The sequence below is a fragment of the Protobothrops mucrosquamatus genome, unplaced genomic scaffold (genome assembly GCF_001527695.2).
Source record: "Protobothrops mucrosquamatus isolate PMUCROS unplaced genomic scaffold, P.Mucros_1.0 scaffold585, whole genome shotgun sequence".
NCBI classification, from domain to species: Eukaryota; Metazoa; Chordata; class Lepidosauria; order Squamata; family Viperidae; genus Protobothrops; species Protobothrops mucrosquamatus.
Genome location: NW_015386885.1, coordinates 202407 through 264403, shown reverse-complemented (window position 1 = coordinate 264403; position 61997 = coordinate 202407). Strand labels below are relative to the sequence as shown.

The following is a 61997-nucleotide window of genomic DNA, read 5'->3' as shown; positions in this document are numbered from 1 at the left end:
GGTAGAGAAGAAGGAGTGGGGATGCAGTAAAAGGGGAAATGGGCGAGCAACACCAAAAGTCATGTGCATGTATTTATTTCATTAAAAGTATCTTATATATAAGAATGTAAAAAGAATGTATGTTAATATCTGATAAATATCACAGTATATGTATGGGGGAGAGTTTGGAAAAATAAAAAATAAATTAAAAAAAAAAATAAGTGTAAAAAAATTATCTCCTACAATGCAATTTATTATCGGAGGATATTCGTATTTGGGGATATTAATGATTTCTGGGGATATATTTCCAAATAATAATAGGTAACTCAAATTTAGGGAATTATAGATGTTTATTTATTTTGACTTTGGTGTTACTGCATTCCAAGCCAATCCTGAGCAGATTGGCACATAAAAAGTAACACAAAGCAGAAACAAAATGGATCAGGTCACTCAATACAAAAACATACAAAAAAATTGTCAGATATCATAGCTATTAAAATAATCCAGCTCATTACTGACTCAGGTTTTTTTAAATGTTTTAGCTTTAGCATATGGGCTGAATAAGCAAGGTATGGCTTAAACAAACTGGCATTTGCAGAGGTAAACTGCATGCAGATCCCAAGAATGATGGTTTCAGCTCCCCAAGTCCACATAGATAATAAATAGTAAAAGTTTTCTACTATTTAGAAACTAGAAAGACAAAAAAAGAAGCAGCAATTATACAATAAGACATTAAGGACTTAAAACAGCTATTGATTAAATTCTGAGACGCTTAATATAATTACAATAAACCAAGGAACGTCCCAGCCCCAACTAATTTTATGAAGTATTCCACCTACTTTGCGTCATCACTCCAGCCACAGTGCAGCTCCTGTCTGTAAAAGGTTGTCAGTCTCTCACTTAGTGTGACGTCTAAGCCCAATCACATTACTGAAATGTAAAGCAAAGTTTTATTCTAATTTTCTCCCTTCCGTTACTATCTTCCCTTCCAAGATAGAAGCCTCTTCCATGACAACAAAAACTACAGCCTAGGAAGAAGCAACTTAGGATGGGTGGATTCCATTTTGCATTAGTTTAAATCTGCAGAAAGACTAAACTCTCGTCCATCTTTTCACAATTTTTACTGGGATTTTTCCAATTATTCATATTCTCATCAATCATTTTTTCAGGGTGGAAAAGCAAAGATTCTGTCCCCAAGCTGGTTTCAGACTTCATGAAGAAGAAATTCATTTTGGATCCATTAATCACTCATACATTACCTTTTGAGAAAATCAATGAAGGGCTGGATATGCTCCGGGCAGGAAAAAGGTAATGATGCACTTCTGTTTCTCTTTTGTCCCATTTTTGTTATTTATTACTATTGGCCCTTCATGCTAGACCAGATTAGAAAATCAAAGTCATGAAGGAGAATACTACTTCTGTTATAACTTATACTGATAGACTCTTGCAAGTCTGAATGTGCTTCCTTCCTTTTATTTTCATGTGAATCAGGAATTCACTTGCCTAAAACATTTATGTATGTTATATTCCTGGCCTGGATTCCGGTTTCTTTTATCTGATATATCCCTTGGCAACAGCTCTTCCTCCTGTCCCTCCAGGCCTTTCTCTCTATCTTCTACAATTACTCATACTTGCTGTAGGATGGATACTAAAGTACAAGGAGAGAATAACAGAGTCAGAAGGGACCTTGGAGTTCTTCTAGTCCAGCCCTCTGCACAGGCAGGAAACCCTATACCATTTCAGACAAACAGTTGTCCAATCTCTTCTTAAAAATCTCCAGTGTTACAGCACCCACAACTTCTGGAGGCAACTAATCATTCCACTGATTAGTTGTTCCAACCATCAGAAAATTTCTCCTTAGTTCTAGGTTGCTCCTGTCCTTGATTAGTTTCCATCCATTGCTTCTCATCCTGCTTTCAGGTGCTTTGGAGAATAGGTTGACCCCCTCTTCTTTGTGGAAGTCCCTTAGATATGGAAACACTGATGTCATGTCACCCCTAGCCAGGACTGAAGGATCCAATTTGAGTTGGTCACTGGGACCAGAGGTTTGTTCTTCCAAGCTTTCAGGCGTGTGCTGGAGAACATCCCCAGGGAACTTCTCTCTCTCTCTAGAATGTATGCACTGGGATGTTCTAAACATTGTATTTATATGGTGCCTGGCTGGGTGTGGCTTTTAGTTGTTAATTAGGGTATTGATGACCTACTATTAAGTCATTAATTGTTGTTTCCTTGTGGTGCTGTACCCTTGGCTCCTAAATACATGATAAGCTGGTGGTAAATCAGCATTTCTGTTGACTGACAAGGGGCCCTGTTTCCCAGGCTTCAATCAGATGCCAGGATTGTAATAAATCTTGAAAAAGATTGATTAAGAAATTGTCCCTGGACATGCAGCATCAAATGGATATAACCCCAAACAGCCAATGTAGGGGATGATTCCAAAACATGACGCATGAGGAAGCTGGGGAAAAGGAATAAAAGCCTCCTTTCTCCACTTCCCCAACCTTTGGATTTCTCACCTTGGTTTGAGGACAACTAGCGAGAGGCTTGAAGAACTAGCGAAGGGTTTGAGGGGAAATTAGCAAATTAGAAACCACCAACAGACTATTACAACCACTTGAAATCAGCATAGCACACAAGCTAACTGAAGCCCATCAAAACATCCTAAGCAAATCAAAAGACCTAGCAACCCCAGAAGAAAAAACAGGAGTCATCTAAAACATACAATGTAATGATTGCAATTACCACTATGTAGGAAAAACAGGCAGAAAGCCGGCACAACGCATCCATGAACACCAACTAGCAGTTAGAAGACATGATGAAAATTTTAGAACATATAGACAGACGTAACTATCGTTTCACTTGGGAAAATGTGACCATCCTAGATCAAGCCAATTCCAAAAATGTCAGGGAATTCCTAGAAGCCTGGCACTCTGACAAATCAGCCATCAATAGACACAAAGACACTAACAGCATCTATAGACTATGCAAAAGAGACAATCAACCAGCCCAAAGGGGAACAAAAAGACCCAAGCACCTCTCCACCACCTGTCAGCACCCAGATCAGCATAGATTAACTCCAAGGTTAATATCAGACCAACAGTCAAGTAAATAATACCCAATCAAGAAACTGCCAATGAAGCCAACAGCAAACAGCCCAACCAAAGAATCTCTAAGACCAGCCCCACCAATACTGACAGGGCAAGCCACTAGAATATAAACTGACAGCAACTCCACTCCTTACTAGCACTGATGACACTACCTAGTTTGGGTATTGAAACGTTTCAATTGCCCTCTAACCTGTATACACTGAAAGGAATGCCTTGGCAAAAGAAAGACTTTAGAAACAGGTTGGATCATCAGAGGAGATCATGAAATGCTAACAGTACTCTTTAATGTTAAGAACAAAACTCATATTTATCTTATTTCTCTTTTTCAGCATCCGGACTGTCTTAACATTTTAAGTTGAAGGAGAAAGAAGAAAACCAATTACAGAATATTTTCTTAAATTGCTCATGTACCCTATCTGCAGTTTTGATAATAACAACATGTCCTTCTACTTTATCTTCATGGACCAAATGGATGTGGAAGACTTTTAAGAAATTCATTTTAGGAAAAAATGTTATGATCACAAAATTTAAAACATATTTGGCTAATTAGATTACTGTCTCTAGGTATAGAAATACTGATCTCCTATTTTCTAATCATGGATCTCTCTCTCTCTCTCCTCCAAATAAATAAATGCTACAAACATAGTTTTAGATCTTTAACATGTTCTTGTTATGTAGGCATTTTTTGAATAAAGAAATTTTGAATTATATATTGTCTATAGATTTATTCATCTGCTGTTCATCTAGTACAGTGGTTCTCAACCTGTGGGTCGGGACCCCATTTGGGGTCGATCGACCATTTCACGGGGGTCACCAAGCAAGGCTGTCCGCCATTTTTTTTGTCCATTTTTTTTGTCCGCCATTTTTTTCCCCTTTTCTGGCGGGTGCCTTACCTCCCTTGGGCTGGGCCAGCTGGTGGTCGGCCTGCTCCATCTCTGCCGCTTGCCAGCTATGCCTCGGCCGGTGCAGGGGGCGGAACCACGCATGCACGGCGCTCCCGGGCAGGGAAAGTCCTCGACTTACGACCGGTTGGGTAGTCCTCGACTTACGACCGGTTTAGTCCTCGACTTACGACCGGTTTAGTCCTTGACTTACGACCGGTTTAGTCCTCGACTTACGACCGGTTGGGGTCACGGCATTAAAAAGGTTGAGAACCACTGATCTAGTATTTTGGTTAATTATTTTGATCTCCAAAATTGCAAGAGTCCTGAAATGCTCAAGAGTATCTGTTCCCTGTGCATGTACATAAATGGATAGATGTGCAAATATCTTATATACATAAGACCAGCACCAGCTAGCTAATGTAGACAGCTTTGTGTGAATTTGATTGGAACAAATATTTCATTCAAGTTCATTTAGTAACTTTAATCAGTAGAGAGCTGCGCATAAAATAAACTTACTGAGTTACATCTAAAACTGTATGAAGGCTTCCTTTATAAGATTTAGGTACCTTTTCCAGATATCCAGTGTAACTGAATTAATATAAAACAATTTTATAGTAGATTTACAAACTGCCCTTAAAAAAAACAGTGCAGATTTTACTCCACTAGTTGTTGCTGACTATAGAGGGTGGTGCTCATCTCCGTTTCAAGGCCATTGACCCTTGCTGTCCAAAGACATTTCCATGGTTATGTGGCCAGCGTAATGTCACAGAGCTCTGTTACCTTCCCACCAAAATGGGAAGGTAATTTATCTACATGCATTTGAATGTTTTTGAACTGCTGGGTTGGCAGAAGCTGGGACAAGGATGGGAGCTCACCCCATCTGCTGGTTTTCCAGCCAACACGTCCAGTGTCTTAACCGCTGAGCCACCACGCTGCCCTTATGAGGCCCTTAGGCCACTTAGAACAGGGGTCCTCAACCTTGGCAACTTTAAGACTTGTGGACTTCAACTCCCAGAATTCCTCAGCCAGCTTTGCTGGCTGAGGAATTCTGGGAGTTGAAGTCCACAAGTCTTATAATTGCCAAGGTTGAGGACCCCTGACTTAGAATGTTCACAGAGAAATGGATGACATCTCTGAATTATTACTTAGAAAAGTTCTCTGAAATACATTTTTAACTATAAAAATCTAATAAAAACCAAACAAAAACAAAAAAAACAACTACCTTTACAGGCTGTCAGTTTTGAATTTTCCATTGCTATTGGTTGAGAGTCTTCTGGATACCTCTCAACATAAAATAGTTTAGGGACAAATGGAATTATCTACTATACAAATAGTCCTCAACTTACAATCACTTGTTTAATGACTGAAGTTACAACAGTACTTACGACCATTGCAGCATCCCTACAGTCATGTGACCAACTACTATCATGTATTTATGATAGTTGCATTGTCCCAGAGTCATGTGATCACTAGTTGTAATCTTCCCAGCTGGCTTCTGACAAGCAAAGTCAATGGGGGGAAGGCAGATTCAATTAATGATCACATGAATCAGTTAACAATTGCAGTATTCATTTAACAACTATGGCAACAAAGGTCATAAAATGGAGCAAAACTCACTTAACAATTGTCCTGCTTAGCAATGGAAATTTTGGGCTCAGTTGTGGTTGTAAGTCAAGGAATACCTGTGTTAACTAGTATATGGTCTAAGTTCATAAGAGATGATGATGGATGGATGGCTCTTCTTGGTAAAACTGAAACAAATGTATAAAACCCATAAATGCACAAAGAGAATTAAATATGTATGTACAGTATGTACTGATGGCCTATTCTAAGCTGTAAATGCTCTACAAGGGAGCTTAGTTTTTAAAATCTTTCTAAATGAAATAATGGAGGGAACCATCTAATTTCCTTTGGAAGGTTCTCTGGAGAATTAATGCTGTTCCTGAAAAATAGTGTCTCCTAATTTGACCCCTTTTACTTCCTGGAAGTGGGGGTCTATTAACTGTTTCTCCTAACATGGCCTTACTGGCTGGTCCAATTCCTGTAAACGTATGCAGTCTAGGAGCTGGCAAAATGTCAAGCCATAAAAGGCGTCGTAAGTCAAAACTAGTACTTTAGATTCCAGCCAGAAGACTTTAGGAAGCCAATGAAGAGCTCAAAGCACAGCTGTTGCTTTCAAAAGCAGGCACCATTTAGCACACAGATCACTGCCTTCTGGACCACAACTTCCCTGTGATCTTCAAAGTCATCCCCATTGTAGAGTATATTGCATTAGCCCAACCATGTAATAGCAACAGCATGAGTAATTGTTGTTAGGTTTTCCTGCACAAGGGTGAGCTAAGAGTTCCCATCAATGGGAAACAGACTGCCAACAAATTCTGCAGAGCCACAGAGCTTCAAAAAAACCTCCCACTTGTCATGTTTCAAATAAATCAATGCAAAATCAGAAGAGATCAAACTTCTTGGTAGCACATGGCAAGCAAAGATGAAGCTCTCTCAGGTCCAGACTTGGGAGTGATGTTGAATGGCAATGGGAAAGAATTCGTGCAACAGATGGACAAAGAATTGAGACAGCTTCACCTCTGTCTGCCAAGTACTAAAGGGCTGGCAAGACCCCATGCAATATTTCAACACAATCTGGATTTTGCACAATAGATTAGATAAAGAAGCAAATGTATACTATATGTAATACAGTTTTCTGAAAGCATTGTGCAAGATGTTCTTCTATAAATCTACTGATATAATAGGATTTTAATGGTTTCTTTTTTAAAGGGGGACCTTGGAGTCCTAGTGGACGATCAGTTAACCATGAACCAGCAGTGTGCAGCAGCCAAAAAAGCTAATACAGTCCTGGGTTGTATAAACAGAGGCATAGAATCAAGATCACACAAGGTATTAGTACCGCTCTATAAAACCCTAGTGAGACCACACCTGGAATACTGCAACCAATTTTGGTCACCGTACTACAAAAAAGATGTTGAGACCTTGGAAAAAGTTCAGAGAAGAGCAACTAAGATGATCAAAGGCCTGGAGACTAAAACATATGAAGAACGGCTGCAGGACTTGGATTTGGCTAGTCTAAAGAAAAGAAGAAATAGGGGTGACATGATAGCAGTATTCCAGTATTTGAGGGGCTGCCACAAAGAAGAGGGGTCACATTATTCACCAAAGCACCAGAGGGCAGGACAAGAAAGAATGGTTGGAAACTGATCAAAGAGAGAAGCAACCTGGAATTAAGGAAAAACTTTCTGACAGTGAGGATAATTAACCAGTGGAATAGCTTGCCCCCAGAAATTGTGGGCGCTCCATCTCTGGAGATTTTTAAAAAGAGGCTAGACGGTCATTTGTCTGAGATGGTATAGGTTCTCCTGCTTGAGCAGGGGGCTGGACTAGAACAGGGCTTTTCAACCAGTGGTACGGGTACCACCTGTGGTACATTGGCACCTGGCAGGTGGTACGCGACCATCCTAGAAAAGTGGTAGCAGGGGAGGGAAATGAGCTGAACCGGTGGCAGCACCGCACAAGCCTGAGCGAGAGATGGCTGGAGCTGCAGGGCTGTCAGGGCTCAGCGGAAGCGCCAGGATCAGTGCCAGGCTCCAGCTGGAGTTTGGCACTGATCCTGGTGCTTCTGCTGAGCCCAGAAGAAGCGCCGATCAGCTGGAATGTTGCAGCCTCTCCAGGGTCTTGTGATTTACATTCAGATGCTTGGCAACTGATTCATATTTATGACGGTCACAGTGTCCCAGGGTCATGTGAAATGACCAAAACCTGCTGCAACCACCCAGCAGACGGGGGGGGGGGAATAAAAACCAAACACCCCCCACCCCACCCCCGCTGCTAATCCTCAACAGAAATGCTCACAACAATGAAAACCTCGGACAGGAGGAAGAGCGCAGGCAGGCGGGCAGGCAGGTGTCTTGCTCCGCTGTGGCTTGGGGGGCACTTTTTTCAGTGCCATTGTAACAGTCACTAAGCGAACTGTTGTAAGTCGAGGACTATCTGTAAATAGGTTTATTGCAAAAGAATCTTATCACTTTTTTCCTAGGTCATCAAGTTTTTGACATCTTGCTAGGTGACTGGTGGTACTCGGATGTTGCCATATCCTAAAAGTGGTACAATGGGTGAAAAGGTTGAAAAGCCCTGGACTAGAAGACCTCCAAGGTCCCTTCCAGCTCTATTCTATTCTTTAAAAAAAAGGCATTTCCAATGTTGCTTTCATTCTTTAGAAGCAGATTTTCACCCAGCCACAGGCTTCTTCCCTTCAAATCCTCAGAAACAAGTTTTTAATTCCTTGACATTCTTATAATGTTCAGAATTTCCAATGCAAAGTGAAGTTGGCAGATGTTGCTCAAATGGATAAAGTGACTTGTTTGATTAGAGAAAAGATATTATCTACATTTATTGGTGACTGGAGGTCTCTTATGGACTTTTTGCATCAAAATGAAAAATGAAAATGAACTTGTGATTCATAGTTTTGATAGGATAGCTTATAGAAAGAGAAGTAATGTGATCTATCTTTAGAGAGAGGTAAAATATATTTGTACTTACTGCTGTAAAGAATATCATAAACCATTTCTTTATACTCTTTTTCTTTCCTTCCCTTTGTATTTTTCTTAACTTTTTTCTTTTCCTGCACTTTTTGCTTTTTCTTTGATTTATTTCTTTTTCTTCCTTTATGTTAGTTTGTGTTAGTTTTTATCTTCTTGTTTAAATTTTTTTAATAAAAATTATATACAGAAAAAAACCTAGTGCTCAGAATTCCCCATGAACCAACCAGGAGATCTTTCAGCTGACTAATGACAGAGAGCAAAATTGGTTCTAGACCACAATGTGCCCATCTTTGACATTATCTTGCTACATTTATTTTTGCAGCAAGAATACAAGCCTGATCATTGCAAGTTGCCACCTGCAGATAGAGAAGAAACCCTGGAAGATAGGGTGAACCAGGAATTCCCAGCCATGTGAAATGGGCTTTTACTCAATTCAGCTGCAGGAGAGAAGTTGAACTGACATGGAACTACAGAACAGAGTCACATCTTCAATTCTGAACTACCAAGATTTATAGCCAGGTTTTCAAGGCATTTTCAACACAGCCAGGCTGATGGGAATCTAGGGAGATGCATTACCAATAGTTGTTGAAATGACCATGGTGAGGATTCCCAATAGCTCTTGGCCATTAGGTTGGAATTATGACTTTCATTCAGTTCTAGTTATGCTCACATGAGTATGTTCTTAGGAACTCCTTCATGCTTCTTCTTCCATCACATCCTATTTCCTTTCTTATTTTTTTCCCTTTTAGTGATGCTAAGTATAGAATTCACCAGCAAGAAATAATTGAAGATTATCATAAGTCACAGAGGCTTCTTGGTTGCCTATTAAAAAATAACTTTGATGAGTATGCAGTTTCAAGTGTTGCACATATTCCTTCCCATACCCATTCCATGTTACTTGGGAGGCAAGATTTGTGTGTGTGGGGGGGGGAAAGCTTCATCTTTGTTTTAAAGAAGTGACATACCTAAGAACTTACACAAGATGAAAAATGTGGTACATTGACGTTGGGTCATTTCCGTATAGCATATTATTATCAAAGTCTCCTGAATAGATTCTCCTTACTTGCTGAATAGTGAAGACAAATGTATAATTATATACCAACTGCACATAGAATTTGGATCGACCATTCATAAGTAACCTACTAGCAGTGTCAGCTGGCCTAGCTTAATCATCAATTTTACTCTAAAGTCAATATGTTATACAACATGGTCAAAGGTCTTGGGTTAATAATGTTTGTCTAATTTCCAGAAACGTTGAAATATTATCAGGATGACACAACATTTATTCTGCTTCTGGTGTCTTAGTCATTATTTCTTAATGGGCTTTCTGTGGAGGCTCTAAAATAGCTGAGAGAGATGGAGAGGATGGGAAAGCAGCTTCTTTCTATCCATGTCTTCTATTTAAACCAGAGTGAAAACAAAGGAGTCACTGTAGTAACATGCACAATGTATTAAAGGTTCTTCTCTCTCTTGTCTCAGTCATCCAGCAAATCTTTTGCTGTCTATAGAATATCGGAGAACAAAAAAGCTAGCAAAAATTAAAACATTTCTGCCACTTTCACAAAATGAATCAACATGCAAAAAAACCCCATTCTCCATAACCTTAAGGTAAAAATAAAATAATGGAAGGTAGAGATGATACCGGTAGCAAATAATTGAGGCTTAAAAGCAGGGGCCAGGGTTTTAAACTGAGGCTGGAAACGTTTGGGATATAAGTGCATCTATAAAAATAAAATAAAACAACAAAACTGGAAGGTAGTGCAATTGTGATGCCACTCTCCTTTCCTTTATTAAAGGACGAACATTGCATTTTATGGTCTCTTTACCATTTCTACTTCTACCTTGCAACCATATAAGCCATTTCAATATGATTGATGTGTTGTATATTAGATACAAACTTTGTCTTTAATCACCTCTTTACAATTCCTATATTTTTTCCTATCATTTAAGAAAAAAGGTTCAAAGGTATAACCTTTGGTCTCCACAGCAGCCAACCAAATGTACCCTGTAAAACTCACGAGGGCAATTGCACCCTGTCTGTCAGCAACTGGAATTCAAATAGAAGTATTGAGAGTAGTGTTCCGCTCTATAAAATAACAAGGCAAAGTCTCAATTCTCTTTGTAGGTCCATAAACCATAAATATTGCTTTCCAGTCTTCCATTTTATGGCCATCACTATTTTTGGAGTCATTCCAGAAGCTTAATTATGCACAGCATGAAGTGGCATTTATTTTAGTAAGTGCTGATACAGCTATGATTTAATTTCATCAAATGACTCTGAGTTTTATTATTATGAAAGAGGGAGATTTTTTTTCTTTGCTTTGTATGCGTTCACTCACTGTCACTCCACACCACGTCATGCATAATAATCAATAGTCACCATTTCTTCTAATGTAAAAAAGCTCATTGTCATAGCATATTCTCAAAGTAAAGTTGCTAGAGCTCTCCAGTCACCATCTTTTACAATTCTACAATATTTTTTTTTTAAAAAAAAAAGTCAAGAACCAGCAAATACATTATTTCATCTGTAATCATAACAGACTGGCAGTTTGTTTTCTATGTTTTTTCTTGAGATTGCCAATGTAAACCCTGCATTTTTCACACATGCCCGTATTAATTGCTGTTTCTTGGACTTATGTAATACAACCCTTTATGCATTGCTTGTCCCGTTAATATCTACACTGAAGCTGTAAATTCCTGGTAATCTATGTGTGCTTAATTGTCTGAAGTTACAAAACAACCTGATCAAACTAGTCAAAGTAAAGGAGTGGCTAAGTTTGTTGGGTGGAGCTGGGAAAGTACTACAGTTAGCTAAAAGAGAAGTAAGCATTTTGCAATCCATATTTTGAAGGCAAACAGTTTTGTACCAAGTAGAATAACCTAGAAGAGGTGAAATCTGTTACAAAATCAAGGACGATGGGCACTGCAGGGAAAGTAAGTAGACTATTATTTCTTTTCATGGTGATTTTTCATTTCTGAGATATACCACAATACAGAATTGTTTGCACTGTGGTTGGCAAATTGCCTGAGACGGATTCCAAAGTTTTCCTGTATTCCCCACTCACCCACCCTTGGCACTTTTCTTGTCAGTAGCGCTCTGAAAAACTCTGCATTTAATTCATAATTCATTCATAATTCCAAAAGTTCATTCCGTCTACAGCACAGACTAAAGGTAGGGTTAGAGGTGGGATTCTGTTCAACAGATCTCACGTGGGCATTTACATTAGGTGGACTTAAGCTCAATCCTTTGGTTCCTGGCTTTTCTTTTTAAAGTAAATCAAGCCCATTCTAATTAATTAAACAAGAAACGTTTCAATGGCTTGCCAACACATGGAACAGGAAAGAAGTAGAGGAACTGTTAACATGGATTATTCTGTAGCATGTCTGATTGTAGGAAAGGGGGTTGTCAGAGAGAGAATGTGGTTGGTCAAAACTGAGCTCAACAGTCAGCTAGGAAGGAAGGTATTTTGGATGCCAGAAGAATAGGCTTTTCTGTAAATATCTGATTAATCAATGAATGAGTATCTTCTCTTAGAATAAATAATCTCTTGCTTCCATTTTCTTAGGTAATCAAATGCAAGGCAGCAGTAATCTGGAAACAAAAAGAACCATTTAGTATTGTGGAAATAGAAGTAGCTCCACCAAAAGCACACGAAGTTCGCATCAAGGTAAAGGGAATAAACCAAAATCCATGTTAATGCAAGTTATTCTTATCTACGCACAGCCATCTCAAATGGGGTATGTTGAGGAGTACCACCTAGAATGGTTTCTTCATTCTTGGGAATGAGGGACAAGATCTGGAAGCAAAATGAGACAGATAGAATCCCTTAAGGATTACTTTAGAAGCACAGTTGTTCAGGAACTCCACGTGGGTATCCAAGCCCACAGAAGACACTGACTGGAAGAGAGACTAACATCTTGTGAAGGTTCAAGTTCAAATAAAGCTTTTCTCATTTTGCTAAAATACAATTAAGCATGATCAAAAGCTATGACTCACTTTGATTAATTAAAAAACCAGAACTTTTAGTCTTTATGGTAACTTTGACTTCCATACATCATATGAATCTTCCAATAGAATTCTGCTCATTTTTAGATTGCATTCAGTGCAACCAAATCTAGGATCCAATATGTCTGTACACATGACAAATGTCCAGATTCATAATCCACAGTCCTTGATCTTTGGTGCAAAGCTTATGCAAGATTTTTAGACATAATGTATCTGCACCACAGACTTAAAATGATTCTACTATACAGCAATTTCCTCTCTCTGCAGACTTGGAATTTGTGGTGGTGATCCAACAAAATCTAGGTTTTTTTTCCCACAACCTTGCTAAACAATCATTCTTGGGAATGAGGCAGCCCTGACAATAAAAAAATCCAGTTTCGGGTTTGGGGAAATCCTGGACAAGCAGTTGTCAACTTGGTTTCACCCACCGGAACCATAACATATGAGACCACAACGCTAGTAAGATATGACCTTACAACCTCAGTTTACAAGATAAGAAGCCCAATTGCCTATTGTGACACAAATTTATCTCCAATTGGGAAGATGAGGGTACCATAACAATGTCACTATCCTGTCTTTGAATGTCTTTGCCTAGTTGTGGAGCTAATATAATGTGGGTGAGCTGGTCACTTCAAAGATCTAAGCAGTTATCTGGTAAAACAGGCATGATCAGCTGTTGCTGCAATATATGTCACATGTTGGCTGATTGCACAATTTAAATGGGCTTGCAAGAGGTGAGTCTCTTTATAATTGCAGATCCATATTTTCATGTTAGGGAGGATCTACTCTGGAACCCCTTTTGTATGTAAAATGCTATGTGGACAGTGTTACTTCCAAAGGAAATAGGTGTTATGTTTCAAAATACAAAGAACATATCAATTCATAATGTAAGTGCTTTGTTGTTGTTAGTTGCAAAGTCATGTGCGACCCATCGTGACCCCATGGACAACGTTCCTCCAGGTCTTCCTGTCCTCTACCATCTTCTGGAGTCCATTTAAGCTCACACCTACTGCTTCAGTGACTCTATCCAGCCACCTCATTCTCTGTCATCCCCTTCTTCTATTGCCCTCAATCTTTCCTAGCATTAGGCTCTTCTCCAGTGAGTCCTTCCTTCTCATTAGGTGGCCAAAGTACTTGAGTTTCAACTTCAGGATCTGGCCTTCTAAAGAGCAGTCAAGGTTGATCTCTTCTAGGACTGACCGGTTTGATTGCCTTGCAGTCCAAGGGACTCGCAGAAGTCTTCTCCAGCACCATAGTTCAAAGGCCTCAATTCTTTGGCGCTCAGCCTTTCTTATGGTCCAACTTTCACAGCCATACATTGCAACTGGGAAAACCATGGCATTGACTATATGTACTTTTGTTGGCAGAGTGATGTCTCTGCTTTTTAGTATGCTGTCTAGATTTGCCATAGCTTTCCTCCCCAGGAGCAAGCGTCTTTTAATTTCTTGGCTGCAGTCCCCATCTGCGGTGATCTTGGAGCCCATTTCTTCCCCATCTATTTGCCAGGAATTGAGAGGGCCAGATGCCATGATTTTGGTTTTTTTAATGTTGAGTTTCAAGCCAACTTTTGCACTCTCCTTCTTCTCCCACATCAGGAGGCTCTGAAGGGGAAATTTAAGTTCTAGATAGTGCAAATTTGCAAGAAAAGTTAATGTCTTATTCTCAGGCTAGTAGCCTCTTGTTCTCCCCCACCCCTACCATCTGCAGTTGGATACAGTTAGACTACTAATTTATTTTGAGAATACCTATTCTTTTATGACTGCCACACTCAAATCTTTTCAAAGGACCAGATCAAATAAATGCCATAATCTTTCTTAAGAGGTTTAACAATATGGATGGAAAATTCTGTAGCTCCTAGAGTGAAGTTTATCCTAGCAACTTCCCCAAGATGAAGTGGAGACTACTTTCAAATGCATTGTGCTCAGTAATTCAGGAAAAAACACAGTGGAAATGGACTTTTGAATGGGAACAAAAGTATCAGGAGAATGGATTGGATTGAAATTTGCATCAGGCATTTTATGAGTGAGGCTGTAAACACACTGATGCAATATACAGTAACGCCCATAGGGATCTGCCCTTAAATTATAGTAATATGCTACAGCAGAGTTTCTGAACCTTGGCGACATTAGGATTTGTGAACTTCAACTCCCAGAATTCCCCAGCCATTTCCTCCCTATCTGGGGAATTCTGGGAGTTGAAGACCACACATCTTAAAGTTGTCAAGTTGTGAAACACTTCACTATAGAATCACAGATTTAAGAGAAGTTATTAAGGAATACACATCCAATGCATGGATCAGAATTAAAAATCCAAAGTAAAATGTGACTCACAAATTATTGTCTAGAGCCTCTGTTAAAACACAGCAAGCAGAGGAGGGCTTGCCATATCTCTAAATTGTAATAACCAACTGCTGTTTGTCCTGACATTCAATCAGAACTTGCCTTCTTGTAACTTAAATTTATTATTTTGAGTCCTGTGGTGAGAGAGAATAGGTTTTGTCCATTGTGTTACATCTTGTCCATTATTTAAAAAGTGCTATTGTAAGTCCCTCTACCAATCTTCTTCTCAAAGGTAAATATTTTTAGTTCTTTTAACTTCTCATAGGATTTAGTTTCTAATTCCTGGACTATCTATACTGGTCCATTTTGATTAGGAATACCCTTTGAGTATGATTTTTAAGCCAGATGTGTATTTGTCATGTCACGCAGTATCTCCTCAACTAGCTTACCAATGGACTTTCTTGAAAGCAGAACTTTTAGTAGATAAGGCAGCACCTAGAATATGAACTGATGCCAGTTATTGAGAAAATGTTGTGTTCTTATTCAAAGACTCAACTTGCTGCTAATGCAGTTTAAGGTACTAGGACAGGGGTAGGCAACCTTGGCTCTTTTATGACTTGTGGACTTCAATATCCATGCTGACTCAGGAATTCTGGGAGTTGAAGTCCACAAGTCATAAAAGAGCCAAGGTTGCCTACCCCTGTGCTAGGATATTTGCAATATGTTAAATCACCTGGATGTCAGCCACTTCTTAAATGATGACTTCTCCAACAGGTACTTGGCCCTATATTAAAGACACCTGCTGATGTCCTCTTCCAGGTGTTTCTGTTGTACGAGTTGACATTTATGTGATAGAACATATATGGTGTCACACTCCTAGAAATTTGTCATCAAGGAGGTTTACCAAGGCTAATCATTACTTTTCAATGCTAGGCAAAAATGCCGTTTAAGACCATTTTCTTTTTTAAAAAAATATTTTTATTTTCTAGCATTTGTTCACAAGTGCAGGATCCCCTTTTTGGGATCAATCAAATATTGATCTGTTAGTTTAAACAGGATTTGACTTGTCAACTGAGCCTGTCATTATAAGCTGACATTAGTGGCCCAAAGTCACTCAGCCAGCTTTCATGCCTGAGGTGAGAACATTGCTTATAGTCTCCTGGTCTCCAGCCTGGAGCTTTAACCACTAGGCCAAACTGTCTCTCATTTTTGTTATCTCGCTATTTAAAATGAACGAAGTTTTAGAAGTAATTTTTGTAATCTTTAAATAATTCCAATACTTATGTTTTTTTTAAAAAACTTTAACTGCATTTTTCTACAGGAAGTTACCAATTTTAATCATTGCACTTATAGCTCTGCCTGAAAATTGAGGTTCAAAGATTCAACATAGAAATCACATTACTGTAATTTAAGCCTAAAATAATATACTCCAATGAATTATCTTCTACCTTTCTTCTAGATTTTGGCTTCTGGAATTTGTCGCTCAGATGACCACGTTGTAAGTGGTGCAGTAAAGGCAAAATTGCCTATTATTCTTGGTCATGAAGCAGCTGGTGTGGTTGAGAGTGTGGGGGAAGGTGTTACCAGTATGAAAGCAGGTAAATTCAGAATTATCAGTGCAAAACCTTTCCCAGTAAGAATAAAATCAATAGGGTAACCAACCACTAGAAATTAAAAATGCTGTGCAGGTAGGTCTCAGCTTACAACCATTCATTCAGTATCAATTGAAGTTACAATGGCACCAAAAAAGTGACTTATGACTTGTTATTCACACTTATGACAGTTGCAGCATCCCCATGGTCACATGATGAAAATTCAGATGCTTGGCAACTGGCAGATATTTATCACAGTTGCAATGTCCCGGAGTCATGTGATCACCTTTTGTGACCTTCTGACAAGCAAAGTTAATGGGAAAGCCAGATTCACTTAGCAACTGTATTACTAACTTAACAACTGCAGTAATTCACTTAAGAACTGTGGCACGGAAGGTCATAAAATGGGGCAAAACTCACTTAATAACTCTCTTGTTTAGCAACAGAAATTTTGAGCTCCATTGTGGTCATAAGTCGAGGATTACCTGTAGGTATTTTGAGTTCAGAAACTTAGGGGTGCTATTGGAATTCTAAATGTAAATACTAGCAATAGAGTAGTAGTATCTCCTCAACTATATCCTATAATAAACCACAAGCATTTTTCTCTCCAGAACTAACTCTTAGTTTAATAATAATAATAATAATAATAATAATAATAATAATAATAATAATAATAATAATAATAATAATAATAATAATAATAATAATAATAATAATAATAATAATAATAATAAATATCTTTGCTATTTAGTTTCTGTGAGAAGCAACTAAATTTTAACACCATGTCTATCACATGTTCATAATCTGCATTAAGTCAGTAGCCTCCAACCAGGGACACCAGGGACCAGTTCTGTGAAAAGCGTTTTTTCGGCAGACCATGTTTTCATATGCTACCTGCATCACATGCATGTGTGGATGGGGTTTCACTCACTTGCATGGCCTGGTTCCTGGCTGGCCATGGACCGGTGTTGGTCCACAGCTCAGGGATTGGGGACCTCTGGTTTAAGTAACACATTTTAAAATCCAATAGTAGCAATCTTAAATTAGAAGGGAATTGACTGTTTTGCTGGTAAAATCCTGCCAACTATTGTGTTGATAAAATACTGCCTCTAAGCTCTCTGGAAGCTTCAGGCCCATTGATAATATCTTTTTCTCATTTTCAGGAGACAAAGTCATTCCGATTTTTCTCCCACAATGTGGTCAATGCAGTACTTGCCTGCATCCTAGAGGCAACCTGTGCAAGAAGAATGAGTGAGTTTCTGTTCTGACTTGTAGCACTACTGTTGTCCTGTATGGTAACCATGATCAATAATTCTGATTTTTCCCTCCCATATTTTTAAGCCTTCACACAGGGTCTGGATTAATGGAGGATGGCACCAGTAGATTCACTCACAAAGGAACAGTACTGCACAGTTTTGCTGGTACCAGCACTTTCACAGAATACACGGTGGTAAACGAGTATTCGGTTGTCAAAATTGATGCTGCAGCACCTCCTGAAAAAGTGTGCCTTATTAGCTGTGGGTTTTCTACTGGCTATGGTGCTGCCTTAAATGCTGCAAAGGTAAGCTTCTGATATCTCCGTGTTCTAGGATAGTGGTTCTCAACCTTTTTTTCACCATGGACCCCTATTAAATACCTTTTGTGACCACAGATCTCCAAGACTTAACTCAAGATTTAAGTCATAACATTTCTTCAAGCTTTTACAGACCCCCTGTGACAACATCCCCCCCCAGAGATCTGAGGGCCACAGGTGGAGAGCCACTGTTTGAGGACATGTCACTTATGAAGCTATAGTGCCATACATCTGCTCAGAATGGCTTGACTTCATTTTAATTCCATGGTGGAATTAGACATTTCTAGAAAATAAAAATGTTGGTGGCTGCAGACCAGTGTTCATTTTAAAGGTGTACTAACCTGCCAGGGAAAAGACCAGTTGAAAGGTAGAAGAGATCCTTTTAGGGAGATCAGAGATATTGATGGAAAGCATTTTCTCTAGTTAGCTTTGTAGAATATATATATTTGTGACTGGTCACATTTTATAGCAGCCATTCAATGAATGTACAATTCTCTCCATGGTATCCATTTTGTGATAATACACATGAGATGCTCTCAAACTTCCAGGTATATTTTTAGCCTGAAAAAGATTCATTAACCTTGTATTGGAGTTAGTATATAACCATAATGCTCCATTTTTTATTTTTATGCTAAAAAAAAGGTGAGGCCTGGTTCTACCTGTGCCATTTTTGGACTCGGAGGAGTTGGTCTCTCAGTAGTCATGGGCTGCAAGGCAGCTGGAGCTTCCCGAATCATTGGAGTCGATATCAACAAGGATAAATTCCCCAAGGCTAAAGAATTTGGTGTCACAGACTGTATCAATCCCCGGGATTACCAGAAACCCATCAATGAAGTTATCTTTGACTTGACTGGGGGTGAAGGAGTAGAATATTCCTTTGAAGCCATTGGAAACCCTGAAGTCATGGTATGTGAATTAAGGTAGTACCACAATGGAAGAACTAAGAGGGGGATGGGAAAGAATTTATCTCTTACTAAAAGTCGACTTTTTTGTGGGCCTTATTCCATTGCAGTAATTGTAGGGTACTAAGTAACAAAATGAAGCAGGGGTTTCATCTGGGGAAACCAGAAATAGGGTCTGATTATTTTTATCTCAATGGGGTGATTGCAGGGAAAGAAACAGTTTGCTGTATTACTTCTGCATCTCATTACATATAGCATATACATATAGTAGCAGGTACTGCACCTTTCAATTTGGTAAAGGAGTCACATGATAAGGAGAGCCAGTTTGGTTTAGTGGTTAAGGCACCATAATAGAGGAGACCATGAATTCTAGTCCTTTCTTAGGCATGAGCCTAAGAAGAAGGCAATGGCAAACCCCTGTGAAAATTGCAGGGATTGTGCAGCCAATCAAGACCAGGAATCAAGACTAATTCAAAAGCATGCACACACACACACACACAACTAGACAAACCAGTGGGATTTTGCCTTATGTTATACAAAACCTCTTTGTTCTTTAGAGACCTTGCCTGATTTAATATTTAGCAAAAGGCTTGAAAGGGTTATGTTCATAAGTGCCAAATCATCTTTGCAAAATCATTCATGTACCCACTGAACCTAGCAATTAAAACATTTTAAAATCTTGTGAGATCCAATTTGTAAAGTTTCCACTTTCTTACATAGAGATCTCAGAATGAGAACACCAAAATTTTGCAGGATTTTAATGATTTCATGATATTTTAATCTTGGAGATGAATTATTGCTGGCCCTTCCTATGCTCTAGGAAAAAAGTAAAATTAGTAAGAGATTCTATGGGAACATGGGTCCCTTTCATGGAATGATCAGGAATTCTCTTGTTCCATCCATTAATCAAGAAATAAGAAGTGGAGGTAAGTCAATGTAACTCAAAGATATTCACAAAAGGGAGGTTTCACATCCCTACTGTAGTCATCTGCCCCTACACCCAGCATTGGCCTAGAAAAAGAGAATGGAAAACTTTATGGTAGCCTATCATAGGATGGCATTGCCACAAAAGAGGAGATGTTATTACTGATACATTTGGAACAATAAAATCCTATGTGAAATGTCAGTGGAAGAAAAATTGTGGTTGGAATGGTAAACATTGACTTTCACATGATTCATGCTTATATCTTTGGGTTGACTTTAGATGTCTGCCTTGAATTCCTGCCAAATAAATTATGGAAAGTGCATCATTGTGGGAGTACCCCCTTCGGATTCTAGCATTGACTTTCATCCAGGACTTCTCTTCTCAGGCCGCACTTGGAAAGGAACTCTGTTTGGAGGTAGGTCCCTTATTTGGCTATTAATACATTCTCTCTCTCTGTTGTACCTTATACTATGGAAAGCTCAATATTACCAGTATAATGTGACCTATAATAGTTGATCAAGATCAACTTACCTTACAAACTGTCAGTGATTTCATCACCTAAGCAGCTGAAATTCTGTGTATCATCTTTTCCCAAACACTTAGTCTTCAGTTTCTATCATCCCCAAGTGGTATTGTCTATGGTTTTATTTGCAGCAATGGTAGTTGCATTTCGGCATAGTTGGAAAGCACCCGATGAGGAAGATGTTCATCCATACATTGCATCTAATGATCTGTCATCAGTACATTGCATGTAGATATTGTGATTTGTTCCTAACATTTTGTTTGCAGTCACTGGAATCTTGACAGACCACTTTTGCTTAAAAGTAATGATATGGTTTCCTATCACTTTGAGGCAAGAGACACACAAAACTGTTAATGTTAATAGATTTAACATATTTTAAGAAATGAATACAATTATTGAACTCTACCCGGAAACAAATGTGGAAGGAAAAAATGAAAACCCCATCTTTGTCAACCTATATTATACATACCATCTATTGTGCATCATTGACCCATCACATCAATCCTTACCCCATACTCCACCACCAAAAGGCTGTCCCGCTCTTTACTTGATCTTTTGTCACTGAATTATAGAATCAGATGTAATTCTGCTATTACTCACAAGCCCAATTGCCCCTCAAGAAAAGTTAGATGAGAGTTCTTATCATTTCTCTTACACTGTTGGTTTGAAGAGTTGGAAGACACCCAACAACCAGCAGAGTACTGCTTCTCCTGTAACTAGTTACCAAAAGGACCACCAAAGTCCAAACACAATATTAAATTTTGGAAATGATTACGCAAAATAGTAATTATATAAAACAGGATTCAGAAACTTTACCAGAATTTCAGCATGTCTGGAATACCTGACTTCTTCCGGGGATGTTTTTAAAAACTTAAAAGCAGAAATAACGGGGAGAAGAACATATTAACTCAAGTAGCAGAGCTGCTGGAAAAGGGGTTTAAACATTTCGCAGTAGAATGTTTCTGATTTTCTAAAAATGCTATCTTTCAAGATATTATCATTGCAGGGAAAAAAACATTAATCAGTTTGTTTTTTTCAATAAACTGCCTGAAAAGTTAATAGTAGTTGCAGAAGAAGTGAGTACTAAGTCTGGGGAACATCCCAAATGCCCCTTTCATAGCTTTAATTATTTTTTTAAAAAATTCAGAGCACCAATGATTCATCTCCTGCACTATATAAATGCAAACTGTACTGAGAAGCAGAGAAAAATCCATAAGAAATAGAATTAGAGTTCTCAAACTCCTTATGCAGCCATATGGTTGTTCTATTGCTGCTACTATTTACTTATTTATATCAACCTTCCCCAATTTGGTATTCTCCAGAAATGCTAAACTTGAATATTAGCATTTCTCAGACAACATGATCTTTAAAGTCCAACACTTATGGAGAACACTAGGTTAAGGAAGGTTGATTTTCAATGATGGTCCAGTAATCTTTACAAAAGACAGACATGATAATAATGTAGATCAGGGGTGTCAAACTCAATTTCATTGAGGGCCGCATCAGCATTGCGATTGCCCTCGGGGGGGGATGGGTGTGGCCAGGGTGGGTGTGGCCTACTGGGTGGGTGTGGATGGAGTGGGTGTGACCTACTGGGTGGGCATGGCCAGCTCTACATCATTCGTGTAAAGGATGCCTGTGGGGGCCTGGATAGGAGTGGGACAGATCTGAGGGTCTCTGGCAGAAGGGGGTGGGACCAGGGCAGAGCCCATCAAGCCAGATATGTGAAATAGGTGAGAGCCATTTGCTGGCCACTTCCAGGCGATGGTGCATTTCTTCATTCCTCACAAAGGGTGACACCTCCCCAGCATGCACCCAAGGGCTGGTTCCTCGCTGTTTCCAGACAGCCTTGTGGAGCTAAGACTGAATGCATTTCAGCATAGATGGCCACCACAAAATTGTACATTGGCTCCCGGCTGGCCTGGGCCAGGGCCAAGGCAGCAGGGGCCGTTCCCTCACTATTTCCAGGATGGCTTTGCGGGCCACATGAAACCACTTCACGGGTCGCATCCGGCCCCCGGGCCTTGTGTTTGACATGTTTGCTGTAGATCCTCTAATACTTTCTTCAGTTCATGGGAACAAATCTTGAAGCAAGAGCTTTAGAATGAGTTGGTTCCTATTCCTTGCCCTCTGAGAACCAGGATTTTACAAATGAGGAATAGATGGGATCATGAAAATTTGAACAGAGTTCATAGGTTATTCAATGCAGAAAAAAATCTGTAATTTATACAATAAATTCCTCAATTGACAGTAAATTCCTCAACTGTGGGATCAGCAGATCATCTGATATCAACTCTTATTAAGGGTCACTGCCTCAAGAAAAGTGTTTTTTTAAATGATATTTTAAAATTAATGCAGTATCTTTATGTCCTTTTTTACTTTCAGATTGGAAAAGTAAAGATTCAGTTCCTAAATTGGTGTCAGATTACATGAACAAAACGTTTATCCTAGATCCATTAATTACTCACACTTTACCATTTGAAAAAATCAACGAAGGCTTTGATTTGCTTCACTCAGGAAAAAGGTAAGACTTCGGGGTTTTTTTTTAAAAAAAGTTTTTTTTCTCCCAATTTAAAATGAATACGTCTAAGATAATGAACTGCATTAAGAAAGTACTCACATAATTAAAAGTCAAAATCCATATTGCGGAATTATTTCAGTTTTGCCAACAGAAGCTTTGCAAAATAGCTACATGCCTTGAGTTTCAGGCAAGAATGCCTAAATCCTAGAAAGAACAAAATTGTATTAGAATTTGAAGAAAATATTACTTTGCTTAGTTGTGTAGTTGGGATGATGTAACAGAGGTGATCATGCTGTTGTGGCTGCATCTTGAATTTTTAACTCCATTCCAGAGACCTCCTATTTCTTGTAGAAACTAGATTAAGGCTAAAGTTTTCGAATAATTACCATTTTATACTGAAAAATTAATTTTGTTGCCATTTTAATTCTATTAGCTATTCTGAACATTTTTGCTAAAGATGACAAATTAATGAATAGCATGTATTTCAGTTCATTACTGATCAATAAAGGCACCATTAGGGTGGTAATCAACTGAAATCAATGGTGATCCTTATCTAAAAGATTAAAATGTCACAGAAAAGAGCTTCTGCATATTTGTGCAATCATTTGCACCACCAAATTATTTGTTCCTCATACTTTCTATTAGAAGGCTGCAGCTGTTAATAGGGTCATCTTTTATGATGTACAAAAAAGCTGTATAGTGGAATGCCTCATTTACACAAGAGAATGCAGATTTATCTATGTTATTAATTCTTCCACTGAAATAATGGTATGTTAGAAAGGTTTAATTTTGGCACAATGAGTCCATTTTCCTCTGTTTTTTCTCTCCCTACTTTCAACCTGCCTTGAAAATTCTTACAATATTAATATATTGATAAAAAATAGTCATGAATAGTTATTATCATTGGGCTTACTTAAAGTCTGAATAAAATTTCTTGAATTTGCTGAGAAAAGAATTCACCACATTTAAATATAAACTATTTTCTGATGTTTCAGCATCCGTTGTGTCCTGACGTTCTAAAGTCTCTGGTTCTGAAGAAAAATAGAAAACCATCATTTCTGTCTCTGAATCCATCGGAAATGCATTATGCAGCATATATGCTTCAATAAGCCAGTCAACAGAAACAGAATTGTTTCTTTTCTTTCTATCTCTTTTCTCCCCATTCTGGTTCGTGTGTTGCTATTATTACTGCTGAATTTACCCACAAGGAAGACAACCCTGAAATTAAGGCAGTCCCATACAAAAACAAAGATTGGGCAACATAAACATGCTTAACATTCCTGTGTTTTGTACACTTTCCCTATTTCATCAGCTCTCTCTTTCTCTCTTTGAAGCAAATTCTAGCAACGTTTGTTCTCCTGACAAATAAGTACATGTTACCTACTTGCATTTGTGTGTTTATCCTGTCTGTACGCCAGTCAGTAGCTGCATTCTGAAAAAAACAATATGCTAGGATTTTTTTTAAGATCAATTCAATGAATAACGATTGGTTAATTATGTGCCCCTAAAACAAGATAGGAGATTTATAAAATTGTGTGCATGTGTGCTCATAACTTTTCTCTCACAAATTATTTTCACAACATAGACAAATAGATAGATATAAGGCCAGCAAGGATAAACTCTAATTCTGTACAAGGTGTAAGTTTCAGTAGCTCTTATGGCTAGGGAGATAGAAGTTGTAACTCATCTTATTCTCCCTAAATTGGGGTAAAAACTAGACTAGAGTATTAAGCTATATTTTTCAGTCTGTTTGCAAGGATGAAATAAGTTCAGAGAGATGTTTCTGTTGGGCTTCAAATCCAAGGAAACCCATGTACATTTAGTCTTCATTAAGTCTCATTAATAGATCCCATTTAAATATACTCAGGGCTTCCAGTTATATTGTCTATCTGGTAATTCATTCTGCTCGCGCTTCCGTCCTGCTCCTGCCATTTATAGATAAATGTATTTGGGGGAATACTCATCATCTTGGTTAAATGCAATAACTAAGCAAACAAATATATTAAATATACCAAAAGCTAAATAATCCAACAGCAGTAATGATCTGCAACAAGTTTACCTACTGCCAGTTCTAGAAACATAGATTTATTTTATCACCATTTCTGTGCTTCCCCCCCCCACACACACACTTTTTTAAGCAGCAGGATGGAATTTATATTTTTACAAATTCAAGATGGAAAATGATACACAGCTTTTTATTTGGTACAAATATTAATAGCTTGTGGCAGGTTCTTTTGTCATTTTTAATGTTGTGGATTAGAATATTTTTTTCAAGTATAAGTAAATAAAATAAAGAGAGCCAGTTTGGTCTAGAAGTTAAGGCACCAAGCTAGAAACAAGGCTACTGTGAATTCTAGTCCCACCTTCGGCATGAAAAGTCAGCTGGGTGACTTTGGGTCAGTCACTCTCTCTCAGCCCCGCTCACATAATAGTGTTGTTGTTGTGGGTACAATAGGAAGAGAAAGGGGTATTAAGTACATTCACTGGCTTGAGTTATTTATAAAATAATAAAGGTGGGATAAAAAAATAAATAAATTGGTATTATTGAATTGCCTCCCAAGTAATGCCAATTTGTAACCCAATTCATGCCAAGATGGAAAGACAAGATTGGAAGAAAAGCCAATGTTGGTGATTCCTTTACAGGTAGATTGATTATTTACATACACTTAAAAGATCACTACCATCAATAGCTGGTTCTCATCTTTCTCTTTCTCCTTTAATATAGAAGGGTGGATGAAAAGCTCAAGAGAAATACTTTATCACTCATAATTCTTTTGCAATTGTTTGGTACTCTTTATCACTCAAGAGTGTTTGGAAGAGACTTCACTTATAGATGGACCAATTTAGTAGAACATAGTCTAGATTATTTGCTATCACTGATGGATTTGAGGTACTATAAGGTTAATAATCTTGAGCATTCCCATATAATGATATTGTAAAATAATAAACCTTTTGGATCAGATTACTTGTTTATTTTATTTTTCAATAGTTATAAGGGTGCCTTCAGAAAACCCACAAACAAGGAATGAAGGCATTATCTATTGACATAGTATCACGCTTCAAAACACTTATTTTCACTACCATAGCTTATAGTAGCTATTCAAAGAAAAATCCCATCTCAGAAGTTCAGGCACTGAAAGAATCAAAGAGATATCTGGATCTATCGATCAAGGTACATTGGCAAAGATATCAGAACACTCTGAAAATCAAATTCAGAGGAACCAACAAATACAAGTACAGAAGTCAAAGGGTCGGGCTCCATTTTGCTTTCATTTCTTTATCTTTCTTCCTCTCACATTGATGGGCTGTCTGTCAAAACAAAGCAAGATTATGGCATACACTTGAAAGGAGACCAGGAAGCCTGTAATTGGGGAGTTTGTCTGGCAAGAACAAAGAATGCTTATTCACAGGGAATATGCACAACAATTCTGTGTGGTCAAAAAGCTGATAAAAGTAACAAAAGACTTAGGCATCTTGCAAGCTAAGCTAGAAGCTAAGAATAGGGATGGCCTGGAGCAAGGCTTTTCAACCAGTGGTACGGGTACCACCTATGGTACCTTGGCACCTTGCAGGTGGTATGCGACCATCCTAGAAAAGTGGTAGTGGGGGAGGGGAATGAGCTGAACCGGTGGCAGCACCACACAAGCCTGAGCGAGAGATGGCGGGAACTGCAGGGCTGTCAGGGCTCAGTGGAAGCGCCAGGATCAGCACCAGGCTCCAGCTGGAGCTCGGCACTGATCCTGGTGCTTCTGCTGAGCCCTGAAGAAGCACCAATCAGCTGGAAAGCAGCACTGATCCTGGCACTTCTGCTGAGCCCAGAAGAAGCGCCGATCAGCTGGAATGTGATTTACATTCAGATGCTTGGCAACTGATTCATATTTATGACGGTCACAGTGTTCCAGGGTCATGTGAAGTGATCAAAACCTGCTGCAACCACCAGCAGACGGGGGGGGGGGAATAAAAACCAAACAACCCCCCACCCCACCCCTGCTGCCAATCCTCAACAGAAATGCTCACAACAATGAAAACCTCGGACAGGAGGAAGAGTGTGGCCAGAGGGGGCAGGCAGGTGTCTTTCTCGGCTGTAACTTGGGGGGGCACTTTTTCATTGCCATTGTAACTTCGAACAGTCACTAAGTGAACTGTTGTAAGTGGAGGACTATCTGTACTTTATCACTTTTTTCTTTTTTTTTTGTTCATCAAGGTTTTGACACCTTGCTAGGTGACTGGTGGTATTCGGATGTTGCCATATCCTAAAAGTGGTACAATGGGTGAAAAGGTTGAAAAGCCCTGGCCTGGAGCAAATAATATGTGTATTGGATAACTCCTGAAGCATTCGTTAGCCAACGCATTGGAATAGGGACAGCTAGAGTGACCAATATAATAATTGTTAGATTATTATTGAAATGTTTATTAGATGATATTTCTTATATATCCCACCTTATCCCGTCTTCTGCTTTAGAGAAAATGTATAAAGCTTTATTAATTCTGTGGTTCTTGGTTCCTTGGCATTTTGGCCAGGATCCCTTTTCTCAGACCCGAACTGGTTGAAACCCATGTCAGAGAAGACATCCTAACCCATAATGATCTAAGCTAGAGATCCAGGAATTATGAGCAATATAGAAACTAGTGAAAGCAGATTAAAATTTATTTCATGGATCATGATCTCAATTGCATAGCTTCTGTGTTGGAAGGAAGAGATTATTGCATGAAATAGTAGCAACTAAAATCATCTGGGTTTTTTTTCCCCCTTTATCATATTCTGTCTTTTCTCCTTTTTTTGAACCTTGATATCATAATAAAAAATTGAAATCTTAGTGAATCAGTAACCTTCATTCTAGGGAAAACCTTTAGCATGCTTCCCTAAATTCAGTGGCATGTGGAGGATTGCCACCTGTTTCCTTTTTGGTAAACCATAGCAGAGTGGGATTTACCTAGGAAAAAATGACTGGTGGCAACATTACTGAGGTAGCTCCTAACTATTGTGTGGAAAGTTCAGAAAGGTTTGGATAGATAGCTTGGGCCCCTCCCACCAGCCCCCCACCACCACCCAGATGCAGCAGGGCCTACCAGAAACCCTTTTCAGTAATGGGTAAACCTACCATTGGGAACTCATTCAATCTTCTTTTGAAGCCCTGACCAACTTCTGGCAGCAAACATAAAAAAACAACAGTTTGATTTACCAGGAATATTTGTGCTGTTGCATTTTTAAGCAGCTACTAAGTTGAATTTAGAATAATTTGGAATATAATATTTGCTTTTTATAAAAAGTGATGTATATTATAAACTGGCATACTTGTTTATTTCTTTTGAGTATTTAGCTACAATCACCCATGTTAACTAGAAAATTATAGTATAAATGTTATAATTCAAACATTTCTTTTCAGAACATGAACAGTTTTCTTTGAGTAAGTAAAGCAGACCGTATAGAAATTTGAAAAATGTAGATGTTTCTTTCAGGCAAAACTTCTCAATTACTTCAACAATAACAATTTATGACAAAAAAAGAAGCTCTTAATAAGTACCCACATAAATTCCTCTACGGGTGAGGTCATTCTCCAGTATAGATCATAGCCACAGGAATATGTGGGATGGATTACTACATTCTAGTAAGTTCTTTCCCAAAATAAAATATCCTACAATGCCAATCCAGACTGGTAGAGAACATTGGACCAGGATTGACATATGTAAAACCAGGTCAGAGAAGTTCCCCTCTGGCTTTTATCACATGTATTCTAGTATCTTCAAATGCAGTGTGAATTCAGTGTAACTGGACGATGTGCCATTACACTGAGCTTCACTGTACAAGACTAAGCTTGCATAACACCCAATGTCATAGTTTTATGTTGATTTTGTAACTGTTATATAAAGAGAGCCAGTTTGGTATAGTGGTTAGGGCACATGAATTCTAGTCTCATTTTAGTCTTAAAATCAGCTGGTGAAGGACAGTCATTCTCTCTCACCCCTAGGAAGGAAACAATGGCAAATCCTTTCTTTGCCAAGAAAATTGCAGGGATTAGTCCAGTTGGTTATACCTTTAACCTAGGGATCTTCAAACTTGGCCCTTTTATGACTTGTGGACTTCAGCTCCCAGAATTCTTCAGCCAGCATGCCTGGCTGAGGAATTCTGGGAGTTGAAGTCCACAAGTCATAAAAGGGCCAAGTTTGAAGACCCCTGCTTTAACCCAACTCAAGTGTTAGTTTAAATGCAGGATATAAATTCAATAATATAAGCGGTAGTAACCAGCTGCCGGTTGGAATAGATATTACTGAAGAATTGAAGATAGTCCCAATTCCTCAGGAAAAAGCATCATACTGTTATTACCTATTAGTTTAATACGCTGCTTTTTCTCCAGCAGCACAAAGTATAGCAGCACACACAAAAGTCCCTCTTCCTGTTTTTCTCCACAGCAAGTACAGATTGGGTTGAGAAAGAGATGCAAATCTCCAGAGACCTTTGGTTGCTGGCCCCAATCCAACAGGAAAAACTACTTTCAAAGTGATTTAAGGACGAAAGTGCTTCTGCTTTTCTCCAAATCACCCATAACAACAAAGCACACAAAAAAAATCCTATTACATAAGTTTTCAGAGTTGCCTTCTTCCCCAGATTCTGGTAAAACAAATAATGTCCTTTTATTCAAACTGTTTTGCTTACAAAAAAGGGAATGTATATATGGAAACGAATTTATGTAGTCCTTTTATTCAAACTGCCCGATAAAGGATTTCTTGCGACGATTACAGCATATTATCACATGCGGATGCCTTGATAAGAAGCTAGCTAGCGCTTCTATAAGTCGTGTAGGCAATATTGTAGGCAGATTTGACTTCATTCCCCAGAGTCCTCCGCGGCGTGTCTACGGCAAGCGAAGAGTTCTAAAGTAAAAAAAAAAGGGTTTCCTTTTGACCGCTCTTTGGCCCTAAAGGAATCTGGATGCGGGAACGAAGGGCGTATCGCTGTGTTGGCGATATTGGTGTACTGTAGTCGCTTTTATTTTCTCCCCCCAATTTTCCAAAGCGATAGGCCAGGGTTTTCCGAAAGCGAGTGGAAAGATCTTCGTGCAGTACGGTAGCTAGTTTGCAGACATGGACACTTCTGGGAAAGTAAGAAACGGTTTATTGTTTTCAGGGAAGCAGTAAACTAATCTAAGCTGGAAATGCGTTTGCTAATTTGTGGATAATCTTTGGTGCGAGCCTAGCTATTAAGATATGTAAATGATATGTAAATGTGTAGATCTAATAGAGAAACGTATACCTTATAAGTAAAACCAGAGTTAAGCAAAACGAGGACTTAATGCAAAGTTTTAGACCGCATTCCCTCTTGCATACTTTTTGTGAAATAATGGCAACAGAAAGATTTAATGGAGCAATGTGCAAGAATTATAGTTAGAGATCCAATTGTTGTTTAATTGTATTCAAATGTATATTGGGCTACACTGGACTACAATCACCCCCAGACAGTATTACCACTCATTGGCACAATGCATTGTCAATGAGCAATTTTGCTTGCTTGTTGAATCACAATTTGCCCTTAAACTGATACATTCTGAGTAAATAAATAGATTCTAACGGCTTTGCTTGCAAGACTTTAGCCATAGTTATTGCACTATGCTTCATTTAGTAAGCCTAATGCAACACAGATGGGCGGCATTCTCAAAATACGCTGGACTAAAATGTGGTAGACTTCTTTGTTGTTCACTATGGTCCATGAATCCAAACAATATGTTCAGTTGGATCGATTTCTATTTAAATATGTTTACAGTTGAGAGCCAGATTGATGTAGGGTTTAAGGTGTCAGGCTAGCACTGGGAAACTGTGGGTTCTAATCCCGCATTAGGAACAAAGCCAACTGGGTGATCTTGAGCCAGTCACCCTCTCCTAGCCCTTGGAAGCAGGCAATGGCAAACCATTTATGAAATCTTGCCAAGAAAACCTCAGAGCAGTGTTCATCAATGGCATTGGAAACTCGATAGCTCTTCCCGTGCCATTTTGGATTTCTGATTCAAACTGTCATATTGCAAGAGGTACAGATGTAGAATTTTCTTATGTTTGTGAAGGCTTCCTGCTTAATCGGATCGAAGTGTTCCAATTCACATTTCTTCAAATTATCCTGCACAATTTATCTTTTGTGTATTCCTTGATATATCCTTCCTTCCTAGCTGCCCTGGGAAATGCTGCTCTAATTTATCAGCAGCATAGAACTATAAAGTCTTCTTTGTAGAGCAGTTATGTAAAATATAATATTTAGTATTGCATTTCATATGAAGTATGAAAGATCAGTATCCCATGATTTTATGCTAAATGAAGCACTGAAGTAAGATAATTTCAAAATGAAGTCACATGGTTCCTTGGACTAGGAAGTGTTCTTGCCCCAATCACTTCAGTATTCAGGAAAATGGGATGGGGGGGGGGGNTTATGCCAAAACTAATAGAGGAAACTCAAACCCAGGATGAGTGTCTGCATCCCCACTATTTTCATTTAGACCTATGCAGCAGAGCTGAGCACTGCACTGGATTTGAAGGTGAAAAGGGTGCTTTGAACACATGGGAGCCCAAATATCTACAACTCTTTAAATTAGCTGTATCACTCTTGGGATCAGAAAAGACCCTCCATCTGCAACACTTTAGGGATCCATTTTGCACCTTTAAGGCTCTTCTTATCCCAGTAATGATATAGTGGTTGAGTTGATGGACTAGGAATTGGGAGATCCTAGTTTTATTTTACTCTCAGACCCAGAAGCTCCCTGGATAACCAAACCAATCACAGTTTCTCTTTCTCTTTGCTCAACCTACTTATTCCTTATTTAGTACATATAATTGTACAATACAGAAAGATATAATACATTACTTAGTGTGAACATGATTTCTGGAAAATGTATTAGACTATATTATAAGTCACTGATTGCACTGACTGGGGATTAAAACCTCAGGAATAAAGTGATTTGTTAAGATAATCCTGTTAATATATAATTGCCCAAAGAGGAAAGGGCGCCCTGTTGCACCACTAGACTTGGGGTCATAGCTCAGTTGTAGATCACATTTCATTTACTACTTTGTCCAAGTTCAAGTTTCAAAGTAAATGAAAAATGAACATTTGTTTGGTGGCTGGAAGCCAGAATTAACATTTTGGGAAGGCAAATTCATGTTATGCCACAGAGTATATGGAATTTCTGATGTTTCCCCCAGTGAGCCTGTCAAGAGGGGGTGGGCAAATTGATATATACATGTATATACACACATGTACACACACACACTTTTAAAAATATGTATGCCCAGTTTGTTTCCAGCTAGCACTTACAGTTTTCATATATTGTCTGTTTCAAAAAGTAGAAAAGCACTGACAGGTTTCAGCCCTTCTAGTCAGAGGGTGCTGTAGGAATGAGAAAGATTACCACTCTCAGATGTACAGTGGATAACATCACTGTTAATTTCCAGTTTTCCTATATGGCAAAGAAATCCCTCACTCCACATATGCCCTCTTGTGCTCCTTTATTGCAAAAAGTGTGTTATACAGAAGTGTCCACAGAATGGAAGCTTTCATTAAAATGATTAGAGCAGCATTACATGCTTTCAATGCAAGTTCTGTTCCTTTTGTACATGTGTACATCCTCATGATGCATGTCCAAAGGGAGTAAAGCTTATGGTGCAACTATGGGACATTACGTTTGTCAGTGGAACCCTCCTGTGGGGGCCTCTGGTGCTATATCTCAAGGGAGCTGATTACTCCCACTGGAATGGCGTAGGACGCTTTCTCTATGACCCCACCTTGAGCTGCTACATTGAGAAGGATTTTAGGCGTAGATGTTATACTAGTGAGAAAGTTCTACCTGGTTTGATCTACTTTGTGCTTTGCATAGGATTAGACTAAATGTATTTTGTTTTTGGTTTGGCTTTTCTAGGTTATCAAATGTAGAGCAGCTGTGGCTTGGGAAGTCGGCAAACCGCTTTCTATTGAAGAGGTAGAAGTGGCTCCACCAAGGTCTCATGAAGTTCGTGTTAAGGTAGATCAATTTTTCTGAATAATTTTCCCTGGTCCTCTATTTTGGAAAGCACTGTTTTGTTCTTAAAGGAAAACTACAACGTGTCACTTCCATTAATTTATTTTTCAAGCATTTGCAAAGCAGATTTCTAAATAAATACCTATACATTGGCAACCTTTGAAAGGCGAAGAGAAAAGTAAATGAGAATTGTGTTTCATTCACAGACCATGGTATGTTCTGTTTGGGTTTACTAAATGTGTCCTCTGAATGCAGCCTTGTTTTATAAATTATCATTTATAATTTCTGGTTATGTGGAAATGTTCAATTTTTGTTGGGAGCTCATAGAAGTATACACGGTACTTCTCTCTACTTTTCCCAAAACAACAACCCTGTGAAGTAGGTTGAGCAAAGAGATAGAGAAACTGTGATTGGTTTGGTTATCCAGGGAGCTTCTGGGTCTGAGAGTAAAATAAAACTAGGATCTCCCAATTCCTAGTCCATCAACTCAACCACTATATCATTACTGGGATAAGAAGAGCCTTAAAGGTGCAAAATGGATCCCTAAAGTTTTGCAGATGGAGGGTCTTTTCTGATCCCAAGAGTGATACAGCTAATTTAAAGAGTTGTAGATATTTGGGCTCCCATGTGTTCAAAGCACCCTTTTCACCTTCAAATCCAGTGCAGTGCTCAGCTCTGCTGCATAGGTCTAAATGAAAATAGTGGGGATGCAGACACTCATCCTGGGTTTGAGTTTCCTCTATTAGTTTTGGCATAAACCCCCCCCCCCCAATCCCATTTTCCTGAATACTGAAGTGATTGGGGCATGAACACTTCCTAGTCCAAGAAACCATGTGTCTTCATTTTGAAATTATCTTACTTCAGTGCTTCATTTAGCATAAAATCATGGGATACTGATCTTTCATACTTCATATGAAATGCAAAACTAAATATTATATTTTACATAACTGCTCTACAAAGAAGACTTTATAGTTCTATGCTGCTGATAAATTAGAGCAGCATTTCCCAGGGCAGCTAGGAAGGAAGGATAAATCAAGGAATACACAAAAGATAAATTGTGCAGGATAATTTGAAGAAATGTGAATTGGAACACTTCGATCCGATTAAGCAGGAAGCCTTCACAAACATAAGAAAATTCTACATCTGTACCTCTTGCAATATGACAGTTTGAATCAGAAATCCAAAATGGCGCAGGAAGAGCTATCGAGTTTCCAGTGCCATTGATGAACACTGCTTTGATATCAGGGAGAGACAAATTGGAGTTGACAATTTTTCTCTCGCACAGAAATTACAATAGGCAAAACAAGTGTTTAACAGCTTACATGCAACATGACTTACTTAAGTCACTGCTGAAAAATATCTTGCCCTGTTTCCAAAATAATTGCACACTTACCAATAATTATACTTAGAAGTTCAAAACATAGAATAAATATTATTCATCTTTTTTCTGTCTTTAGGAGGATGGTCAAGATGGACGGGTAGAGTTAATAGCATGCATTCCACTGGAAAAGATAAACAGCATTCTGCCCCATGGTCTATATGGCATCAGAGTAATAACATTTTTACATTGTGTTTTCCTCCACTGTTGAGATTCCATAGGCTTGTCCACATTCATACAAGATTATTATGCATAGATCATTGGAAGCCCCTAGTAACTACCCACATAACCTCTGCTATGGTTGGGCATAACTCTTTGTTCTCTGTTATAGATAATAGCCACCGGAATATGTGGGACAGATTACCATGTTCTAGAAGGTTCTTTCCCCAAAGTAGAGTATCCTGTAATTCCTGGTCATGAAGGAGCTGGAATAGTAGAGAGTATTGGGCCAGGAGTGACATGTGTGAAACCAGGTACAGAGAAGAACCCTTATGGCTTTTTCATGTGCATTTTAATGTCTTCAAAGTACAATGGATATCCAGCATAATTGCTATACGCTATTACATAGTCTGCATTGTACAGAACTGAGCTCAGATATTACAAAGCATGATTTGTTTTATTACAGGTACTCCTTGACTTAAAACCATTTGTTTAGTGACCACTCTTCTTTGGGCACTGAAAAAAGACGTATGATGAGTCCTTACACGTATGACCTTCTCGGCATCCCCATAGTTACTTGATCAAAATCTGGGTGCTTGGCAACTGATATGTATTTACGATGGTTGTAGCATCTTGGAGTCATGTGGCCACTATTGGCAATTTTCCCAGCTGGCTTCTGAGAAGCAAAGTCAATGGGGAAAGCTGGATTCTCTTAATTATCTCATAATTCATGTAACAACTGTAGTGATTCACTTAACTGTGGCAAAAAAGGTCATAAAACCGGGCGTAACTCACTTAACTGCCTTGCTTAACAACAGAAATTCTGGTTCTAATTGTGATCATCAGTTGAGAACCAACAATATAGACTGTATTTATAGCACCATTTTTCTTAGACTACACCAGAGGTCAGGAAGCTCTTGTCACACTACATAATTTAATTTGCTATTCATTGCAAGAATTTCTCTGTCGTGTGGCTTCATATTTGGACACATCGAGAACAATTGTGCCTCTTAGTATCCCTTCGACATTTTATTCCTCCTCTTCCCAATGAAGCTGTATGTATAATAAAATGATTTGCTCTCTCTTAGACCTGTACTCTGTGCACCTGATGAAATAACCTTTGATCTATGAACACTTATGCAATGATGATACAAGGATTTGCCATAAACCATGGATTGTAAAGCTGAACTGTAAACTGAGTTTGTACTTTAAAACCACAGATGCTAGGTTCATCCAATATGCTAAGCCATGATGTAGTGCAGGGGTCTTCAAACTTGGCCCTTTTATGACTTGTGGACTTCAACTCCCAGAAATCCTCAGCCAGCGTACCTGGCTGAGGATTTCTGGGAGTTGAAGTCCACAAGTCATAAAAGGGCCAAGTTTGAAGACCCCAGATGTAGTGTGAATGAAAAATGATGAAATAAATATGGTCAGGTGAAATGAACTGCTTTTAGGATATCTGATTTAGTAATGCTTTTCCCCCTTCAATTCACAATGAATTGCGGTCTGCATTTTAATGAGTGTCTTCAGAAGGCTATTTCAACTGTGATAAATGCACCGGAAAAAGTCTATTTGTAGTGATCTTGATTTATAAAAATATGGGTAATAAACATGATCTTTTGATCTGGAGGTTTCATGTTTTTCCCCTTTGTATTTGAAGGAGACAAAGTGATTCCCCTTTGTCTGCCCCAGTGTGGAGAATGCAACTCATGTTTAAAATCAAACACCAACTGTTGCCTGAAAACCCAGTAAGTTCCTTTAAAAACTTTTGTTTTGTATTTTTCTGGATTCACGACATTGCACATAAAGTTTTTTTTTTTTACTGACAAGTCCATTTATCTTTGAAACAGCATTTCTGAACCACAAAATCTGATGCCTGACAAGACTAGTAGATTCAGTTGCAAAGGGAAACAAGTTCATCACTTCTTATGGATTAGCACTTTCTCTCAATATACAGTCATGCCTGACTCTACCGTAGTTAAAATTGATGATACTGCACCTTTGGATAAAGTCTGCCTTTTTGGCTGTGGATTCTCTACTGGCTATGGGGCTGTCCTCAATACAGCTCAGGTGAGAAAACCTATTTATAAGTTCTGATGGGCTCTCAAATTCTGTGCCATTTAAGAACTTCTCCACCAATTTGTTATGCTGCTGAGGACAGCTTGAATGTATCTCAGCTCTCTTTCTCCATGACTCCATAGGTTACACCTGGATCCACCTGTGCTGTTTTTGGTTTGGGAGGAGTTGGTCTCTCTGTGGTCATGGGATGCAAAACAGCTGGAGCATCTCGTATCATTGGGATTGACATTAATAGCGACAAATTTGGAAAGGCAAAAGAACTGGGAGCTACGGAATGTATCAACCCTCAAGATTACAAGAAACCCATTCAAGAAGTAATTGTGGAAATGACTGGACATGGTGTAGATTATGCCTTTGAGGTTGTTGGATGTTTGGAGACACTGGTATGTATTTAATCAAAATTGATTGGCTCATTTGCCATTTGATGCTAGATTCAATGAAAGCACTAAAGTGAAATTTTGATTTAAAAGAACATTCGAGATGAGAGAACATCTGCTACTCCCAGCTATCTTAGTCTGAATATACCTCATTTGTGTAAATAATCACCATTTTCATTTATTTGCATAAATCCATTCTTATGCAAGTGACATAAATAGAATCAATATGCAAGTGACAATACGATTTAAATTGTTAATCTAAATTTAAATGAATTGTCTGAATTACTTCAGATATAATGAACTTAGTCTAATGTTTTGGAGAGATATTGAGGCACAGATTTTGTCCACTGTATCCAAAGTTTGAAAATGGCAGTCCATTAAGTCTGGATTCTATTGCATGTATGTGTTCTCCAGGTTTGCTGCGTTGATATTTTTGTCAAATATTTGTCACTGTAGTAAAAGTTATTTCATAAAAATCAGCCCAAAGGATCATCTAAATTCAGTGTTCTATGTTTCCCAGTAACATAATAGGTTCATTTAGGAAACTGTCAAATGGGATGAACCTGGTAGCATCTTGTAAGGTTAACCAGTGTTTATTTTACACTTTCGTGAGCTGCAGCTCACTTTTATCAGTGACTTGACTGAATTTGAAATACACAAATATAACACAGAAGAGGGGAATAGACAAGGAGATGGCAGAGTAGTAATACAGAGAAAGTTATCCAGGAAAGAGTTTTAAGCACCTAATCATTTATCAAGATGTATTTTTATCACATCAATTCCTATATTTATAATCCTACATCAGTCAAGCCCTTCTGCATTTAATAAAGGAATCTGCAACTCATGAAAGCTCAAAATAAATATTGGTTAATCTTAAAATCTTTCTGATGTTTGGCTTCCTTAGACTAACATGGCTGTCTTTCTACAGCAGGGGTCTTCAAACTTGGCCCTTTTATGACTTGTGGACTTCAACTCCCAGAATTCCTCAGCCAGCGTTGCTGGCTGAGGAATTCTGGGAGTTGAAGTCCACAAGTCATAAAAGGGCCAAGTTTGAAGACCCCTGTTCTACAGTGTCTCAAATAATGTAGGCATATAGGTCCTCTTCCCTTCCTGCTTCTTGGCAGCAAGGGTCCAAAGCATTCAGAGAAAGTAAATGGCCATCAAGACAACAAACGATAGTCCATCAAACAATGGATCAGTTGCTGGAGTGTAGTGGTAAAGATCATCAGTCAGGGTTGGGGAGAGACAAGTTTAAGTCCATTATCAACCACAGAAACTCACAGTAAATTCTCCTTTTATACAATCTCATTTGGTTGCCATCACCATTTCTCAAGACATTGAGTTCATAGTACGCTCTCCAAAAATGGATCCCCTTTTATTTCAGAACTTCCAAGCAGGCTGCCAAGAAAGCCGTCTGTGTTTAAGACTGAATTCTTGTGTGTTAGTAGTTAGAACCTACACATGATTCAGTTAAGATAGTTGGAAGACCAGATATATTTTTATTTATTTATCTATCTATCTTTAAAAAATGTATATAGCTGCCCATCTCACAAACAGCGACTCTGGGCACCATTTAACAATCAGATAAAAAACAGCAAATACTGTATGAAAACAAGAATTATAATTATATTGATATTCTTAAGAAGCAAATAGATGGATGCTCTTTAGGGATACTCAACTGTCTATACTGAAAAAAGTCACTAATCGACTTTCCAGAAAGATGAGAGATCCTTTGGAGTGCTATCAGCTGATTCAGGTATAACTTCAGAGAATTGTTGGTAAAAATTATTTTGGGAAGTAGGTAGCTCAGTTCTTACTGTGAAACATGAACATCAATAAAGGCTGTATGCAGATTGCAGAACATTCAGTATATATTTGCTTTATACTAAATCAGCTGTTACTTTACCATTTCCAGGGTCAAACACAGCATTTTTAACATCTATCCATTGTCCTTTTTTTCTTTGCATGGCAAAAATTTCCTTAATTTCTTCCCTTTTTTCAACCAGACAGCTGCTTTAGCCTCTTGTCACATGGGCTGTGGGACCTGTGTGATGATTGGTCTGCCCCCCTCAGGTGCAAAATTCTCCTTGGATCCTATCCTGCTTATTACAGGGCGCACTCTAAAAGGGAGTTTCATTGGAGGTATGTTCATAGATGGAAGATAAGTGAACACACTCATAAACAGATATTTTCTTTGTCTTTTGTAGTGTGGAATTACATTGGAAATGAGGGTATGTGAACATACTTATAAACCAGAATTTGTCCAAGGATAATTAGTTCGTTTGATCTGTGGCTATATTACAGGTAGTCCTCGACTTATAATCACAATTGAGTTCAAAATTACCATTGCTAAGCAAGGCAATTGTTAAGTGAGTTTTGTCCCATTATATGACCTTTAATGCCACAGTTGTTAAGTGAATCTCTGCAGTATCCCTGTGGTCACGTGATAAAATTCAGATGCTTAGCAACTGACTCATATTTATGACGGTTGCAGTGTCCCGGGGTCATGTGATCACCACTGACAAGCAAAGTTAAATGAGAAGACAGATTCACTTAACCATATTACTAACTTAACAACTGCAGTGATTCATTTAACAACTTTGGCAAGAAAAGTCATAAAATGGCACAAAACTCACTTAACAAATGTCTCGCTTAGCAACAGAAATTTTGGGCTTGATTGTAGTCATAAGACGAGGAATACCTGTATTGTATTTATTTATCAGTTAGTTTGATTCATATTCCATCTTTCTGACTGGCAAGTATTCAATGTAGCAAGAAGAATTAATGTTAAAATTAAAAATCCAAAGGTATAAACTGAGATTCAGATGAAGTTATAAAATTCTGGCAAAAGAAATTGTATAAGTTTTCTAAACAACAAAGAAAGAAGTTCATTTCATAGCCTGGGACAAGAAAACAGAACTCTGAAACTCAGATCATTTTCAAAAAGGTATCTTCTGCAGATCTTAGTAGCTAAATAGTTTGGCTCTTGTATTAACTTTCTCCTCCTGTTACAATCCTAACAAATTCCCATTCCGTCCCATTTTATCTTCAAAGAGAGTTTGTGCACTGGAAAACTCCTCATGATTGTTGTATATCAACCTTCTCCATTCTGGCATCATCCAAATGCTCTGTTCACAGTTACTCATGCCTTGGTCACTTCCCAGGTTGCAGGATGCTCTTTATATATGGTGCCATCTATGGGAAGTATTTGAAAGTTTCAGCTGTGTACACTGTGGTGCTGTGGGCAGTTATCTGTGTCCCTAGAATGGCACAGGCTGCTTTTGCTGCCAGTTTTCTTCTAGGTCCAATTCAAGATGCCGATTTTTAAAGTCCTTCATGGCAAGGGGCCAGGTTATTTGAGGGATTGCTTCTTCCTGATTACATCTGCCCCTCCCATCACTTCCAGCAGAAACGGTATACTGTAGGTCCCATCTACTAAGGAGTTACATCTGGTGGGACCCAGGAAATGGTTGTGTTGTTTTTTTTTGCTGTGGAACATCATTGCCTCCGAAGTGAGATTGTCCTCTTTCCTGCCATCCTTCAAGAAACCCCTTTTAATGGCATTCTCTTTTAATATTGTTATTTTATGGTTTTATTATATGCCACGCAAGGTCAGGGTTTGTGAGATGGGTGGCCATATAATTATGAGAGAGAGATTGAGTGAGAGAGAGAGACAGACTTCATCTGGATACCAGGTTAAGGAAAAGCTGCCATCTTTCCTCCAGAAGTTGAAGCAGCAGTTAAGAGTAAACATTTAGCAATTCATGTGCTTCCAGTTTTAGTTTATTCTATATTTGATTTTACAGCAAAAAATAATGTTACAAGTTTTGTTATGAGCGCTTTTGCAATTTGCCAAAAAGGTTTGACAAATTGCAAAAATGTTCATGGGAAGCAGAGACAACATCTAGTAGGTTACATTTGGTTTTGTTTCTTATAGGCTGGAAGATGAAAGATTCAATTCCTCAATTAGTCTCCAGTTACATAGAAGGAAAATTTAAACCAGATGTTCTGATCAGCCACATTTTACCATTCAGTGATATTGGGAAAGGATTTGACTTGCTTCGTGCTGGAAAGAGGTGAGATTTCTGCCCCATCATTGCCTATTTTTAACAGAAGTAGTTTCAGCTCAGACTTCAGTTTGAATTCCAAAAGCCAGATTGGTCATGTGGTTAAGGTGCAAGGCTAGAAACCAGGAGACTGTGAGTTCTAGTCCCACCTTATACATGAAAACCAACTGGGTGATTTTGAGCCAGTAACTCTCTCTCAGCTCAACCCACAACACAGGGTGGTTGATGGGGGGCAAATAGGAGGAGGAAGGAATATTAGGTATGTTTGCTGCCTTTAGTTTTATCAGAATAATAAATACAGGATATAAATAAAAAAGATAAATTTAGTTTCATCTATACATAGAGCAAATATTAATGTTTAGATTTTGTAGCTCCTTAAAGACCAAAGGGACTTGCCAGGAGAATGAAGTATTTATTGCACTTTTGTTAGATTTTCATCTCCCAGAGCAGCTATACTAATTCTAAGAATTCTTTAGAAAAAGTTAAAGGCTGTTTGAAAGAGTGCTTTTTCAAAGCCTTGTAAAGGTTTAATACTACTAATTCATTCTTCTAATGAATTCTACATGCACAAACCCTTCCCTTCCCCCCTGGGAAAAAGTAGCCCCAACTGGCAGCCAGCTCAACCAGCTGCACTCAGCTGATTGAACTCACGAGTCTTGGAGAAGATGACAGATACTGTATCTCTGGTCTAAATCACTTTTAAAGATTTAAAAATAATAGCTATAACTTCTACTGTATCTGGATGCAGATTGGCAACCTGATTTAAAATTAGCATGATGTGGGCTCTGTGAGATAAACCAAACATCAACCTGGCTGTAGCAGTTTGTCCCAATTGAAGCATTCAGGTCGTACACCTAAACAGCCTTATGTAAAGCATAAGACAAACCTGGAAGTTATAAGTAGATGCTGATCTAATCCAGAGTCACTCCTAAACTGTATACCCACTCTTTATGGGAGAGTGTAATTTCATCAGGAATAGCTCCACCCAAAACCTAGAGCGATGACCTTTCACAATGAATATTTTTGTCTTACGTGGATTCGGTTTCAGTTTGTTTTCCTTCATTCAGCCCATTACTATCCTTAGGCAAACTTTCAAGGGAGTTACACCATTGCCTGATAGTGTTACCTAGAGAATTGGATTTCAGGGTCCTCTCCCAACAGTTGATGCATCTATTTAAACATCCCTGGAGACCAAATGGCGCCTTGAAGGACTTCACATGCCAGTTCCTTCTTTATGGAGCACTGGTTTCCAAGCAACGCCATCTGGGACCATCCTGCCAGATAGGAAGGGAACCACTGCAAAGCAAGGCCCTCTCCTGCCCTTTGGAATATCTTACCCTCCTGAGGTGAGATTGGCTCCCAACCTCCTGACTTTTCATAAGTGCTTTAAGACCTGGTTCTGCCAGATGGCTTGGGGACCCAATGGGGGAGCTTCACACTGGAGATGGTTGACTAATTAAAAGCTAGTCCCACGTTATCCATCACCCCTCCCCCCATGTATTTCCTTCTCCCTCCTTCTCCATCTTGTGTTAATGATTTTGTTTTATCTGCTTTCTCATTTTATATCTGATGATTTTAATGATTTTATTGGGTAAGCTGCCCTGGAGTCATTTAACAGAAGATGGGTAGCAAATAAATTTAATAGTAAAATTAAAATAAATTCCCAAGACTGCAAAGTTGTCCAGAAAGATACCATGGCCATTGAGATGAGAAGCTGCTAGGAGAACTAAGAAAGTCAGAATTCATATTCCTTTTGTTTCTCTTCATCATCCAAGAAGTTGACCAAGGCAGTTTCACTTCTATACATGCTGGCAGAATTTATAACGAGGGACTACCAAATGATATAAGGCTGTGAAATTACTTTGCAAGTTTTTCGCCTTGTGCTGGGCTTTCTGTTTTTGGTTTTCTTCTAATATTGAAGCAATTGGTAAGTGGTTGAAGCAAATGTCTGTGAGGAAATAACGTTCAGGAGATTACTCAGATCTGCATGCAACTTTTGTTGTTGAATTTCCAGATTCCTCCATTCTTTGGTGAGTTGCTTCAGTAAATCTACACTACACCCACACTGGGTGCCATTTCTTTGTGGCCCACAGCTACTTGACTAGATGAGTTTTCTACAGCACTTGACTTCTTATGAATGGCAAATGCTGCTGTCCTAGCAACATTGCCACAAACAAGTGCAACTGCACAGCCTGCCTCTCCCAATATTCCAAGATTAACAATAATATCTGTCAGCAGGATTTGAAAATAGGAAATCAGTCACAGGCATGAATTTAAAAATACTTGTGTTTTGATCATTTTTCTTTACAAAAGGATATGGAAAGTGAAGCCTGTGTTTTATTTTTCAGCATTCGTACTGTCTTGAAGTTTTAAGTGGCTCAACTTGCTGAATCTGTCTGGAAGTCTTTAACGTGGAACCACGAAGAATACTCTTTTCCTTGGCCCTATGTTTGTTCTGAAAATACTGGAAAAAGACATTCGTGTTTTGTTTCTCTGGGTGCTTATATTTAGGTCGTAGCATAAATTATATGATTTATAAGATGGAATGTTGATATTACTTGGCTCCAGATGCAAAAAATTCCGTCATGGTCTTAGTTTTAACTCTCACAGAAAGAGCATAATCGAATTTTTAAGTCTCTGAAGTGGAGGAAAAAATCAGTCGTATCTACATAAAATGTAGAAACTCATGTTTTCATGGCTTAGCCTCAGGTTAGAATGTGACTTGATTCACTAATTGAATTATACCAGAAGGGCTCCTGATTAGTGAAGAGAAAATTAGCACCAATCACTCTTGACTGCTTTATCCATACAATTCTGTTTCCATGGCATTCATTCTATATCAACAAAGCCAAACATCAAAACAATCCCTTGTTGCCAAAAGCAGCTGTTCTCCTCTGGCAGTTCAAAACAACTTCCTTTCATTTTCTCTGCATTGCAATTCTCTTGTTTTACCAATAAAGGAGAATATTTGTAGCTCAGGGTTGAAATGAGAGGTCCATGTGCTGTCTGAGCATGGTGCCTAATGATGTTATCTAGTTTGGGTAATGAAACAGAGCACTAAAGATCCAGTTATCTTGTTTAGCCAGAGATCAAGGGGGAGGGGGGCTTGAATTTTAACTTTCCCTGGTTTTAGCCCAATACCTCAATCATTGCACTTACCATTAAACAGCCTGGGTGCCTCTGCCATATAATCTTATATCAAAAGATGTGAGACTTACTCTTGCTTTGTCTCCTGTTCATGCTTCCTTATCATCCATAGGTTATTGTGCTGAATGGAACTGTTCCAATCATGCCAATTCTGAGTTTAGAGTCAGTGGAACTAGATACCAAAGCATCTATCAGCAGCTCCAGTAATTGTTGTATATGTGCTTAATTGTATCATACAAACCTAATCAAAAGAAAAATACAAATACAATAGCATCAGTGGATCAACACTGCTTCCAAATGTATAAGCTTAGCAATTTTTTTTAAAAGGGGGGGCTGGAAAGGCATTATAAATGGAACAAATGCCTGCTGGGTAATATTTTTGCCAGTCACTCTCTCTCAGGTAATATTTGAGCCAGTCACTCTCTCTCAGCCCAACTCATCTCACAGGGTTTTTGTTATGGGGAACATAGGTAGAAGAATGAGCATTAGATATGTTTGCCACCTGAATTTGTTTATAAAAAGAGTAACAATGGGATATAAATTAAATAGATAAATAAATGCAACATTTGACTATATTAAAGTTTTCTTCCTTGACTTTTGGTTGCAAAAAGTTAATTTAAATTTGGCAATGCCTAGCAATAAGAGCAATCATTTGTCATAAATTGTGTCCATATTTTCCATTGCAGTAGATATCATCCATTTCCCTGGTGGCGCAGTGGTTAGAATGCAGTATTGCAGGCTAACTCTGCCAGTGCCAGGAGTTTGATTCTGACCAGTTCAAGGTTGACTTAGCCTTCCATCCTTCTGAGGTTGGTAAAATGAGGACCCAGATTGTTGGAGGCAATATGCTGATGATGTAAACTGCTCAGAGAGTAAAGCACTGTAAAGCACTATGAAGTGGTGTATGTCTGTGCTATTGCTATTTTCCCTCCAAATCTATCAAATAAATTTTAAGTATTGAAGATCTGCATCTATAACATAAAGCAATAAATCTCAAAGTCATTCTGATATCAACCCGAAAACCAGCAATTGTGGACAAGACCAAACCATGCTGTTACAGTCTCAGTAGCATAAATCAGCCTTCCCCATATCAAGTGCCTTTCAGATGTGTGGGCTTCAAATTCCAGATTACCAGTTGGAGATTATGCAAATTGAAGTCCAACATTTGCAGAGCACCCAGTTTGGAAAAGCTTGATCAAACTGGACATTAAGAATGGTTTGCCAATGGTATTCCTTTATAATTAACTTTTAATGTTATATTTTAACTATTCTTGTCCTTTTTAAAAATTTTACATTTGGTTATCCTGTTTTAACATTTTATATGTTAATATTTTATTTGTACACCATCCAGAGTCCCTCTGAGAGGTAGATGGGTGATTTCTATAATAAATGAATGAATGAATAAAATCACTGTCTGGGCTCCAGAATTAAGATAGGATATGACACTTATAATAAATTGCTGGCTAAAACTTCAGAGGCTACTGAAAAGTTACTGAAAGCTTAATTTGGGTAATAGTTTGGAGTAGATAAGAGATCAAAAGATTTTACCTTATTTTGAAAAGAGAAAAGATGAAAAAAAACCTTTTCAAATGATACAAGTCATTTTGTTTGGCCTTATATGAAGTGAAACCATTTATGTTGTGTGGGCTTTTGTTGATGACAGAACAAAAATAGGATTTTTATATTGTCTTTTGATCACCCGGTTAGATATTGGAAGCCTTGAACAAACTGGAGCAAATCTGGGGACTCGTACTAAAGGAAGAAGAATGATTTGAGTGTCAAAGGCAATTCTAAAAACACTTTCATTTAAGTAGAATTGGATGCTGTTTTGCATTATGCACCGCTAGTAAAAAAAAATATGCTGATTTGAGAAGAAAATGTTTTAGAAAAAAATGACATGACCATTTTTCACACTTAACAACCATTGCACTGCACACAGAGAATTATCCCTTCTACCCACCCATCCCCTCTCTCCCCCCCCCCCCCCCCCTGNCCCCCCCCCCCCTGCCATGAGTCCTCAAAGCCGGAAAAGTTGGGGACCGCTGATTTAAACAACCAGCCTCTATATCTTTCCCATAATCAGGGAAGAGTCCTGCGTCCTTCATGCAAATATTGTAAGAAAGAGAACCAGAATATCGATCATAATGTACACAAATACACATTAATGTTAAAGTGAAAATATTTTACTTGCTGCAATTCTTGTACACCCCTTACATCTCAATAAAACTTGCTATAATTGTGGCTGAAAGAGAAAAAGACAAAATGCCAGCATTTTATAGCAGGAGGTGTGTTTTTTTGTAGAATACTGGTCATGATTTCTGTAAAGTCCTTGATTCATGACCCAGTGATTTACTCAAATCAGACAGAAATTCAATTTATGCATGATATTAGATCATGTTTATTGGGTTGCTGAACAAGTCACAATTAGGTAGTTTACAGTATATGCCATGCTGAGCAATAAACCATTTTTTTAATTTATCACAAATGATTTTATGTAACTTAAATCATTTTGCCTCTAAACAAATCACAAGCAAAAATACAGTAACATCAATATATAGTAGTCACAAAAAACCCCATAACCATATACTGTTAAATCATGTAACAAATTCAAAATAATAATTCCTAGTATTAGCCCCTTATTCATCTTGGGTACGTTCAACTGTTTACAACCTATGAAAAAGATACTTTCTAAATATCAGGAGTGATAATACAGTTCTTGTTCTTGGTGGTAAAACTTTTTATAGGAGGGACCTATTACAGAAAATGCTTCCCCAGTTCCTTCCCACTGCACCCCAATAACAAACAATCAGCTCTTAAGCCACATAGGATTTTATATAACCAGTATCCTGAATAGGGTCTGGGATCAGACAAACTACTGATTCAACTCCTGTATCATTTGTGTTATAAAGCAGTATCAGGCTGTGGACATTTTGGCTAGCTACAGTTTCCCGATGATGTTGAAAGGCAGGCTTGTGGGGAGTGAATTAATGGTCCAAATGTAAAGTGATGAGGGCATGATGATGGTTGCCAGCATCCCCTGTTCCAGAAATGGGCACACAACTGGTGCACCAACTGAAGCGGAGCATAACTTCCAATTGTTTTTCCAATAGGAGCTGAGTGTCCTAGAGATTATGCTGTATCTATCTATCTATCTATCTATCTATCTATCTATCTATCTATCTATCTATCTATCTATCTATCTATCTATCTATCTATCTATCTATCTATCTATCTATCTATCTATCCAGTGGTGGGATTCAAATATGTGGACAACCGGTTCAGTGTGTGGATGCCGCTTCCAGAAGTCTGGGCAACAAATTAGCTACCGGTTCTGCCAAAGTGGTGCAAACCTGCTGAATCCCACCACTGCATCTATCTACTGTATCTGTCTATCTCCCTCCTGGTTAAAATATATTTTATATATTTATATATTTTATATAATATATTAAATATATTATAACATTATTCATGATTTAATTCAAGTTTTTCTTTATTTAAACCATTTTAGTTTTTTAGTGAAGCTTTTTTTCTTTTCTCATTTTGTTTTTGAAAATTTTCTCTCCTGTATTGTGCCAGCCAAGTACATTTCTACCAGGAATCAGAAACTGCTGCAATAATTCCATATTCAAGTGTGATTGCTACAGTTGTGGTTTATGCATCAATTCTATTCACTGACTGCAGTGGCACCTCCCTTTAGGCTGTTTTATTTGGCTAAATTTTGCCTAGAACATTCTACGCTAGCTGTGTTTGTGTAATATATTGACCCACGGACTAGTCAAATATATTTCAGTCTAGAATATTGTGCAAACATAACCAGAAGAGTTAGTTTATAATTCAATGTATTGGGCCAATACAGAATACATTGTAGCCTTGATTCCAATAACACATTAATAGAATTGGACAATTATTTTAAGTTAATAATAAAAATGGGGTAATTGAATTAATCTTAAGAAGCCATGGATTAATGAATAAAGTAAGTCAACTATGGTTAAGCATATCATGCAAATTCAGCTTTGTGTGGCCATTTTCTGTGAGTAGTCATTTAATGTTTAATGTTTCACAAGGCAATGTACTTTTGCAGCTAATTAGTGTTGCACATGCTGGGAATTTTGCTAAAATCTATAAAAAAAGAAGTGCTGCTTTTCTATTTATATTATTTGTCATATGAACTGTCATTTGTTTTAATAAATCTTTGCCTTGGCAAACGTGTATGTATAATGCAAACCTAATAGCTATTCCACAAGGACTAATGTTTCTCAATTATGATCCTATGGGGACATCAAACCTGTGGGATTAATATAGTTGTTTAAATGCATCATATAATCTACAGTATATTTATCCTTTATGTAAGTAATTTAAGCAAGAGAACATCAGTCAAAGATGTTTGTGTTTTGTTCTGTTGGTTTTTTGTTTTTTGTTTTTGCTGGTACAGACTAATTCAGAAACTTTTTTGGAACTCAGCCCTGAGATCTATATGCTTTTAGAATCTCACTTCTGGGTCTAGATGGCAGTTATCTTTGGATAGCTAGTCCAGAGGGAGTTTGTTTTAAACAAAACTCTTGGAAAACATTGAAGTTCTTAGTATAGTTGCAAGGGAACCCTCCCCTTCCTGAGCTGACCTATCATAGATTAAACATTTTATGTGTTGTACAGGGTGGAGAAAAGTTGCTCATTTATCTCTCAGAGCCAAAATAATCAAGGAGAGAAGTCATTTATAGAAGAGCTAGGACAGATTCTAAGCAGGGATCCTGGAATACATGGCGACTGCTGGGAAGGTAAGGAAGACTCTTAATCAAAATCTGCATGAACAGCATATGTACATGGTTATTAGACCACTTCTACAATGGAAGAATTAAGTGTTCCAAAAAAATGTATGGAACATTTTGTGAATTTCACTTGTGCTGATTCACTCGATGCTCTGCAAAGGTCAGGCTTGAAGAACCATTCAACACTTGAGCCTGACAAGTAAAAATTAAGCATTCTAGAGTATTGTTGAAATGATTTAAAAATCTGTCGTGGGTAAGAAAATAGTCATTTGGTTGCTTTATTAGAGTATAGTATTCTTAACCTTCACCTGAACTGTAGGCAGAAAAATCTTTCATGTGCTTATAGTACTAAGACTTAGTGCTGTCTATGGAGTATTTAAAAACACTCACAATGTCTTCTTCCGATATACTGGACTACTCGAGTCATTTCAAGATTGCACTGGAGATGTTGGTTAGAGATAATGGGAATCATGATCCATCCTGTAGTACCAGAATGGGGTAGAAATCTGTGCTGTTGTGTTTGCTATTATTTTGCTCTGCTGAGGAATTTCAAGGATGAGAACAGGACCAGCATCATCTAAGCCCCGTGGACAAGTGTTAGCTCCCAAATGTGTTATTAGGCGGTTTCACCTTGGGAGCTTTAAATGTACCACGTTTGATTTAAACTGGTAGTCTTTTCATTCAAAATGTTTGGTAATGTAAATGTGGACAAACCTTTGTTCTTCACCATGCAGAAGACCAACATTATGGACAGCTAGTTTGGTCTAGTGGGGAAGGCACCAGGCTAGAAACCAAGAGACTGTGAGTTTTAATCCCACTTTAGGTTTGAAAGCCAACTGAGTGATTTTGGGCCAGTCACTCTCTCTCAGCCCAACTTACCTCACAGGGCTGTTGTTGTAGGGAAAATAGGAGGGAGAAAAGGCTTAGATATGTTTGCCACTTTGAGTTATTTATAAAAATAATAAAAGGGGATGAAAAAAATTAAAAAATAAAGAAATCTTATTTTTTTTCTTGCCGTGCAGAAAACTAATTGAATCTCACTGCAGTTTAAGAGAAATGTGCCAAGAGCAAACAAAAGTTCTGTGTGTGTGTGTGTGTGTGTGTGTGTGTGTGTAATGTTTGTGCTTCCAGAATAATGTTTAAAGCAGAGTTTTCAGTCAGAAATCTTTGGATTTAGAGCTAACACTTCTCATTCTTAGAATCTCTTTTCTGTGGCTTTATAAGCTCATGTAAATACGGGAACAACTTTTCCTCTTTCTTTTCTTTTGCATTTATGGTACGAGACTCTCAAGTAACTTTTTTTACTTAGTAATAAATTATAATGGATTTAAAGTATTATGACTTGCAAACTCTGCCCAGTGTAAAAGAGAACTACTTTGAGACAGTGAATGTATGTGTGCTTGAGGTAAGGGAAACCCATTTCTTACAGGTAAACAGAGATTGTACAATTATAATCAGATTAGAAATGGAACCTGGGAGTAATTGCAATGCACATATAGCTGTACATGCTAGGCATCCCTTTCTTGTTTATGCTATGTAATCCTTTATTGTGTGTGCCTGTTGTGTGTCTTCAAGTCAGTTGGTGGTGGTTAAGGCTCCTGGTTAAGGCCTGGAGCCTTAACCACTACACCAAACTGGTTTATAAGTAAATTAAGTTGTGTTATTACCTACCTACTTACTTATGTACTAACTAACCTACTTCTGTTTGTCTATTCTATCTGGTATTTACAAACTATTTTTTGGCAACAGGTGGAAGTTAAAATTTACAAACTATTTTTTGGCAACAGGTGGAAGTTCTGTTGCATTTCCAGATAGAGATAAATACATATGCCAATTTTCTTTGTCTAAGAAACGTTTTCTTCGTTTCTAATTTTTGTTCAGTTAAATTGGTATGGAAGGGGCTTTTCTTCCCAAAGAACCTGACTTCATATATGTATATAAACATGTTTTTATGAACATCTTTCCATGGATATTTAATTGCAATTCTATATATTATATTTGCAAGCATATCTCGTAACATAAGGCAGACCTTCCCTGATAAATATTTTTTTTTCATTTGGTGAACCCATTACAGATCACAAATATTAAGCTGCAATTGTATGCACACTTAATTGAAAGCAAACCCCATTTAACATTCTGCATAAATATGACTAGAGGCATCCCTCCTCCCACTGCTGACTCATCTATAACCCTGCAGAAAACTAAATTAGCATAGATTTTGTAGTCTTGATTGCAATCTGAATTGCCTTTCTTCCAGCTTGCAGATCAACAATAGTGTCCTCATGTCCCATGCCAGAAAAGCTGCCTTCACTTCTCTCACTCCTCAGGGTCACCAGATGATAGAGAAACCATCTGCTGCAACATTAGTATAATGATGATGGTTTTGACATATCAGTATCTGCCTCCTTTTCTCTGAGCAGGCTCCACTTTGCCTGCCTGGTGAGCATGGATTGAGCCATCTTTCAGAACTTAACTTATCATCTCCTCTGCCCTCTGGAGAGAGGCAAGAGGAATCTGTTTACCTATCCGGACTGTGTTCTCATGGATCAGCTGCTTGGTAGGTTCAGATATTCTCAGCCATTAAACCTCAAAAATAAACTATAGAACCTGATTGAGAGGATGGGTACAGTAGCAGAGAGTGTGCTGGCCTTCTCTCACATTTCTTTTTGTACCCATTCCTTCTACTTCTGCTTGTCAACTGCTATGAGGACTGATCCAAAACTTAGTTTGGATACATAGTAGGTACAGTGGAAAAGCCCAGCTTAAAAAAAAACCTATTCTCCCATTGTGCACACCACAGTTCTCCTAGTAATGTAGTAAAATGAACAATTGCTGGAATAATGATTTGTCTGCATAATTGCTAGAATAATGATGTAATGCATAATCACTGGGAAAGTTCTGTGTCAGTAATATGTGACTAACCAAATGCGCATTGCACATAGATACTTTGTATGTAGCAAAACCAACCATTGTATGCCCATGAGAAACGATCCTAATGTATTACAATGTGTATTACAATGTGTAGTCCTTTGTTCCTAAGAAAAGGAAAGTATAAAACTGAAGTCTAATCCCGCCCTCCTTGTTCAGAATTGCCTGTCTTTATGCTTCTGAACCTGCGCAAATAAACCTCTCTGCTAACACCCTCTGGAATTCTTAAGAGTCCTTTCGTTTTCCACAAGACTGGAGCAGGGGTAAGCAACCTTGGCTCTTTTTATGACTCGTGGGGTTCAACTCCCAGAATTCCTGAGCCAACCATGCTGGCTCAGGAATTCTGGGAGTTGAAGTCCATGAGTCATAAAAGAGCCAAGGTTGCCTACCCCTGTCCTAGAGGCAAGAGGAATGTGTCCACCCCCTTCTAAAGTGGACAATAGGTACTAGTTAATTCCACTTCCCACTGATAGAAGGTTGGTGAAGAAATTCAAATTTTACCCATGATAAAACTGCCATAACTTTTTGAAGTTTAACTGCCTTCTTTTCCTGGTTCAACAGTTCTGTCATTTCTCTGGCTTACAAGATATATTCTGACAGTATATTTGCTCATTCCCCTGACTTCTTTTGATGGTCTGTGTGTACACAGGTGATTAAATGTAAAGCTGCAGTCATCTGGGAACCAGGCAAAGCATTTTCGATTGAAGAGATAGAAGTAGCACCACCAAAGAGCCATGAAATCCGAGTGAAGGTAAAAAAAGGCGTACATCCCCTACAATGAATAAATTATTATTGTAATAAAATTTGGAATTATCTTGTATCTAAACTTTTAAGACTTGCTGGAAAGACCAGGGAGACAATGGCTTAGGAAAACATAAATAACAAACAAGACTTGAACCAAGATGCTGCTATCCAGAATTTTGCTGTTGGTGGTTGCTCTACTAATCATCCAGTTCTTGTTGTCTTTTTTCAAGGGTTTTCCTTCAGGATCGTTTTGGAATAAATGTTTTGTATTGCTGACAGCTTCTTGACCTCCCTTTTGTGCATGGATATAGGCCTGCTTGTGAAATAGGTTCTTGACTACATCACATTATTGATAGTCCATAGAGATAGAACAAGACAAGCAATAGAACTGTTGTACTCTAAAGAAAAAGAAAAGATGCAAATCATCAGATTCTGCATCAATAAATATTCTGCATCCAGAATGATCAAGATTTGTATACACTTTATAGAACCAGTTTTTAATGAGACCACAGTTCAAATTTTGTTAACACTCAAAACAAATTATTTTGAAAAGTACAACCCATAAATTTGATGTTCTTTCTTGTGATCTCCAGACAAACTAAAACTCCTAAGTCTTCCTTCCTTTAACTGTGTTACTGCTATGTGGCTTGATTGGGAGGATTGTCCTGTTTGAAGACATCCACAAAGCATCTGCTGGATTCACTGTGCAAAGAGAATGCTGGATTAGATAGGCTTTGGGTCTGGTAAAGCTTTTTAGGTGAAAGTATGAATTGGACCTAACCACTGAAATGACGTACTCTTATCTGCACAGATGGTAGCCACTGGGATCTGTCGGACCGATGATCATGTATGGAAAGGTGTTTTTTCAAACATAGACTACCCTGTTATTGGGGGCCATGAAGGAGCAGGCATCGTTGAAAGTATTGGACCAGACGTCACTTGTGTAAAACCAGGTAAGGATGAGATAGAGAAGTTATTCATATTGGATAGCACAATACTATGAATTTCAGGCAATTTTGAAGAGGCATCTATATTTTGAAATATTCCAAAGGGATCAGGTTCTTTATTCTCTTTCGATAATAATTACAAAAGGCCACACTCCTTGAATGCACACATATACTGCACTATATATATTACAACATTGTAGGTTGTTCAGAAGAACTTAATGCGTATGAAGGCCTATATCAGCTAAACTGGCAGCTATGACTTGATATTGTTGTGTATATTATAATAATATCCTAGGTACTTGGGAAGTACTCAAAAAGTGAACGCCGTATCCAGTCTAAACATCTGGGTGATTGTGCAACCAACCATAAATTATTAAATCTGTATATGGCATCCGACAACAGCTCTTAGTTGCTCACAATAGTCAAGCAAAGACATTACAAACAAATGAATAAATGATAAAGGATTAAATTATGCCAAGCAAAAAAACCTATTTTTTCTACCAATTCTCATTCAATTAAGAAGAATATTCATAGCTAAATGAGGGATCCTAAGGACTCTCTGAGCAGAGAGTGGCAAGGACCCCTCAGTTCGCATTCAATTCAATAAAATGAAAAGGGTATTCAAATTTTCTTACAAATAAGAAAAGATTGTTGGTGGATTTCCTATATGTGGAACCTTGTTTTTGTTATAGCTATAAGCCTCTGCTCCTAACCAGAATTACGCCAAAATGATAAAACGTGTCTAAAATGTCCCAGTGCAACAGGGACAGAGTTTGTGTTGTGACAGTGTGATACAGATTTTGTCCCTTCTCCCCTTCCTGCACATATCTGTGAAGACAGCAAGAGATGTAAGTTAACATTCTGTTTTTCATTGTGAAAGCTTATTTCCAGTAATCTGCAACCTCTTTTGCTTCTCTCAGTTCAATTTAATTTCAGAGTAAGACATTTAAGGAAACTGATTTTTCAGTATAGGAAGTGGCTGCCAAGGAGGTTTCAGAATGATGGAAAATAGTGACATCAGCAACAGGACCTTCTTCCACTTTGAACAATTATTTTCCATTTTCTCTGTGCAAGGAAAGTAATGTTATACTAGTTTTAGTCCAAATACTGTACCTTTGGAGGCAAACTTCACTGTTTACAAACACATTTAAAAATAACATGTTTTTTTTGGTAAAAATTATTTACATAAGATTCAAATCTTGCACAAATGCAAGCATGATACCTCTCTATTCTTAAAAAATGCTGTACCAATGGCAGTTCACGCCTAAACAGATGAATTATCCTAAAACTCTATGGGGGTCAGTCTTTGGACATGACTAGAAGCTGTAGCTGATCCATAGTCAACATCCCTTTGCAAGCTAGCAAAATCACAGCACTGTTTACCAGTAGGTTTCCAGGCCCAAGTTAAAGAGTTGGTCATATCTATATGGAGAACTGTATGGAGTAGCACCAGGGTACATCATGAAGTGCCTTGCCAAGCAGGTCCACTAAATCCCTTTGAAGTTAGAGTCATGAACCACGGAGGCCTTTTCTGCTGCAGCTCATACACAATAGAATTCTCCACTCCTGGAGGTCCATGCCCCCTGCCTTCATGGCATTTTAAAAAGGGGAAGGGGCCTAAATGGCCATACTTTACCAAGTTTTTTCAGAGTTCCAATAGTTTTTTCTGAACTGTTTTATATTTTTAATCTGTCGTATCTCACCCAAACTCTTCTAAAAGGTAGGCTGTAAAAACTGTAAATAAATAACAAAACCATCCCATTTTTTCAATACTTCTCAAGGGTCTGGGGAAAAAAGTTGCAGCTGCTTAAAAAAATATGTTAAACAGTTGACTTCTTAAAACAGCAGCATCTTTCTTCCTGACTTGTGCAAAAGCCTAAAAAAAATAAGCTGTTTTGAAGAATAGCAAAGAGGTGATGACCTCAGGTCTGAAATACATCTCACGAATTAATTTCTATGTACATAACCTTAATATTATGAATCCTTGAACTTTTATTAACATACTATGGGATTTTTAACACAAAAAGATCAGATTAGGACAGATCATCTGAAGAAGACATAATTAAGAAAATTTTGGACTATGCAGAAATGGATAGGCTCACATTGAAAATGAAGGGGAAGCAAGATTCAGAATATTTTCAAGCATGGGAATTTTTTTATAAATGGTTAGAAAAACGGAATAAAGGGTAGGAATGGAAATTGTATTACTCTTAATGTTAAACACATAAACCCAGACAACGTGTTGCTTATTAAATACTAAGATTGTTACTGTAAAAATTAATACAATATACATTAAAAAAGGACTGATTTTTATTCCCTGCAAGGTGACAAAGTCATTCCTCTCTGTGTCCCTCAATGTGGACAATGTGACTGCTGCTTGAGTCCAAAAGCTAACTGCTGTCTCAAATCCCAGTAAGTTTATTGTATTACTTATTTGGGTTTTTCAGTTACAGTGACAATTTCTGATCAATCCAGTTTATGACAAACACTGACTTAAATCTTCTCAAACAGCATTTATAAAGCTTTTCAAAGTCTGATGCCAGATGGAACCAGCAGGTTCACCTGCCGGGGAAAACAGATTCATCACTTCCTGTGGATAAGCACCTTTTCTGAATACACAGTGATGCCAGAAGCATCTATTGTAAGAATTGACGATGACGCTCCTCTAGATAAAGTTTGTCTCTTTGGCTGTGGCTTTTCTACTGGCTATGGGGCTGCCATCAATTGTGCCAAGGTAAGAAGAACTTCATGCTTCCTGCATAGGATGAAAGAAGAGTTTGTTCCATATCTTCTAGAAATAAATCTTGATTTGTTTGGCTTTTGCTGTAGTCTGTGGTATAAATATAGCTACTATAGTTTGAGTAATCCTGATCTACTGTGGTTGATTTACATTGTAAGTATGGTGTTAATTTGTAAACCAGAGGTTAACTTGATGTCAGTCTCTGGCATGTTTGATTTTGGCTTGCTATATCTTGTGAATCCAATTATCAAGATTTGTAAATCATGGTTTCGTGGCTTAGTACAACAGAGTTGCAAACAATGACTTATTGTAACATGGAAACTCAATCATGGGTCTAAATGCCCAAGTATTGCAAGGATATCTTGCTGCTAGTTTGGAAACAGAGAAGTAATGTCAAACATCCTTATCAATTTATTACACATCATGCAATAAATTATATTTTCTACATTCTCTCCAGGTTATACCTTTTCTTATATATATATATATTCCAACCTTCTTGTTATATTCTATTGGTTGATTTCGTGGTACTGCCCTTTTTTCTTGAAACTAAAACTATTTTTATTGCATCCTGCTCAATTTTATTTATTTTACTTATTAAATTGATATGCTACCCATCTTGTGGTTTGAGGTGACTCTGAGTGACTCTGAGTTTTATGTCCATGTTTGCCTTCTTGTCCTAGGCTTTGCTAGTTCTCATGCCATCTTCATCCATCCAGCTCCTGGTTTTGTTTGGGTGTCTTCCAACACAAGATTCTTCTTTGTGTGATTTTTTTTTTCAGGTTGAGCCTGGTTCTTCCTGTGCCATCTTTGGCTTAGGAGGTGTTGGTTTGTCTGTGATCATGGGTTGTAAAGCAGCTGGAGCATCCAGGATTATTGGGATTGACATCAACAAAGATAAATTTATGAAGGCCAAAGAATTAGGAGCCACTGAGTGCATCTGCCCCCAAGATTTTGAGAAGCCAATTCACGAGGTGCTTGTGCAGAAGACTGGTCTTGGTGTGGACTATACATTTGAAGTGATTGGACGCGTTGACACAGAAGTATGTGATTTGTGTTGGTAATAATTTCATAGTTTCAAATTTCCATTTTGTAGCAGAAAGCACCTTCAGATATTAGGATTAACATTCAAGCAGAAAATATTCTAGTATCTTGTAGTCACATATTCTATATTTTTCCATCTTCTGGGAAAAAATGCAAATGTTAAATATATGTCCCAACACATGCACACTTTGGTATCCTTGTAATAGTATCTGTGAGTCACATCTGGGATTATGATGACCTAGTACTTGTGAGTCACATCTGGGATTATGATAATAAATAATCTCATTGTCCTCCTCTTCTTCTTCTGTTACCCAGAGGACAAATGAGCAAACTGACATATTGGTTAGTCCTTCCAGTTACAATTATATACTGCCCATATTTTGACACTAGGTAAAAGAAAGAAGTGAGGAGAAAGAGGTACCTTGTTCCAGCAAGAAAGAGAGGTCACCCACCCAAACAACGAAACCCCTTTATCTGAATGAAACTATTGACCATCTTTAACTCTCGATTCAGAATGCTGAGTCAGATGCACTAAGGTTGATTTCCACTCTTGGATGTAGCTGTCTGCTCTTTTTTTTTTTTTTATAAGCAACATCTTTAGGATTATGTTCAAGCTATCCATGGAAAACTTAGACAACAGTCTCTTTGTTCACTTTAATTTTAGCTTGTTTTTCTTTATGTCTTAAATAGGTCAGTGCCCTTGCATCTTCCCACCTGGGTCATGGGATTTGTGTGCTGGTGGGGGCACCTCCTGCAAAATCACAGCTCTCTTTTGACCCTTCTCTCCTACTCACAGGAAGGAAACTAATAGGCTGTTTGATTGGAGGTACACATTGGCTAATGTGGGTCATAAGATACCTCTAACCAGTATGTGCATGTGATTCATTTTTCAAAATAAGATGTGTAGTTTCAGATTGGTCCAGCTTGGTATAAAATTGTATAAAGTTGTCTTGACTCTTCTAAGGAATTCTATCTACCACCTGCTTAGTTTAATTGTCTCCCATTTCCTATTGCTGAATTTAAGCAGAGAGTAGGGGCTTTGGTGAGGAAATGCTGTTTTGGTCAAGATTCTCAATATCTTAATTATTATTAACCACAGGTTTCTTAAGAAATGACATTATAATGAAAAATGAATAACAAACACTAGCCCCTTTTCTAGTATAACAGCATTTATCATTGTTAGTATTATGATATAATTTTGAGAAATGCATACAGTTCAGCTTTCACCACCTAATGTTCTCCAATTGCATCATTTCAATATTTTGAAAAACAAATTTATTATAGATACAGCAGAGTTGGTGATGCTGAAAAAAAACTTAAATGAATAACTCACTTAGTATTCCTATTTGTTTTCTTTTAAAACCCAGGTTGGAAATTAAAAGATGCGCTCCCTAAACTTGTTTTGGATTATAAGAAAAATAAATTTAATACAGATGCATTAATATCTCATGTATTGCCTTTTGAGAAGATCAGTGAAGGATTTGAGCTTTTAATTTCTGGGGAAAGGTATGATTGTGTCAGCCCAATACAGGTTGTCACATTTTATTTCTCTTATTTTGTCAGATTGTTCTCCTAAAGATTTCATGCTGATACAGTTTCATCATTATAACTAATCTCTAAAGTACATGAAGCTGAGAAGCAGTAATGACACAAGGATAACCTGTCGTACAGATGCAAGGGAATATTTATAGAACAGGGTTGAACACCGAGGTCCTTGGTGCTCTCTGAGTTTGGAAGTTTTCTTGCAGATGTTTTATTACCAAACTAGGTAACATCATCGGTGCTAATCAGTACTAGCACTGATTATGTTATCTAGCTTGGTAATGAAACATCTACAAAAAACTAAGCTCAGAAAGCACCAAGGACCCCATGATACCCTGCAAACTTCAGAACTGTGTAGGAATTTGAATTCACATGTCTTTGATCAAGAGATCAATGTCACTTTCCAGCCCAAATAAATTGAATTTTACTGATGAAAAAACAAAGAGTTTCCATGTATTTTGGAAATGTCAAGATTGGTTTTGGCCAAATTATATAAATAAAAGATAGAATCAGTGGAAATTGTTCTTGTTATTGTACAAATTGATGATGTTGTACACTGCCTAGAGTCGCTTTTTTTTGTTTTTATGCAAATTTGACTAAATAAATATTCATTTTTGTAATATTTGTCTTTTAATGTGGATTTTTATAATTGTTGTTTTTATATTTGTTGTTATATTTGATTGCTGCATGCTGCTCAGAGCCACTCTTGGTAAGCTGGCTGGCTATACGAATTTGATTAATAAATATTCATTTTTATATTTATCTTTTAATGTGGATTTTTATATGTTTATAGAGGTTGTTTTAATATTTGTTGTTTTATTCTATCGTTGCTTACAGCCCACAGTTGCTTTTTGTGAGGTGGACAACTATATCAATGTGATTGATTGATTAATTAATGGAAATGGAGACAGAGTTATTGCAACATGATCTTAATGTACATTAATGTACATTAGGCTTTGCAAATATGTTAATCTTCCTCTTTCTTTTTTCTTTCAGCATTCGCTGCGTTTTGCTGTTTTAAAACTCCAATTTTAAGCTATCTTACAGATCTTTTGCAGTCCTGTGCAGTTTTTATAGCATCTCGATTAATACTGTACAACCATCTAATCCATGCTGAAAACGTTTATAATCAATTATATTGGCAAAGAAATATGGAAAGCCATTTAATTTATAAGTTTTTGTGGGAAAATGCTTTTGATATGCTATAAAGGCCAGCTGACTCTCCCATCGTGACTGCAAAGACCCATCCAGCTTTGCCCTGCATGCAAGACATGTTTACCATTTGGCCAAATTCAATGAAAAAGCAAAGGTGGAATCTTGAAAGTGCTTAGATTGAAGTGTCCTATTGTGTTAAACAAATGGAAACAGTACTTGTGTTATGCTGCGATAATAAATAGAATCAACTATAATCCTTTTGTTGCATGTTGGTTAACCCACTATTAAACAAATGAGATTGCTTTTTGCTATGTTTGTAGCTAGTGTGCCACCAAGATTGCCTGGTACAGATTCTATGTCATATCTCAAACATGTCTGAACTTTCTTTCTCAAATCCATACTTGGGACAATATTAGGTCAATGTGACTGCCACCACTGCCCTTTAGAACCACATTTCTTCAAAGTTTGCAAAGTCTCGACCCTGTTGTCTTTCAGGAAAGCTTCAAAAAAAGGATTTTTTTTCAAATGGGCCATGATGCAGATTGACTTTGTCTCCAAATCAGATATTTCAAGTTCAGATTATTTTGGAATTTCCTTAAGGTGCTACATTTTTATAACTGGTTCTTCTCTTTGGGTCTTCTCTTTTATGATGATAAGTTGGTTTGATTTAAAAAACAACAACAAGTCTGTATGCCACCTTGAATTGTTTTGTGATTAGGCGACTTATAAATTGAATGAATGTAGGAATGAAAGAATAAGAACAATATGTTTGGCACACATTTTTTGTGTCGCTTTGGTTGGTCATAATAAAGGCATTGATAAATTATAGATTTTGCTATTTATTTCTTTTGTGGCCTAACATAGTTGGGGTTTTTTTTTAATCTCTGGATTAAATCACAAACCCAGAGCCCCCAATACACAAAGTAGAATAATTTCCATACACTTTTGGAAAACCAAGGCACATGATCATTAGCAAGCGATAGGCAATAAGCAATAAAATATTCACACTCCTGGTAGAGGATAGCCCTCCTCAAAGGGCGGTTCATTACTAAAATATTACAGCCCTCGCCCTTCTGTCCCTAATTGATAAGGCTGGTACTCAAGTATGCAAAACTTTCTAGCTAATGTATCTGCAACATGAAAAGAGGAGTTAGCACATTCTAAGCAATCTGTTTATGATAGGAAGAGGGGAGCAGCCTTGTTTCCATGCTGTCCTCCTTCAGAATGGTACCTGTTCTTTGATAAGGTTATGTATTCTGTGGCCTTCTAGGAGTTTTAGGTCAAGGATTTGAGCCAAGAATGAGAGACCTAAAAGTAACATGAAGGTTTTTCAATAAAATTGGGTTTCTGTGGCTAAAATTAGCTATAGTCGTATACCACCTTTCTATCCATCCTATCTGCTTTCTTCCTCTTTTTTCTATCTTCAGAACTGCTCTGCCTTCCTCTCCTTCTGTCTGCTTCCCTTCTCTTTTCTCCTTTGCTCACCAACAACTTAATAATAATAATAATAATAATAGTAGTAGTAGTAGTAGTAGTAGTAGTAGTAGTAAAGTTGGAAGGGACCTTGGAGATCATCTAGTCCAACCCCTGCTCAGGCAGGAAGCCCTATATCTTTTCGGACAAATGGCTGTCTAGTCTCTTCTTAAAAACTTGCAGTGTTGGAGCATTCACCGCTTCTGGAGGCAGGTTTTTCCACTGGTTAATTGTTCTAACTGTCAGAAAGTTTCTCCTTAGTTCTAGGTTGCTTCTCTCCTTGATTAGTTTCCATTTGTTGCTTCTTTTCTTGCCTTCAGGTGCTTTGGAGAATAGCTTGTCTCCCTCTTCTTTGTGGCAGCCCCTGAGATATTGGAACACTGCTATCATGTCACCCTTAGTCCTTCTTTCCATTAGATTAGACATACCCAATTCCAGCAGCCGTTCCTTATATGCTTTAGCCTCCAGTCCCCTAATCATCTTTGTTGCTCTTCTCTGTACTCTTTCTAGAGTCTCAACATCTTTTTTACATCGCGGTGACCAAAACTGGATGCAGTATTCCAAGTGTGGCCTTACCAAGGCATTGTAAAGTGGTATTAACACTTCACGTGATCTTGA

The 61997-nt window shown here is 37.9% G+C and overlaps 4 protein-coding genes across 5 annotated transcripts in view; all 4 read left to right on the top strand.

Moving 5' to 3' along the window:
• LOC107288761 (alcohol dehydrogenase 1) overlaps nt 1-3794 on the top strand; it is a 17173-nt gene extending 13379 nt beyond the window's left edge. The window contains exons 8-9 of the mRNA XM_015817408.1: nt 1149-1287; nt 3416-3794. Of these exons, the coding sequence (XP_015672894.1) occupies nt 1149-1287; nt 3416-3440 (164 nt within the window). The 3' untranslated portion in view covers nt 3441-3794. The remainder of the gene's footprint in view (nt 1-1148; nt 1288-3415) is intronic.
• Nucleotides 3795-11039: 7245 nt separating this feature from the next.
• Nucleotides 11040-24223, top strand: LOC107288763 (alcohol dehydrogenase 1B-like). Its single transcript, XM_015817410.1, has 9 exons — nt 11040-11454; nt 12087-12188; nt 16265-16403; nt 17561-17648; nt 17739-17958; nt 18613-18876; nt 20077-20212; nt 22706-22844; nt 23837-24223. Exons 1-9 carry the CDS (start codon nt 11437-11439, stop codon nt 23859-23861), a joined length of 1131 nt encoding a protein of 376 aa, XP_015672896.1. The 5' UTR covers nt 11040-11436; the 3' UTR covers nt 23862-24223.
• Nucleotides 24224-29755: 5532 nt separating this feature from the next.
• Nucleotides 29756-43844, top strand: LOC107288762 (alcohol dehydrogenase 1). The gene is made up of 9 exons (XM_015817409.1): nt 29756-29942; nt 32738-32839; nt 34546-34687; nt 36034-36121; nt 36224-36443; nt 36575-36835; nt 38836-38971; nt 40767-40905; nt 43245-43844. The coding sequence occupies exons 1-9, from the start codon at nt 29925-29927 to the stop codon at nt 43267-43269; spliced, it is 1131 nt and encodes a 376-aa protein (XP_015672895.1). The 5' UTR covers nt 29756-29924; the 3' UTR covers nt 43270-43844.
• A 4665-nt stretch (nt 43845-48509) lies between these two features.
• Nucleotides 48510-60733, top strand: LOC107288760 (alcohol dehydrogenase 1). 2 transcript variants are annotated; one of them, XM_015817407.1, is made up of 9 exons: nt 48510-48818; nt 52387-52488; nt 53293-53434; nt 55753-55840; nt 55940-56162; nt 56948-57208; nt 57900-58035; nt 58577-58715; nt 59748-60733. In XM_015817407.1, exons 1-9 carry the CDS (start codon nt 48801-48803, stop codon nt 59770-59772), a joined length of 1134 nt encoding a protein of 377 aa, XP_015672893.1. In that variant the 5' UTR covers nt 48510-48800; the 3' UTR covers nt 59773-60733. The 2 variants fall into 2 exon arrangements, with proteins under 2 accessions (XP_015672893.1, XP_015672892.1); XM_015817406.1 differs by lacking the exon at nt 59748-60733 and having other exon boundaries at nt 58577-58924.
• The last annotated feature ends 1264 nt before the right edge of the window (nt 60734-61997 follow it).

What these genes read in the sequence shown, in the direction of transcription:
- LOC107288760 (XM_015817406.1), top strand. An exon ending in CGTCACTTGTGTAAAACCAG is followed by an intron (nt 53,435 to 55,752) that starts GTAAGGATGAGA and finishes ATTCCCTGCAAG; the next exon opens with GTGACAAAGTCATTCCTCTC. An exon ending in TTGGACGCGTTGACACAGAA is followed by an intron (nt 57,209 to 57,899) that starts GTATGTGATTTG and finishes TGTCTTAAATAG; the next exon opens with GTCAGTGCCCTTGCATCTTC.
- LOC107288762 (XM_015817409.1), top strand. An exon ending in AACTGTTGCCTGAAAACCCA is followed by an intron (nt 36,122 to 36,223) that starts GTAAGTTCCTTT and finishes TCTTTGAAACAG; the next exon opens with CATTTCTGAACCACAAAATC. An exon ending in TTGCTTCGTGCTGGAAAGAG is followed by an intron (nt 40,906 to 43,244) that starts GTGAGATTTCTG and finishes TTTATTTTTCAG; the next exon opens with CATTCGTACTGTCTTGAAGT.
- LOC107288763 (XM_015817410.1), top strand. An exon ending in CACACGAAGTTCGCATCAAG is followed by an intron (nt 12,189 to 16,264) that starts GTAAAGGGAATA and finishes CCTTTCTTCTAG; the next exon opens with ATTTTGGCTTCTGGAATTTG. An exon ending in GAAAGGAACTCTGTTTGGAG is followed by an intron (nt 20,213 to 22,705) that starts GTAGGTCCCTTA and finishes TTTTACTTTCAG; the next exon opens with ATTGGAAAAGTAAAGATTCA.